We start from the raw sequence: 72,089 nt of genomic DNA, 5'->3' as shown, positions 1-72,089 counted from the left end.
TACTTAATGTAAAACCAACAGAGGGCAGCATTCTGTCCGAACATAAATTAGCCATATGTCTTCGGACAGAATGCTGCCCTCTGTTGGTTTTACATTAAGTAGCATAATAAATAACTGGATTTCAAGCATATGGAACAATGCTACTTAATGTAAAACCAACAGAGGGCAGCATTCTGTCCGAACATATATTAGCCATATGTCTTCGGACAGAATGCTGCCCTCTGTTGGTTTTACATTAAGTAGCATAATAAATAACTGGATTTCAAGCATTTGGAACCATGCTACTTAATGTAAAACCAACAGAGGGCAGCATTCTGTCCGAACATATATGGCTAATATATGTTCAGACAGAATGCTGCCCTCTGTTGGTTTTACATTAAGTAGCATTGTTCCATATGCTTGAAAGAAATCCAAAGTTATTATGCAACTTAATGTAAAACCAACAGAGGGCAGCATTCTGTCCGAACATATATTAGCCATCTGTGGCAGTGAGCTCATTTGCATTTATTCAAATAAAATACATTCCCATGATGCTTTCGTCTAACAGTTTAATACAAAAAACCCCCAAAATAAATAGAAAAAAAGAGTTTTCAAGTTCGACAGAATTAATGTCTGCGAGTGCGGACATTTAACTGTTGCAGCGGGGAGACCAGCGGATCATGGGGATATATTTTATTTAAATAATTAATAAATGAAAATGAACACACTGCCACATATGGCTAATATATCTTCGGACAGAATGCTGCCCTCTGTTGGTTTTACACTGAGTAGCATAATAACTTTGGATTTCAAGCATATGCTACTTAATGTAAAACCAACAGAGGGCAGCATTGTGTCCGAAGTTATAGTAAGTTATTTATGCTAAGTTAAATGTCCGTACCGGCGACTTTGTTGGTCGCTGGCACTGACATTTAACTAACACAGCGGGGAGACCACTGGTGTCCCTGCTGTGTCAGTTAAATGTCCGTGCAGCAGGGTCCCAGGTTGATTTTTTTTTTCTGCCTAGCAACTAGTGGTAAAGGGCCGTGCGATTGAGCCTATTGGTCGCTTGCACAGCCCTTTACCCTACGGATTTCTGCTCCCGTTATCCAACGCAGCATCGCAGGGGTTAACGGGAGCGGAAATCAGGAGTTAAAAAGGCCGTGCGAGTGAGCCCTATTGGTCACCTGCAGGGTCTTCCTCTGGCATCAACCAATTGGTTGATGCCAGAGGAAGACCCTGCAGGTGACCAATAGGCTCACTCGCTCTGCCCTGTAACCCCTGACGACGAACCTGCGGATTTCCACTTCAGTCAACTCCCGCGATGCTGTGAAGATAAGGTAAGTTAGATGGGGAAGGGACCGGGGAGAATAGTAGAGGAAGGCGAAGATTCTTCGTGTGTGAGTCTTCGTCTTCGCCTACGTTTTACCGGCACTGTCTTCTCTTCTTCATGTCTTCGGAACGAACACGAAAACGCACTCTTCGTGTTCGTTTTCATGTTCGCCCGAAGACGAATGCACAAGTCTAATATTTATATTTCTTCTTTATATACATTAAAACATAAACTGTATAGACATACATTCTTAAATAGAATAATGTATGAAATCAGTTTCTTCTTTTCCCTTATCTATTTGTGCCGATTTTGAGCACATACTAATACGGCTGCTCTGAACTGTGCGTCTCTGTCTCCGCCCGTCGAGGTGGGAGGATCGTCCGGAGGCTCCTTTGAATGAAGGCTGGACAGGTCCCGAGCTTGTTGCTGTTTTTGTCGCAACTTTATTAACAAAGAAAAACGAATCATTGGAGACGTCCGATACGTGATGACACCAGCACACGAAAAACACAAAAGGGCAGCGACACGGAACAGGAGCATTTACCGATCGATTTCACTTCTCTTGAGGAAGCCGACTTGGCGAAACACGTCAGAAGGATCATATTGGACATTTTTTCGATCGAGTTCTGGTGGACTTTCAGCATAATGATTTTATATGCACATTGTGCATAGACAAACTGTGAGTGCATTTTTTATCAGCTATATTCGCTTTTACCTAAGATACTGCACTATTTCAGCTTGTTTTTATAGATTCTATCTGAAGATCAATAAAAGATACTTTTCCACTTTACTCTGATGGGTCGGAAGCATCTATACCGTTTGTGAGTGCAACCATAACATAACCTACACCAGTTATTGTTTATACACTTTGCACTATATTGTATTATATTTTTTTCCCTTACATGTACCTGCGCCCCAGTCATTTGTTTATCTATATATCTACACCCTGAGGAAGAGTGTTTTTGGGCTGCTGCGGTCACCTGGGAAGTATTGTGAATGTTTATTATTATTATTAATCTTTCACAAATTTTTATTTACACTTGTGAGCACGAGAATTAGGTTTATTATAGTTTTCCCACACTGCCTCCCAGATATGCCACACTGCCTCCCATATATGCCACACTGCCTCCCATATATGCCACACTGCCTCCCACTATATGCCTTATATACCCTAAATGCCCCTGGTATGACACTGTGCCCCCTGATATGCCTTTTACCCCAGTTTGCCCCTAGATATGTCACTCCGTCCTCCCCAGATATGCCTTATACTCCCCAGATATCCCATAGTGCACTCATAGATTCACAGACTTGTTCACAGTACACTGACAGAATACTTGTATAAATAAGTACTGGGTTAATCTTCTCCGCCCCGAGGATTTATATTCCCCTTAGTTTGCCCCCCTTTACCTCTAACTGCACCTTAAGTTAACCTTATTGAATTAATTAAATAACCCTCAGTCCTCAGCATTAAATTAACCCTAAAGACCCCATTAACCATACCTGCCCCTAAATTAACACTAAAGACCCAATCAACCATAACTGCCCCTAAAATAACCCTAATAACCCCATCAACCATAACTGCCCCTAAATTAGCCCTAACGACCCCATCAAACATAACTGCCCCTAAGTTAACCCTAATGACCCCATTAACCATAACTACCCCTAAATTAACCCTAAACACCCCATTAACCATAACTGCCCCTAAATTAACCCTAAACACCCCATCAACCATAACTGCCCCTAAATTAACCCTAAACACACCATTAACCATAACTGCCCCTAAATTAACCCTAAACACACTTAAAACCATAACTGCCCCTGAATTAACCACCACCTCCCCTAACTTTCAGCAGCCCAAATATTAATTTTATACTCACAGTTAGATGAGTGTCTGATCAGTGTGGACGCTATAAGGAAATGGGTGGGACCAATCATCAGTGCGAAAACAGGGAGGGACTGGGAGAAAAAGGGGTGGGGGCAATCATCAGAGTGACTGCAGAGAGGGACTGTAAATAGTAACTGCTGTGAGTCACACTGAATGAAACAGATTATAAAACGAGGGGTATTGTCAGGCTCCATTAAGGCCCTGGAGCTGCTTCCTTTTAGGTCCACCCATCTCGCTAGAGTTTCCCCCATCTTGCTAGAGTTCCCCCCTTGCTGTAATCCATTCCTGGATTTCCATATGCTCTGTTCTCCTGATTTCTTGATTCCGGCTTTGCTCTTTGCTTCAGCTCTGTTACCTTTATAAGGTGTGCCCGACCCGTTTGTTATGTTTGTCTCAGTCTGCAGTCTAAAGGTATGTCCTTCTTTGTTCTGTGTATAGATTCAATGTTTAGTTTTAGCTTATTCGTAATTCAGTAGGCAGGGTTTAGTGCTAGGACCCACTGAATATTGGAGTATTTTGGCGTAGTGGTGGGCTAAGCATACTACGGCCATATGATGTGAGGATCTCGGCTCCTCACTCTATCCCTTGTGTTCCTTGTTCCCTGTCCTTTGTTTTTTAAATGTATGCCTTGTCTGGCTATGTTTCTTGCTTGGTCTCCCTGCTCCTTGCTCTGTCCCCCTTGCTTGCTGTGTTCTGCTGTTACTCTACTTAGCTTCCCTACTCCCAGCCTGCAGCATCCTGCACATGATTCTAGCGCTATGTTTCGTGCCTGCTCCAGGGTGCCTGCAGGATATCTAAGAGTTCTGCTTTGTTCTGGACAACATCAGCTGCACTGGTATGTGGCTGCACAACCCTAGATGCCCACCGGGTGAGTGCAGTCCAGGCCCTGTCCATTTCTGCTACTGCACAATAACTCCTGAACACAATCTTTGGGTGCTCTGGGTCATTACAGTCGTCTGTATGGACCCAGTACCGGACAGGTATTTTTCAGAGCATTTGCTCTGAAAAAACCCTCATTTTATAATCGATAAAAATCGATTCAACTAATCGATAATGAATTTCGTTGGCAACGATTTTCATTATCAATTATTATCGATTTTATTGATTAGTTGTTGCAGCCCTAGTTGTGTGCTCATCTATTTTTGTATATTTTTGTGCGTTGCATATTTTCAGGTTTTAACCAAACCTTAGGGTTGAGCAACCCCTCCTGCCACACAGATGCCATATTAATGGTGTCCAGAGAAGGCTTTAAATTGCTTGATGGCCAGTCCTATTGATTCAGCTGATTGCCATGACAAATTAGACAGGACTTGCCAAATTGCCAAATTGGGGTACTTTGAAGTAGTGGCAACCTAAGCATTATATGGCCATTTAGTGTGATGCAATTCCTAATATTTATGACATACACACCCATGCTAATGCACACTTATACAAACTCATGTTAACACATACTACATCTAACACCACTTACACATACATGCTCACAAACACACGTACACATTTATGCTCACACACATCTATGCACTTGCACATTCATGCTTGTACATACCATTGCTTTCACATATAGATTCATGTTAATACACACTTATGCATAGATATTCGTGCTAACACCTGACTAGATTGCAAGCTCGCAAGTGCAGGGCCCTCTTCTCCTTTTGTACTAGTTTGTTATTGTTTGTGATTTTAAATTTAGCCTGCCGACTTGTAAAGCAATACATAATCTGCAAGTACTATATAAAAAAATGTAATGTAATGTAACATACACTGATACATAGACATTCATGCTCACATACACTTTTACATAGAAACGAATGCTCAAATACGCATATACATTCATGCTCATATTCACTTATACATAGACATTCATGGCTACATACATACTAACATACATAACCCCCATAGGAATTGTAGACTGGACTAGTTGTGGCTAATCTTTACCACCCCAACAATTGTAAACTAAAGTTCTCATGTTGCTGGTATGTGCTGGTCTGTAGCTACAACTACAATGGTCATATAATTTTTCACATTAATGCATAACTAAAATTGTTCTGCTGCCAGGAAACTTTTCTCCTGAGCCAACAAAGGCAGGCAATTGGGATGAGGTATAGAGGTATTGGGGTGAAAAAATATTCTCTGGACCCCCATGGTGCTGACAGATGCTTTGCTAACATATCTTTTAAAGGAATACTCCAGGTATTACATGAAATGTAATGCATATGACAGCTGTGTTTCCCCTTTAAATTTTCTTGTGTCCTTGCATGGAGAGATTCTGCAGAAGCAATTGCTGCTACATGAGAGGTGGACCTTTTATGAACAATTAACGTTCTGCATTAAACAGATGCCCGTCCTGGCCACCTTATAGTATATTTAAAGTACCACATTAGCTTAAGTATTTTAAATTTAAAAAAAAACTAGGACCTATAAAATATTCCACTCTTCTTGAATTTAATTTTTCAGAAGCTGCTTAACTCAGAACCATTATAATTAGCAATGTGCATTATAGTAGAAAGTACATTAGTTCAGGAAAAGCCCTTATCTTTAAAAAAAAACAAAAATACATTAGGTAGGGAATGTGGATAGCTGCATGTGGAGTTTTTAATCTGATAAAATATAGTATACTTAAATGACTCAGATGACTATGTGACAAACTATAAATGACAAGTGATAGGTAAAGATTTTTAAGTCTTTTCTTAGATGTACCTACCTGAAAATGTATTTTTTAAAGAACAAATCTTTTACAAACCAATTATTAAATGAATGTAGAAGTTGGAAGGCTAAAATTACAAAATCTAGTTTACTAGTTGTATGTTCTCTTTTGTATACATTAATATATATATCAACATTATATATTTTATATAGGACATTCATAATTTGTAGCGCTGTACATTTGGTAAACAGAACATGACAAGTAGCATATAACGTAGCAACTAGACTTACAGAAACAACAATCTATGTACACAGTAACAAACAATAAAGAAATTAAACGTAACTAATTAGCTAAAAAGAAACCCACGATGAAGTTCTACACCTGGAACTATTTTATTTTAATAAAGTCAACCTGCATTGAGAAGACACTTTTTTCAAAATCAATTGTTTAACATTGCACAGAGGTACAGTTATTATACCAGAGATATTTCATTATTTTGTATCACAAAGAAATGCTAAGTATGAACTACCAGTGATTGCACCATTAAATTGCAATTCAGATGCAGATATCCTATTACTAATTCACACAGTTGTTCTATTATGAGGTAACAATTGTAATCCATCAAATATAGAAATAATGACCATATTAAAATGTACATTATGGGATGTCAGTTATAGCAGGATGGCTTTTATTTGGTTGATACAACAAAGGAGTCTATGTATAAAATTTCCTTTGATAAAACATAACCACTATAATCAGAAACTGTTTATCATCTTCCATTGATGTCATACCTTTGTTTATTCTTCTGAAATGAAGAACAGCAGCTATACATTTGCATGAAGCCCAGTCACATTATATGTGGGCTAAACATGCAAATTCTCTACTGACTACATTAGTGCACATTTACAAATGCCATTATTTATATACACACTATATACAATATATATATATATATATATATATATATATATATATATATATATATATATATATATATATATACAGTGTTTGCTCGATTATAAGACGACCCCCCAAAATCTAAATATTCATTTAGGAAAAAGAGAAAAAGCCTGAATATAAGACGAGCCTATAGGAAAAAGGTTTTACCAGTAAATGTTAATTCATGTAAATTATTTTTTTTAATAAAGGCTATCATTGAGAAAAATATTTTGTTTTTATTTCCTTTTATTTTCCAACCCCCCCCCCAGTTATGCACATCTGCCCCCAGGCTTGCCACTCTGCCCCAGAAATGCCTTATACCCCCTATATGCCACTGTGCCCCATGATATGCCTTTTAACCCTCTAAATGCCACTGTGCCCCATGATATGCCTTTTGACCCCCTATGATGCCTTTTGGCCGGAAGCTGTTACATCAGATCAGACAGCAGAAAGCCGGCGACGCTGGATTCTGCTGTCAGGGGGGATTCCAGGTTGTCAAACAACCATAGGGGATTCTTGGGGTGCACTTTTTGGATGTACCGGTACATCCATAGGGGACTGAAGGGGTTAAAAGATGTATAAACCTATGTTGTTTTGTTATTTGACATCCATGAGAGCAGAGTATTTTTGTGTATAATTTGAAGAAAATATCAAAACGTCAAAGACAATGTTTCTATATTATATATGTAAAAATATTTACCAAGGGTACCAATATTTGTTTGATCAACTAAAACAGAATTGGTTGTGTAGGATGAATAAAAGTAGGTAAGGAACAGACAAACACTAACAATTGCTGAATTTCAAAAGTCATACACTGTGACAAGACTGAGCATTGCAACAAGACTCAAGGTACACTGAATCAGCAAGGTCTTTCACAAGCAGAAAGTTTAAGGCAGATATGAGTTTTTAGATGTTTTGTTCAAGGTCTTTTTAAGAAGCACAAAGAAACAAGCAATGTTGAGGACCGTAGATGCAGTGGTCGGCCAAGGAAACTTCGTGCAGCAGATTAAAAACACACCATGCTTACATCCCTTCGTAATTGGAGGATGTCCCCCACTAGTATTAGTTCCGAAAATTGGCCCCAAACTCAGAAAAAGGAACTTTAGAAAAAACCCTGCCATGTGCACAAGAAAGAAAGGAAAGACTCCAATGTGTAGCATTCATCCTGATGAGATGCAAAACTGTGAAATGGTAGAAGAAAATACTCAATGTCATGTGTTCCCATTATGTTTGTGGTTGTCCCCCTAAAAAAGTTTATTGGTGTCTTCGGGGTCCCTAGGATTTGTGCATTCAGAGAATACATGGTTTATGGGGGTTATTATGATGTTTAGGAGTAGTTTTACCCCAAAATCATGATGGGATAAACATGCTTTACACTCTCATTCACTCTCATGATTTGAGAGCCTCTTGTGACTGTATCACCTACATAATACAGATATGTGGTTGACGGATGTGAGAGATTATTTTGCTGTGTATTATTTCTTCTTTTAGGTAACCCAGCATCAATCCCAAAATGTATCTGTGAAAAGGTAAAGAAAAAAGCCCAGAGATGCTGTGTTCCCATTTGATTTGTATTTGCAGTGACCCACCTAGAAAGGTAAGTGTGTGTCTCTGAAATCGTCAAGGGGTGTGCTTTAAGAAAATATGCAGTCTTAAAGGTTGAGTTGAAATATGGGACCTCAACTGTGTTCAAATGAGAGGTGGGGCCAATAGAGTAATCTGTCAAAATGCCAAGTTTGGAAACTGAAATGTGCATGTTCCCACTTGGACCCCAAAATATCTGAAAAATATGACATGGACATGCATGTCGTATATTTCTGTACTCTGGGTGTGTTGCTGAATGCAAACTGCAAGAACTGTTCCTGTTCTTACATATACAGTGGGGAAAAAAAGTATTTAGTCAGCCACCAATTGTGCAAGTTCTCCCACTTAAAAAGATGAGAGAGGCCTGTACTTTTCACAATAGGTACACTTCAACTATGAGAGACAGAATGGGGGGAAAGAATACAGGAAATCACATTGTAGGATTTCTAATGAATTCATTGGTAAATTCCTCGGTAAAATAAGTATTTGGTCAACTACAAACAAGCAAGATATCTGGCTCTCGCAGACCTGTAACATCTTCTTTAAGAGTCTCCTCTGTCCTCCACTCGTTACCTGTATTAATGGCACCTGTTTGAACTTGTTATCAGTATAAAAGACACCTGTTCACAACCTGGGCGAATGTCACATGGTCAGATGAAACCAAGGTAGAACTTTTTGGTAGAAACTCAACTCGTTGTGTTTGGAGGAGAAAGAATGCTGAGTTGCATCCAAAGAACACCATACCTACGGTGAAGCATGGGGGTGGAAACATCATGCTTTGGGGCTGTTTTCTGCAAAGGGACCAGGACGACTGATCCGTGTAAAGGAAAGAATGAATGGGGCCATGTATCGTGAGATTTTGAGTGAAAACCTCCTTCCATCAGCAAGGGATGAAACGTGGCTGGGTTTTTAAGCATGACAATGATCCCAAACTCACCGCGCGGGGAACGAAGGAGTGGCTTCGTAAGAAGCATTTCAAGGTCCTGGAGTGGCCTAGCCAGTCTCCAGATCTCAACCACATAGAAAACCTTTGGAGGGAGTTGAAAGTCCGTGTTTCCCAGCGACAGCCCCAAAATATCACTGCTCTAGAGGAAATCTGCATGGAGGAATGGTCCATGCAGTGTGTGAAAACCTTGTGAAGACTTACAAAAAACGTTTGACCTCTGTCATTGCCAACAAAGGGTATATAACAAAGTATTGATATGAACTTTTGTTATTGACCAAATACTTATTTTCCACCATAATTTGCAAATAAATTCTTTAAAAATCAGACAATGTGATTTATGGACTTTGTTGTCTCATTCTGTCTCTCATAGTTGAAGTGTACCTATGGTGAAAAGTACAGGCCTCTCTCATCTTTTTAAGTGGGAGAACTTGCACAATTGGTGGCTGACTAAATACTTTTTTGCCCCACTGTAGCCACTCAATGTGAACCTACCTTGGGTGTATTCAAGAGCCAAAAAGGAGAAAACACTGACAGAAGTAGCTCAACCTCGCTAGGCACCTGGCATAGGTCTCCCAACCTGTTCGTAAACCAGAATATAAAAATGTATGAACTGGACTGCAGCTAATCCGCAAGTAGATAAGAGAGCAGAGCCTGGAGTCTTTAATGCCAAAACATAGCTTTTATTTATCCATAGTTAGAACCATCACACCACGGGAAGTTAGATGAACAACCTGGCGCATTTCGCCCAGACAGGACTTACTCATATGTGAAACGCCATTAGATACACCCAGATATAAATACCTCGGGCAAACATAAGCACGACTAAAATGTTTAAACATCTGTACAGACTTAGAAACACAAGCACAAATTAAAATCTATGTATAAAAGAAAGTATACAAATGAGAGAACTTGAGATGGAAATCCCTCACAATGTGTAGGAAAGTAAAAATAAGTAAATAAAAAAATAGATATTGTATTATAAACATATACAAGTAAATTTATAGATATCTATATATTGTATAGTAAGTAATGGGATCTCAAAAGGGAACCGACCAGATCAAAGAATGAATCAATGTTATATGACAGCAATTGGCTACATACCTGTATGTAGCATTAGGATAGAAACTAAAGTAACCATTAGACTAGTGCATTTGTATATGGGAGAACATGAAAATGAACATGAATGTTGCATGTTCGTTGTTCAAACAGAATACCAAATAAACAAATATGGCGGCGGATAAAGGTACACGAAGGCAAAGACCCACAATACGAAGAATCTTTGTTTTTCTTCTTTGCGTCATGCCTGCCATTTCCTGAAAGAGGAGAAGGGACATTGATTGAGTGAGCTGATCTTCATTTGTCCACTCTTGTGACATCATGCATTTAAGAACAACTATTAAATTTAAAATTAGATAATAATAATACATTTTTAGCCAAATCGGTGCACTACTACTATCTTTAACCTTACATTAACCCTATAACTCTAAGTCTAAGCTTATTTTGAGTTTTTGTCCCACTCTCTTCTATCCGCATACCTGTCAACAGTCACAAATTTCCTGGGACATTCTTGTTTTTTTTTAGTTGGGACAGTCTTGTTTTTTTCTAGTACTTTTCAGTACTACAAATCAGGTTGTAGGTAAGTATACCATTGTAGGTAAGTTGCAAATGTTAGGCAAATATGTAAAAGTGGTCTCAATTTCCTCATTTAACTTCTTCTATGCATTCATTTATTGATTTCATCACCTTTTCACAGCATTTCCATGGCAACCAGTAGAAAACGAAGAAAAAAATTAATACGAAGAACGTATAGGAATATTCGCCCGAAACAAACACAGGAATGGACAAATATTCGCAGAATATGAAGATCCCCCCCAAAGAGGAACATGAAAACTAGTAACGATTTATATTCTAAGTCTAAAAAACATATTACTGTTAGCAGATGTTACAAAAAATAGCAACCAAAAAAGGGTCCAAGCCAACTCAGAATATATTGATAAAAGCCAATATACTTGAGATTAGAGCCCTGCGCGGGACATATGTGTCCAATCCCGCCCGCTCCCGCAACATATGTGTCCAATGCCGCCCGCTCCCGCAAACCTAATTCAAACATTCATTCACTCAGTTAAATATTCATTCATTCAGTCAATTTAACTTGGAGCTCAACTGCTTGTTGGCCTTATTCTGGGCAGAAGAACTTCCGCAGTAAGTGCTTCTGGTGAGGACAGATGCAACAGTATGTTTGTGTTATTTCCTGTACACCTATACATAACTTAGTATTTACTTTTATACCTGAGTTAACATATGCTACCTGGGTTGATCTCAAGTAGAAGACTGCATCGGGATGCGGGGTCCCAGCAAAAAACTTGTGGGTGCGGGCGGTTTTTCAGGTGTTGTGGGTGAGAGCGGACGTTCAGACAATGTACCTGCAGGTCCCAGTAATCCTGCACACTCCCGCAAGGGTGCCTTTGCAAAGGCAGCCTTGCGGGAGTGCGCATACTGCTATACTTGAGAAGTGTTGCTAAAAACAAATCAATAGTTGCTGTTCTTGAACATAACCTCGTAAAGAAATCTACTGAAACACTTCAACATGTTTATAAAAAATGGAAAAATCATAATTTCCCTGCAACATTTGTCACAGACTGGTGTAAAATGGTTGGATAAAAAATTAAATTAGGAGTTTCCACAAGATGTGTGACCTTAAAGGGCCTTAAACTACCTGGCCAGTTCAAACAAGGTTTTGTTCTGGTGGTATTATACCCCATCCAGATACAATGAATCCTTCTATTAGAGACTTATGCTGGAAATAATGTTGCACATCTGGTGGTCCTTTCCTAAATTTCAAAACTGTGATAGGATGTATTTGATCAGGCACAAAAAAAAATTCTCATGCAAATATCCTAAAGTCTAGAATGTGCCTTATTAGTAGGAACCACTCCAGAAATCTTTCAGAAATTATTAGGACACTTGTCTCTTGCTGTTAAGGTCTTAATACCCAGAAAATAAAGACACAGACTGGCTTATCAGATCATTCTGAATATCAGGAACATGGAACATGACTCATTATTATTTTTCTCAAACAAGCATACAATCTAAGTTCATCTGTAGTACTTCAGTGACCTTCAACAAAATATCTCTGCTAAAAAAGTGGGTGGGTGAGGTTGATGTTTCGGAAGTTTTTCTTTATTTTCTTTACCTTTTTTTCAATGAGCTGTGGTGAACTCTTGATATGGATTTTTTTAAGACTACACAAAACCCCTGCCAGGCAACCAGGTAATCATTTTTAATCATTTTGTAATCATTTCCATTTCTACCTGTGTTCCTTGCTCATTTACTGTCTAGTAATGGATAGAATAATTGGTAGTTATGGCATATGTGGCATATGATCTTCCCTCCTTTTACCATTTTGAATTAACAGCAATCCCTGGAGTTTATGTAATGCTTTATGCCCTATCTGTTTGATTATGTTACACTTCTGGATAATGAACAACTCTTCAATAAATATGAAAAAATGGTACCTTAAAAGGATAATAGTTTTCTCAAGGAACCAGCAGGAAAAAAGAGGATGTTGAGAAAAGATCATATTATTTTATGGATTTTATTCTAACTTCATTAGTGGATTTTAATATACTGCTAACACAATATATCAACTACCCTTACGAAAAAATTACTGCAGTTTTTCTGAAGTAATACTGCAGTTTTTTGGACATGAAAAAACTGCAATACTGCACTTTTACTGCAGTATTACTGCACATTTACTGCAGTTTTACTGCATTTGTACTTCACTGTACTGCAGTTTTACTGCAGTTATTTTTGTACGTTAGTACAAATGCAATAAAGCTGCAGTTCATTGAAGTACAACTGTAGGTTTGCAATATAAAAAAAAAAGTGCAGTAAATGTGCAGTAAAACTGCAGTACAGTGAAGTACAAATGCGGTAAAACTGCAGTAAATGTACAGTAATACTGCAGAAAAAGTGCAGTAATTTTTTGTAAGGGTATTTGTTTATTCTATTACATTGTTACTTGAAGTTACAGATGTTTTAGTATAGGAAGATCGACATGTACAAAATAGTAACACAGAGTAAAAAAAACAGCGTATGTCTAAAATCCAAATGAAACAAACAATGACCCTGGAGCATTGTTTGCTGGTGATGTAAGTAGACATTTGATAGACGGTCCAAAACATTTATTACTGACTGATCATTTACAATTATGAGGAACCCCTACGAAATAATCACAGTACCCTGCTTCATGTCAGCATAGACAAAATCAGCAACCAAAGGGTCTGTTAGAAAATTTTTTTCTTCACAGACTGGACAGAACCAGCAAGAGGACAATACCCAAAAAGGTGGCTATTATTTATTCTATGAATACCAGAGGTCAAATGGCCCAGTACATACTCTCATACTCGCCTTTGCATTGCGCTTTATCTGGTCCTGTTCTCCTGCAAGCAGTGTTCTGATTTGGATTAACCCGTTGTGACCCGGCTTGTTTCTGACTTCATTCCTTGGTTCCTGATTTGGCTCTTCTATTGCCTGAGTTGACCTGGCTTGTTCTGACTCTCCTCCTGAATTCTGATTTGGCATTGATTTGGTCCTTCTGGTTCTGGCCTGGCCTGACCAACTACGTCTGCCCTGCCTGAGGGCTCCCTGCCGAATGCCCTGCTGTGTGTCCAGTGCCCTGCTGTGTGCCCTGTCTGTGGACTTGTTCCAGAGGCTTCTGTCTTTGTGCCTGTACCCTGTTTGGTTGTGTCAACAGCATGTACTTGTCTGTCTTGCCGGCTTCTTCAATACAGACCATCTCTTATTAAGATCCAGCGTGTTTCATTTTGCCCGTCTGTACCTTATTCATGGAAATCATGCATCATGGAGTACAAACTGCAACTGGGCTCCTACCTGACCTGCTTACCCAAGCCCTGACACCATACTTGCCCTAAGATACAAACACTTTCACAAAACAAACACATGCTCTTTCTCTCTCCTTTCTCATACTTTCTACTCTTTTTCATTATCTTTTCTTTTTCTGCCCATCCATCTTGTGACCTCCTTGTATCTCTCCCTTTTCTCATTATCTGTCTCACTTCGTTCTTCTTTTTATCCCTACTCTTTCTGTTTATCTTCTCTCCTCTTTAGCGCTCCCTTAATTGTCCCTTTTCTCCCTACTTCTGTTCTTTCCCTTATCTCTATCCCTTTTTACACAAGCTCTCCCCTTTTTCTTTATATCAGGTCTCTCATTTATCTTTTTCTTCTCTTATTGAACTGTCTCTGTTCTTTTTTTTTTCCATACATCTTCCCTTTTTCTTTTTTCTCTCCCCTTCAATTTAATCCTCCCCTTTCCTATCATCTCCGCCATTGTTTCAAATTAAATTTAATCAGGTCATTAAATGACCCACCCATACATGTACACTAACTGCAGTTCAATATATCTAACCATTAACCTTGCAATTGAATAAATATAATAATATCTATTTTAATGTCCATTTGCCACAGCTTCTCACAATGTATCTTTATTGTGTTCACAAGATCATTCTCATTTTCACTGAATCTGGCATTGAGTCCCATAGCTTTGTCCTGCTGCAGTGTTTCAGTCGGACTCCTTGTATTTGGGTGTAAAGTACACAGACATATTACCAACTTCCTACCACATTATATGTCTTTATAGTCTTGTAATATTTACTTATTAACAAATAGCCCCACAACCTTTATAAAACAGTTCCAACATAAAACACGAGAAGATCCAAAACATATGCTTTGAGAATTTTTTTGGAAAATTGAGGAATTCTATTATGAAATGCTATTCAACTACAAAATTATATTAACATATATATCAGAGCTATTTCTATATAAATGCAGCTAAATAAATCACTGAAGTAGACTCCACACCATACATTTTAATAAGCTGTAGTATCATAGATTGCAAATAAAATTAAACAAGACAGCTAAGAAAAGGTGAACAGCAGGATATCAGTGTAAAATGATATTATAAATTCCTCAGGGTTTAGCTTCATTTGTCATATTTATATACCCTGTCATGTACAAGTTGACTTTATACATAACTGTATAATGCATATTATCATGGTCAGATCAAGTAATACAGTTATCTAGGATGCCTTTTCACCTTTGGCTTATGTAATTTGCTTTTTTCAAAAAATAAGTTACCATGTTTACCATAGTTTACTTTCATTAAAAGAAATTGTTACAAGCCAACCATATACTAAAATTAGTAAATTAGTAAATTCATATTCTGCATAATTAACGCATATAACACAGTGAAATACATGTGGAGGAAAAGACAACATCCAGCATTCTACTTCTCTTCTCCTTTCCCTATTGTATCTTATCTCCTTTCTCTTCTCTACTTTCCCCTTTTATCTCCTCTCTGTGCTCTCACCAGTCATTTCACTTTTTTCTTTGTTGTTTGTTTTTTTACCTCCTCTTCCTTTTCTCTTTATTTCCAATCAAACAAAGCATCAGAAAAAGCCCTCTGATTTCACTGATGACATCATCAACACACTTCCCTAGTACAGAAATACAATATTTCCATACTGGGTCTTGGCCTTTTATTTTTATAATTCTCTCTATCAGAGAACATTGCACGCTGTCTATAATCGAACTATTCTACTTTCCACTGCTGTTATTTTGGTATCAACTGCTATTATTTACATGACTGTAATAACAGAAGAAATACTGTATAAAAAAACAGCAATATTACAAAACTTTTGAAAGTAATAATAAACCTTGAGTATTGATATCCTGCTGGCTGCCTGATGTTCTTGAATGTGTTTCGTGGACCATACATTTATACATGTCACCAGTTTCACAGATTAACATGTTTGCTGCACTATTGATATACTGATACATACACAGAATGCAATTCAAGATGCCCCTTCAGATATCCGGGTGTATACAACCTTTTTTTTGTTGTTTGTTTTTTTTGCAGCAGGTACATCTCCCTGGCTATTTTGTTATAGGTTTTTTTTATATATATTTTTTTTTCATGGGGTCAAAAGAAAGCCCTACTTGCCCTGTAAAAGAAAAGGTCTGATGGTTCACCTCTGGAGCTAAGCTGCCTTTCCAGAGTTAAAGCACAGTGCCACCTATGAGGTCTGATATTTCACCTATACTTACTGATTAATACACCTCCATTGTTTCAAATGAAAAGAATTCTGATAATTACCTTGACACTTTCTTAAATTTTAAATTCCATTGGATTTAAATGAGTGAAAACTATCAGCCAATATTAATAAGGCGACAAAGACAAAAAATACATCTGTTTTTGAATGCACCCCTGTAAAATCAAATTAATAAATCACATTCAATTACCCCAGGAGGATCTGAGTCTCAAAGAAAACTTGAATATTTTAAAGAATCCACTGCATCTGAGAACAAAACAAGCAACAACAAACATTTTCTAGTAAGAATGTTATCAAAATATGTTTTGGAGAAACATGATGAATATGCATTTTTTATTATTTAATGCAATTTTCATATTTACTTGGTTTCTGAAATTTTGAAAGACATAGAGACTGATTTTTCTTTTACAAACAGTATTTGCATTTTTGCACATGTTGATCATTCCATTACAATAGCTCTTGTGCTTTAATTTATAGCATCAAGTAATTAAATAGCAGGAAATTGAATTCCTAAAAAGGTACAACAGGCACATGCTGTGTGTTCTCTGTTACTGAGAGAATTTAACATTTCAACACATATATGTAACTTAAAAATGTAGTAAAAGAAGCTCTGTGTATGTAGTAGGAACGCTACACTTACTCTCTCTGAATGCCAAAGCAAGCTATAGACGAATAATCTCCAGCCCCCAGTGGCACAATTTTGGCTAGCCTTCTGTTTGTCTCCTCTGTTGTCAAAGTACTAGACACATGAATATACTTTCTGAAGGGCAGCTCTGGTAGTGAAAGATTTGATGTACATTTCTGAAGGAGCAGAAGGTGAGTGAAGGTTATTAAGATATATTTTTCTCAGTGGGAAGCAGGGACAATTTTTGTAGGTTTGCTATAGTATATTTAGATGGCAACTTTAGTAATAGGTTCCACAAGCGAGATATCTAACAGCTTGTATTTTGTACAGCTTGAGCTACTTATAACCTTTTCTTTACTGTGGGGGCTTTATGCCCAAAAACCTGGTACTTGTTAAGAGCCATGATTCTCTTTTTAAATTTTTCCTGCACCCACAAAAAAAACATATCTTGTTTTTTCAAGGACAGACAGAGCTTTCTTTTGCTATTTTACTATGAAAATGCTCACCAAACCAGTTCAGATGACCAAAATACCACAAAATATTTTAATGTAAGTTTTTAAATATTTTTTAGAAGTTACAGGGCACAATATGGAACATAACTGTTCTCTTTACCAAACTTGCATTTTTCTGATTCTAATTTGCAAGGCCTATGTCTTGTCTGGGAAGCCCACTAGCTCAAAATATCCCCCCAAAAAATACCTCCCCCGGGTTAGCCCCCCCATATTAAATTTTTTTACAAAAGATCATGGCATTTGTTAGATCATTGTTAGATCAGGTTTGATCAACTGTTTTTTTCGTTAGATCTACTCTAAAATAGGCAATATTAACAATCTTTTTCAGGGGGGGCTAACCCGTAGCCAGCCCCCCCTCAACAAAAATTTCAACAAAATGTTACTGATTATGATAGCTCTACGTTAGATCAGGTTTGATCAGACAACATTTTTGTTAGATCTAGTCTAATTACTGAGATATTGCATATTTAATGAGGGGGGGCTGGCCCCCCCTCAACTGAAATTTGGATTTTTTTTAATGGATCTTGGTAGATATTCGTTAGATCAGGTTAGATCAACTGTTTTTTTCGTTAGATCTACCACGCAGGAGGCGGTATTCACAATCCTATTTTGTGTGCGGGGGATGGGTACACATACGGTCTGGCCCCCCCTCAACTGAAATTTTGATTTTTTTTTAATGGATCTTGGTAGATATTCGTTAGATCAGGTTAGATCAACAGTTTTTTTCGTTAGATCTATCACACAGGAGGCGATATTCACAATCCTATTTTGTGTGCGGGGGATGGGTATACATACGGTCTGGCCCCCCCTCAACTGAAATTTGGATTTTTTTTAATGGATCTTGGTAGATATTCGTTAGATCAGGTTAGATCAACAGTTTTTTTCGTTAGATCTACCACGCAGGAGGCGGTATTCACAATCCTATTTTGTGTGCGGGGGATGGGTACACATACGGTCTGGCCCCCCCTCAACTGAAATTTGGATTTTTTTTAATGGATCTTGGTAGATATTCGTTAGATCAGGTTGGATCAACTGTTTTTTTCGTTAGATCTATCACACAGGAGGCGATATTCACAATCCTATTTTGTGTGCGGGGGATGGGTATACATAGGGGCTGGCCCCCCTCAACTGAAATTTGGATTTTTTTTAATGGATCTTGGTAGATATTCGTTAGATCAGGTTAGATCAACAGTTTTTTTCGTTAGATCTATCACACAGGAGGCGATATTCACAATCCTATTTTGTGTGTGGGGGATGGGTATACATAGGGGCTGGCCCCCCCTCAACTGAAATTTGGATTTTTTTTAATGGATCTTGGTAGATATTCGTTAGATCAGGTTAGATCAACAGTTTTTTTCGTTAGATCTACCACGCAGGAGGCGGTATTCACAATCCTATTTTGTGTGCGGGGGATGGGTACACATACGGTCTGGCCCCCCCTCAACTGAAATTTGGATTTTTTTTAATGGATCTTGGTAGATATTCGTTAGATCAGGTTAGATCAACAGTTTTTTTCGTTAGATCTACCACGCAGGAGGCGGTATTCACAATCCTATTTTGTGTGCGGGGGATGGGTACACATACGGTCTGGCCCCCCCTCAACTGAAATTTGGATTTTTTTTAATGGATCTTGGTAGATATTCGTTAGATCAGGTTAGATCAACTGTTTTTTTCGTTAGATCTATCACACAGGAGGCGATATTCACAATCCTATTTTGTGTGCGGGGGATGGGTATACATAGGGGCTGGCCCCCCTCAACTGAAATTTGGATTTTTTTTAATGGATCTTGGTAGATATTCGTTAGATCAGGTTAGATCAACTGTTTTTTTCGTTAGATCTATCACACAGGAGGCGATATTCACAATCCTATTTTGTGTGCGGGGGATGGGTATACATAGGGGCTGGCCCCCCCTCAACTGAAATTTGGATTTTTTTTAATGGATCTTGGTAGATATTCGTTAGATCAGGTTAGATCAACAGTTTTTTTCGTTAGATCTATCACACAGGAGGCGATATTCACAATCCTATTTTGTGTGCGGGGGATGGGTATACATAGGGGCTGGCCCCCCCTCAACTGAAATTTGGATTTTTTTTAATGGATCTTGGTAGATATTCGTTAGATCAGGTTAGATCAACAGTTTTTTTCGTTAGATCTATCACACAGGAGGCGATATTCACAATCCTATTTTGTGTGCGGGGGATGGGTATACATAGGGGCTGGCCCCCCCTCAACTGAAATTTGGATTTTTTTTAATGGATCTTGGTAGATATTCGTTAGATCAGGTTAGATCAACAGTTTTTTTCGTTAGATCTACCACGCAGGAGGCGGTATTCACAATCCTATTTTGTGTGCGGGGGATGGGTACACATACGGTCTGGCCCCCCCTCAACTGAAATTTGGATTTTTTTTAATGGATCTTGGTAGATATTCGTTAGATCAGGTTAGATCAACAGTTTTTTTCGTTAGATCTATCACACAGGAGGCGATATTCACAATCCTATTTTGTGTGCGGGTAATGGGTATACATAGGGGCTGGCCCCCCCTCAACTGAAATTTGGATTTTTTTTAATGGATTTTGGTAGATATTCGTTAGATCCGGTTAGATCAACTGTTTTTTTCGTTAGATCTACCACGCAGGAGGCGGTATTCACAATCCTATTTTATGTGCGGGGGGATGGGTATACATACGGGCTGGCCCCCCCTCAACTGAAATTTGGAAAAACAATTATGGATTTTGGTAGATATTCGTTAGATCTGGTTAGATCAACAGTTTGTTTCGGTTGGAGGGACAACCCATATGTATTCCCATCCCCCCGCACACTATATAGGATTGTCAATACCCCCTCTTGTGTGATAGATCTAACAAAAAAAAACAGTTGATCTAACCGGATCTAATGAATATCTACCAAAATACATGAAAAAAATTCCAAATTTCAGTTGAGGGGGGGCCAGACCGTATGTGTACCCATCCCCCGCACACAAAATAGGATTGTGAATACCGCCTCCTGCGTGGTAGATCTAACGAAAAAAACTGTTGATCTAACCTGATCTAACGAATATCTACCAAGATCCATTAAAAAAAATCCAAATTTCAGTTGAGGGGGGGCCAGCCCCTATGTATACCCATCCCCCGCACACAAAATAGGATTGTGAATATCGCCTCCTGCGTGATAGATCTAACGAAAAAAACTGTTGATCTAACCTGATCTAACGAATATCTACCAAGATCCATTAAAAAAAATCCAAATTTCAGTTGAGGGGGGGCCAGACCGTATGTGTACCCATCCCCCGCACACAAAATAGGATTGTGAATACCGCCTCCTGCGTGGTAGATCTAACGAAAAAAACTGTTGATCTAACCTGATCTAACGAATATCTACCAAGATCCATTAAAAAAAATCCAAATTTCAGTTGAGGGGGGGCCAGCCCCTATGTATACCCATTACCCGCACACAAAATAGGATTGTGAATATCGCCTCCTGTGTGATAGATCTAACGAAAAAAACTGTTGATCTAACCTGATCTAACGAATATCTACCAAGATCCATTAAAAAAAATCCAAATTTCAGTTGAGGGGGGGCCAGACCGTATGTGTACCCATCCCCCGCACACAAAATAGGATTGTGAATACCGCCTCCTGCGTGGTAGATCTAACGAAAAAAACTGTTGATCTAACCTGATCTAACGAATATCTACCAAGATCCATTAAAAAAAATCCAAATTTCAGTTGAGGGGGGGCCAGCCCCTATGTATACCCATCCCCCGCACACAAAATAGGATTGTGAATATCGCCTCCTGTGTGATAGATCTAACGAAAAAAACTGTTGATCTAACCTGATCTAACGAATATCTACCAAGATCCATTAAAAAAAATCCAAATTTCAGTTGAGGGGGGGCCAGACCGTATGTGTACCCATCCCCCGCACACAAAATAGGATTGTGAATACCGCCTCCTGCGTGGTAGATCTAACGAAAAAAACTGTTGATCTAACCTGATCTAACGAATATCTACCAAGATCCATTAAAAAAAATCCAAATTTCAGTTGAGGGGGGGCCAGCCCCTATGTATACCCATTACCCGCACACAAAATAGGATTGTGAATATCGCCTCCTGTGTGATAGATCTAACGAAAAAAACTGTTGATCTAACCTGATCTAACGAATATCTACCAAGATCCATTAAAAAAAATCCAAATTTCAGTTGAGGGGGGGCCAGCCCCTATGTATACCCATCCCCCGCACACAAAATAGGATTGTGAATATCGCCTCCTGTGTGATAGATCTAACGAAAAAAACAGTTGATCTAACCTGATCTAACGAATATCTACCAAGATCCATTAAAAAAAATCCAAATTTCAGTTGAGGGGGGGCCAGACCGTATGTGTACCCATCCCCCGCACACAAAATAAGATTGTGAATACCGCCTCCTGCGTGGTAGATCTAACGAAAAAAACTGTTGATCTAACCTGATCTAACGAATATCTACCAAGATCCATTAAAAAAAATCAAAATTTCAGTTGAGGGGGGGCCAGCCCCCCCTCATTAAATATGCAATATCTCAGTAATTAGACTAGATCTAACAAAAATTTTGTCTGATCAAACCTGATCTAACGTAGAGCTATCATAATCAGTAACATTTTGTTGAAATTTTTGTTGAGGGGGGGCTGGCTACGGGTTAGCCCCCCCTGAAAAAGATTGTTAATATTGCCTATTTTAGAGTAGATCTAACGAAAAAAACAGTTGATCAAACCTGATCTAACAATGATCTAACAAATGCCATGATCTTTTGTAAAAAAATTTAATATGGGGGGGCTAACCCGGGGGAGGTAAAAAAATATGTATTTATGAAGATAAGACAACCTGTAGTATTTCACTAGGAGTATTTGGACACTTATGATGCAACCAATAGGTCAACAATCTCTGGCAAAGGGAGCCGTAATGATGAATTATACACATTACTATACAACATTTGGGTAGGGATGTTTTGGCAATGCATTTACATTTATATATAAATGTTATTTACTTGCCAACTATTTTTGCTCTAACGCAGGTGCTTGATAACAAATAGTTTAGATTTTGGTAGAATAGTAAACTGATGGATGACTGTTCTCATCAAAGGGATTTAGTTAAAATGTGTATTGAGCCGATTGATGACAGATGTTATATCATATAACTGCAAATAGTACAATAGTGAAGTGAGTGTAGGGATGTTAGTAATTAATGCAATAAAGCCATGGTAGGGAGATCTGTGCTAATAAAGGATTTTTTGATGTGCTGATGATTGCAAGAATGGAAATTAACTAATAGAGATAAAGAATATCTTACATTTTTGTTTAAAAAATTGAAACTAGAATATAGGCAGTATACAGCTTATTTTATATACAAAATACAAGTAATTTGGTCCCTCATTTATCAGAATATGGCATATTATACAAAAGGACAAAATTTATAAGGGTAATGAGGACTTGAATTCTAAGTAATTATTCAAGTAAACAGACAACTGCATTGATAGCATTATTTAAAAAAAAAAAAAAGAAGTTGAATGTCACTGTAGAGACCTTGGGGGAATTGTTCTCCATGGACTTGGTCGATAACAAAGAGAATCGTGTTTAATAATAGAAGAAAGAACTTTGAATAACACTATAAATTGACTTTTGATATGAAACATTGCATAGTGGGGTAAGCTATAATATTTAATGAAGATGCAGCACTGAAAACAAGAGTCAGTAAAACACCAGAAAACAATATATAAATATATTTTGAAGGACATTTCTATGGTTGGTGCTAATTACTTAAAAGATCAAAGCTTTTAGATGACCTACTCCACTCTTTTTTCCTTAATTCAGAGGAGTATTGCCAGTACCCACAGTATAAACTACACCCTGCTGATACCGTGGCAAATGTTTAATTAAGAAAAGGCACACGATGGCTGCCCTGAAGGGCAACATGACTAAGATAGACAGTGATCATGAGGGGTTCAATGTCAGTGACCATGAAGTTATTCGTTGCAGGGAGGGGTGAGGGTCAAGTGAGCATGTTTGCTTGGGGGGAGGTAACAGGATGTAGAGAGAGGTTATAAGGGTGAGCAGAAGGGTAGTAGGTCTGTTTTTCAAATCCCATTGGACAGCAGTGGACACTCCCACTTGCTCTTTTGTATTAGAATGTGGTACTTTGTCACAGTTGCAGGGTGAGTGGAAAGGAAAGTGGAGTTATTTGAGGCCATTTATGGAGATTATCCGAGAGATATAGTTGTAGCTGGCGAGAAACGTGTCGGGAACTGGATCCATACAGACAACTGTAATGACCCAGAGCGCCCAAAGATGTTGTTCAGGAGTTATTGCGCAGTAGCGGAGTAGGACAGGGTCTGGTGCAGGGCGACTGCACTCACCCGGGTGTTGTGCACATAGGGTTGTGTAGCCACATACCAGCGCCCTGACATAGCAGCGGATGATGTCCAGAACAAAACAAAGTGATATCCTGCAGGCACCCTGGAGCAGCTATGAGACATAGCACTAGAATCATGTGCAGGGTGCTGCAGGCTGGGAGTAGGGAAGCTAAGCAGAGTAACAGCAGAACATAGCAAGCAAGGGGGACAGAGCGAGCAAGAGAGACCGAGCAAGAAACATAACCTGACAAGACATACATGATATAGGACACAACAAAGGACACAAGGGAACAAGGAACACAAGGGATGGAGTGAGGAGCAGAGATCCTCAGACGCTTCTCCTTTAAGCAAGGATAGAAAATCTTAACGGGGACATGGGGAGAGGAGAGAGGAACCGAGATCCTCAGATGATTCAGGGAATAAAGGGCAAAGGCACATAAGAGACAGACAAACATGAATACATGAATTAGCCTAGGACTATAAAATAACAATTGGAGATACCGTCACATCATATGGCCATAGTATGCTTAGCCCACCACTACGCCAAAGTACTCCAATAATCGGTGGGTCCTAACACTAAACCCTGCCTACTGAAGTACTAAACAAACTAAACATTGAAACTAAACACATATCAGAAAGACATACCTGTAGACTGCAGACTGAGACAAACATAACGGGTGGGGCACACCTTATAAAGGAAACAGAGCTGAAGCAAAGAGCAGAACTGGAATCAAGAAATCAGAAGCACAGTACAGAGCATAAGGAAATGCAGGAATGTATTACAGTGAAGGGGGAACAGTAGCAAGACAAGGGAAACTAAAGACATTCAGCTCCGCAGGCTGGAAGGGACCTGACAAAGCGGGTGTGATTTTTTTTTTTATCATTAGCAATAGCTGATAGCTTTATAAATGTCATGTTCAGGCTGAATGCATACCTTTAAAGGAGAAAATTAGAAATTTTTGAAAAACACTCTATAAAAAGTGGATATTAATATAATTAAAATTACAATATATATATATATATATATATACTTTTAGATCTTTGCTACACATTAAAACATTGTGGCTTAAAGAATATCCTCCTGGATGAAAAACATTGGTGATGATAGGAACAACTATTAAGCACTACTAATACAATTTAGTACAATATTATTATTTTTGAGATTTTTTTTGTGCTAGACATCTCACAGTACAACTTTTCATTCACAAATTTTTCATTCACAAAAGAAAAGGACCTACATTATTTTATATATTGTGACAAAGCCCTTTTATCCAAGGGATATTAAGTCAAATTTCAGATCTTAAAGTACAGACACCTAGGGCAATCAGAATCATGAAGTATAATATTCTGATGGAGTATGGATTTGTTTACAGTTGAACAAAACAAATACCCTAAACAATCATTAAATGCCTAGCTCCCTAGCCTGGAGCCCTCTCTGGCTTTTAGTTGGCTGATCTAGGCTGACAACCCTAATAAGCCAAACCCAGCTAAGCAAGGCTCTGGAAAACCTCTCCGAGACAGCATACCCAAGTCAAGGGAGGTAATGTCACATTTGGCTAGGGAATTTTCTTTTAGGATCTTATCTTGCCCTGGGAGCAAAGACTAACTTAATCTTCCCTTAACAGTCTCCCTGAATCTGTTAGTTGCAAAACTGAAGCTGGTGTATTAGACCCACACACTTGATTTGTACATGATCTGTGCACATAATTTACATGAAACACCTCCACACAGTAGCGTACCTAGCGGGGGCGGGGGGGGGCGGTCCGCACCGGGTGCCGCTCATCAGGGGGGTGCCAACTTGCCGGCACCCGGCACCCCTCCAGAGACGGACAGTAATGTCCGCCGCTGGAGGAGAAGGCTCGCAAGGGAGCGGTATCGGAGGTCTTTAACAGACCTCCGGCTCCCTTGAGTGATTTTAAGCCGGTTCCCTTGAACCAGCTTAAAATCACTCAAGGGAGCCGGAGGTCTGTTAAAGACCTCCGATACCGCTCCCTCGCGATCCACGCGGCAACTGCTGCTGTGCGCTGGGGTTTGTTGTCAGATCCCGGCGCACAACACTGAAGCCGCGCCCACCGCCGTCTGTGCCCTCTGAACCGGAAGAAGACAGAAGAGGAGGAGCGCAGAGGAAGATAAGGAGCTGACTGCTGTAAGAAGAAAAGAGGAAAGGTAGGAAATCATTCAGTGAGAGTGACAGTGAGAGTGGATTGGTATGTGTGGAATCTGTGGATTGGTATGTGTGGAATCTGTGGATTGGTATGTGTGGAATCTGTGGATTGGTATGTGTGGAATCTGTGGATTGGTAAGTGTGGATTGGTATGTGTGGAATCTGTGGATTGGTATGTGTGGATTGGTATGTGTGGAATCTGTGGATTGGTATGTGTGGAATCTGTGGATTGGTAAATGTGTGGAATCTGTGGATTGGTAAATGTGGATTGGTATGTGTGGAATCTGTGGATTGGTATGTGTGGAATCTGTGGATTGGTATGTGTGGAATCTGTGGATTGTTAAGTGTGGATTGGTATGTGTGGAATCTGTGGATTGGTATGTGTGGAATCTGTGGATTGGTAAGTGTGGATTGGTATGTGTGGAATCTGTGGATTGGTATGTGTGGATTGGTATGTGTGGAATCTGTGGATTGGTAAGTGTGGATTGGTAAATGTGGATTGGTATGTGTAGAATCTGTGGATTGGTATGTGTGGAATCTGTGGATTGGTAAATGTGTGAGAGTGATGGGTGTTATGCTGTACTATTTCCAATGTCTTTTTCATTATATAATTATGCTCTAAAGTACATCATAACTCCCATCACTCTATACTGTTCCATACAGTGGCAGAGCTGGGAGACAGAGGCCTTGCACCCCCACCGCAGGACTCCTGAAAGGTAAGTGAACTTCAAAGGGGGGAGAGGGTAGATAGTTAGGAGGGGGTAGATAGGGAGAAGGGAGTGAGACGGGGGATAGGCGGTAGATAGGGAGAAGGGGTAGATAGGGCAGAAGGGGGTGAGAATGGGTAGATAGGGAGAAAGGAGGGTAGCAAGATTATTGAAATAAAGAGTCAGAATAAGAGAACGAAAATGAATGGATTAATGTGTGGATGAATTGTTTGAATGAGTGAGAGAATTAATGAATTTGTGAGAATGCATCAATGAATATGTCAATAATTTGTGTGAAAGAATAAATGATTGTGTGAATGAATTGTGTGAATGAAAGTGAATTAGTGAGTGACTTTAAAAGTGTTTGTGTTAATCATAGGTGTATAGTTGATTTGTCAAAAAGGCAAAGATGGTATAAGCAGGGTGTTTATGGGACAAAAATGGCACAGGAAGGGTGTTTATGGGACAAAGATGGCACAGGTAGCGTGTTCATGGGACAAAGATGGCGTACACTCGGCTGTTTGGGAACAATTCTGACTCATGCTGGGCTGTTTGGGGGCAAAGATGGCACGTCCTATGTGTGTGTAATTTGGGTGCTGGTCAGGTTCTATGTGGGCAATGTGGACGCTGTTTTTTTGGAGTTATTAAAGAAAGCACTATTATATGTTCAGTAAATGTTATTTAAACTTATTTATTTTACTTATAAGTTATTAATTTATTTTTTCAGATTTCTTGTTGTTTACAGTTGACATACAGTTTACAAATTGGTGCAATAAATATTCTTAACATAATTTTGTAGATGTCTTTACATTTGGTGGTGGGGGGGTGCCACTTACAGGATCCGCCCCGGGTGCCAAATACTCTAGGTACGCCCCTGCCTCCACATTTCATTATGGAACATGTTCAGGAAACCAGTTTGAGATAATGTGAGCTTTGTGACATGGAAGTAGCTATCAGAAGATGGGTACACTGTGGTCATAAAGGGATGGACATGGTCAGCAACAATACTTAGTAGGCTGTCGCATTTAAACGATGCTCAATTGGTACTAAGGGGCCCAAAGTGTGCCAAGAAAATGTCCCACACACCATTACACCACCACCAGCAGCCTGAACCGTTGATACAAGGCAGGATGGATCCATGCTTTCATGTTGTTTATGGCAACGTCTGACCCTGCCATATGAATGTTGCAGCTGGAATTGAGACAGGCAACATTTTTCCAGTCTTCCATTGCCCATTTTTTTTGCAGTCTATGCAAGGATTTTTATTCAGTTATTTGTGATAGAATTAACTTATTTAATTGAACGCATCTCATTATATGTGAAAATATGAAATTAACTAATTGAGGCAATACTGTTGATGAGGGTATATTTAATCAAGAGCAAAATTTAATTTAAATCACTTATTGTGATAATTTTTTGATCTGTTTTTGGTAATTGCATAATAACTTCCAGTGCAAATTAGTGGTGCAGTGTTTTATAATTGTATATTAATTAGATTTTGGAATGTAAAGAAAATATGTCAAATAAACATTTAAAGAGCAAATTAAATAGTATTATTTGTAATCTCTACCACTACTATTATAATTTGGCAAAAAAACCCAGATACTTGTGTAAATCGAAACACACTATAAACACAACATAGTGTAAATAAATATTTGTTATCTAATATTTTTAATGAACATAGTAGTAGAAAGTATATGTTATAAGATATAATGAACCCTCAAATTTCCTCCAATTAAATATATAATCATCTTACACCTCTATAAAATGTTCAATTCACATTTACACTATACACACAGAGATTTATATCCCCATTAGTCATTTAAAGCAACTTGAGAATTATACATCAGGCAGAAACTTTCCGTCTCTTTACTAAAAATAATAAAGAGCTAAAATATTCAAAATATAGCATGGATATGTTTAATTGTATGAAAATAATGAAAAGCCAATAGCTTTTTTCTGAATTTATACATCCATGCTGCATTAAAACATACACTTAAAATGAAAAGACAAATCCTACAAAGGCAACACTAGTTATTGTTATAAACAATAAAAGTGGAATAAGATTACATTTTACTCAATTTCCAAAGTACTTTACTAATAAAGCCTCTGGAACAAGCGCAGCTTAGTGGAGGGGGCCCTGACAGTGCTAGGAGGTGGGCCTTTGGGGTTTTGTTTTAATTTTATTGGCTTGCCAGGTTTGGGGCTGGGTCATATAAATAGGTGGTAGCCATTTTGTGATCTCATTTTATAATCAGTTGTTGTCCCTCCCTCCCTCCCTATTTATGGTTTTGGGGGGGGTCCCATTTTGTCACAGCGGCGGGGTGGAGAGGCAAGTTTGGAGAGTTTGAATGGGGGTTTTCGTGGTAAAAGTTAACGAAAGGTTGTTGGTTGTTATGTTTCGTAGGTTTCGAGCTGGTCTGTGGCTCAGAACCTGGGGGTGTAGGGGTATCTTGGTATACCCCTATTAAGGCGTTTGGCAAAGTAAATTATTGGCACTTTATTGTTATGTTTTTGGTTATTGTTAAATTATTGTTTGGGGTCATTGTCATGGTGTGGGTGGTGTTGGGCTATTATTGTTACTATTGTATTTTGTATGACAATGACTTTTTTTGAATGGTGTTTTTTAAGCTATGGACTTATAAATAATTTTCCACTGCAATTTTGGTGTCCGTGTCTTATTTGGGGGGGTTTGGGTATTCTGGTGGGTTTTTTCCTAGTAGGCCCACGGATCGACTATGCGCCTGTCATTGATAATTTACTGTACCTACAAGCTGTGATTAAAAGTTTGACTATATCAATCTCTATTCAGCTATTAGAGAAAATGCAATAAGGTGCACTTTTTAGAATTCCCATGGTATTTATTCAAATAGAAACCTTGTCACCTGTAGATATTGAGTATTCAGAAGAAATTTTATGTACATATTAAATGGGAACTGTCACATCCCAGACTATCCCTGACTTTAATCTCTATGATTTTAATTTTAGAAAAATATCCAAATCATATTTTCTTGAAATAAATCTTTTAGGGTACAATATTTTATTTTCTGTAGCAGAATAGAATTACAAATATAGAAAAAAAGGAAAGTGGAATGCTTAATATGCAAGACTGGATATACTTCAACATCTGCATGTTTTGAATCACTATAATTATATATCTTGTGTTTTAGCAGAATGCTTTAACACAAAAGACATTGTGGGTGAGATAAATAAGTATGTTGTCATTTATCAAGCTGTGTTTGTTTTAATTTAAATAAACTATTTTATAGCAATATGCATGGGAATTTATTTTAAATAAAATGTATTTGTAATGATTTGGTGAGGTAGTACCCTGGAGTGAGACAGGCCAAACAGGAACCAAGAGAAAGTCAGAGAACCAGCCGGGTCAAACAGGTAACCAGGAGAATCAGAATCAGAATCCAGAGATGAGGTCAACAAGCCGAATCAATACCAGACGAGCAGGAATTAGGAGCCGAATCAGAGAGACAGGAACGAGGTCAACAAGCCAAGTCAAAACGGAGCAGTCAGTCACAAGCAACAATCAAACGCACATGCAATTAGCAAAAAATAGGGAGAGATGGAGGCGTTTCTTGCAGGTAGAGGTCACCCGAGGTTATTAGAGTGCGTTCCTGATGGAACGCGCAATTTCAGGTTTTGGCAACACGGGGGCGCTGTGTTACTAGTTTGCCGACCACGCTGTGAAGACGCCTGATGGGCAGCGGGGGTACTCGCTGCCCGGGAAGCCACCGGAGAAGGACGCGTCATGGGAGCAGCCACTTACCGGGGAGGCAGGTAAGTCCTTACAGTATTAAAATGCTCATAAAATGCATTCTATGAAATAAATGTCTTTACTCTAGAAAAGATATTTATTTTTTATTTTTATTTTTAGTTACATGAAACATTGCTATTATTACGTACTGCTCTGCATAATGGAAAGCCTACACGACAAAAATGCATAGGGATTCTAATGCAGTCAAGTTTCAAATCAGAGATGCTGATCAATGAAAGTTGTACATTTGAATTATTCCTAGAAGCATATTATGGAAAATCTGATCTGTTGATCTGATTAGCAGAGTAGCATTCCACAAGTGCAGCCTGTTATGATGCAGATTTTTACAACACATTATTTATTAACTCCATAAGGACAGAGATGTTTTTGTTTTCTTTTTGTACATTTCATGACCAAAGCTGTTTTAGCATTTGTGCAGTACTCATGCTTAGCTGTAATTTGCTTCTCTCTCCTTTAGTGTACTCACTAGACTTGTGCATTCGTATTTGGGTGAACATTAAAAAACAAACAGGAAGGGTGTGTTTTCGTTGTTCAGCCTGAACACTGAACATGCGAACATGGCGGCGGCAAAAAGTATACGAAGACAAAGAAGAATCTTAATGTTCTTCTTCATTTACTAATCTCCCTGGTCCCCTCCCCATCTAGCCTACCTTATCTACGCAGCATCGCAGGAGTTAACGGGAGCGGAAATCCGTAGGTTCGCCGTCAGGAGTTAAAGGGCCGTGTGAACGACTCTATCAGTTGGTTGATGCTAGAGGAGGCCCCTGCCGGCGACCAATAAAGTCGTTCTTATGGCCGTTTAACTCCTGACGGCGGAACTTGGTCTAGAGTAAAGCCAAGTTGCGGCACCAGGATTTTAAAAGTCTGTACAAGCAACTCTATTGGTCGCCGGCAGAGGAGCTCCCTACCGGCGACCAATAGAGTCGCTCGTACAGACCTTTAACTCTTTGAGCTGGGAGACCAATGGTCTCCTCTGGTCAAGTTCCGCGTCAGGAGTTAAAGGGCCATGCGGTCGTCCCCAGGGTATTTCAAATGGTGCTATTTGCATGCATTTATTTTACCAACAGCTAGGGTGACCACATTTTATTTCTGCCATTCAGAGACACACTATGAAGCGGATGAGATTACACACATACACACACCGTCACATACACATAAATACATTTTTTATATATATATATCACATACACACTGATTCACATATACTATTATATGTTAATTTTAGATTTAAAAATATACATACAATCATTACAGACATGAGTAGATACATAGTGTTAACCCCTCTATTACCAGGCATGAGCAGATGAGCAGATTCAGAGAATTAAGTCCTCTATTAACAGACATTACACATACAATGACACAAACAATCACAGTCACAGAAATAGAGAAACACAGTCACACAGGGACAAACACAGTCACATACACTCAATACACATACCTGGTGCTGGCTGCAGCTTACACTGAGTATGATGTGAAGGAAGGACTCAGCCTATCAGGAGAGGCTTCTGAACTCCCAGGCAATTAGGAGAGGCAATACTTCTCATTCCAGGACAATGCATTGTCCCATATTGAGGGTGCCCGGGCAATCCGGGACATGTGGTCACCCCACCACCAGCCTTTGTCAAACTTTGTGGTAGTATTTTTTTAGTTTTTTCATTCACACTCATTGTACTTCAGGTATGAAGCTAGGGTTACTTCATGAATGAAGCTAGGGTTAACTCCCATTAACTCCTGCGATCCTGCTATGCCATAGCCAAACAACACCCCAATATGTGTGCAGCAACATCTCCTGAGAACAGTGATACTATCCATGCTGTCAAGAACCGGAGGAGCAGGTCTGATAGGAGCCCAGGTGCAGGGGATACGAGGGGCTCTGTCTGTACCCCACAATGCATGATGGCCTGGGGTTGTTACAGACAGGCGCAGGAAATAAACCACAGACAGAAGATCAGGATTAAGAGCTGTATTGTAGATGATGGTACAACAATATATATACAAGGAAAGTCACTTGGCAGGAAGCCCTCTGGTTGGGGCACACACGGCAGGAAGCCCTCTGGTTGGGGCACACACGGCAGGAAGCCCTCGGGTAGGGGCACACACGGCAGGAAGCCCTCGGGTAGGGGCACACACGGCAGGAAGCCCTCGGGTAGGGGCACACACAGCAGGAAGCCCTCGGGTAGGGGCACACACGGCAGGAAGCCCTCGGGTAGGGGCACACACGGCAGGAAGCCCTCGGGTAGGGGCACACACGGCAGGAAGCCCTCTAGTTGGGGCACACACAGCAGGAATCCCACTTGCAGGGCACACGGCAGGAAGCCCACTTGCAGGGCACTCGACTTGGGAGTCCACTTAGTGGGGCGCTGGCCGCAACTCAGGAACAAATCAGGAACCAAAGCAGGAACAGATCAGGAACCAAAGCAGGAACAAATCAGGAGCCAAAGCAGGAACAAATCAGGAACCAAAGCAGGAACAAATCAGGAACCAAAGCAGGAACCAAAGCTGAACAAATCAGGAACCAAAGCAGGAACAGATCAGGAACCAAACAGGTAGTCCTCAAACGTCAATGTCAAGGCCCAGACTGAATGGCTGGGCAGGTTTATATAGGCTGGCTTGATCAGGTAATACACTGCAGCTGGACCTGATAATGAGTCTGAGTGGTTCTGAGTGGCAAGGGCAGCCACTAGAGGTTGGAAACGGGAATGAGCAACTCAAAGTTTAAACAAGTCCAGCCAGCGAAAGGTGCAACGTTACACATGCATAGGTTTGGCAAGTTGTTTGAGGGCTGAAGAACCACATTTGGGAGATGTGCCTTTTTTAATTTGGAATTTTGACATCTGGTCATGCGTCCTCTGTGGGGACAAGTTTCCCAATTCTGTTTACCACATGAAACCATATACTTTTGAAAACAGTGTACCCCAGCATACTCATATGCTGATAATTAAACTCTTTCCATGCACTAATTCTACCACCAGCCTTGGTCAAAGTTTGTAGTAGTATTTTTTTGTGTATTTTTTTTCACACACGTAATTTAGCTATGAAAATACAGCTTCTGGCATGTGTTACTGACATCTAGTCAGCCTGTGCCCATGTCTATTTGGGACATCTTTGAGCCCAGCCAATTCTATTTACACTTAAGTTTAAGTACTGCATTTTAAACTTAAGCTTAAAAGAAGATGCGGCCTGGCATGTCATTGCTCTTAAACTGATGTGAAATGTCTGGCACGTCATTGTTCATTAAAGGGTTAAAGAAATATTGCAGGAGAATTGTCTTTTCTCTGCACCTGGAATTCTACATAGAAAAAAATATGACCAAACAAGTTAGGGTAACAAACAGGAACCCACTATGCAGGTGAGGAATCCCCAAGTAGCAGCACAGTAGAAGCAACATAAACGGAAAACATTCCACAGTCAGGGTTACAAAGAAGCAGCATAAACGGATAACTTTCCACGGCCAGGGTTACAGAGAAGCAGTATAAGCAACGGTTAAACAATCTGGGTCAAAATTCATAGAAACAGCAAGGCAATTGTTGGTACTGAGGTTTACAAGACACCAAGCAAGGAACAACAGGTACTTTCCTCTTTCAAACGTACCTGGGGTTTTTGGTCAGCGGTGACATCATCAGGGGGGGCGTGCCTGATCGGCTTGTCGTATTAAATAATAATAAAAAGTATTATCGCAGTGCCGGCGGCATCAGCACCCAGCGGCTGTTTAGATTAGATTTCGGGTGGCCTGGGGAGCAATTGCACCCCTGCCCCCTGGTTCCACAATGCCTTTGGAGGCACCATCAGTACAAGCAATGTGTGTCAGGAGCTTTATGAAATGGGTTTCCATGGTCGAGCAGCTGCACACAAGCTGAAGATCACTATGGGCAATGCCATACATGGGCTGGAATGGAGTAAAGCACATCGCCACTAGACTTATGGGGAAATGTGTTCCCTGGAAGCTTCACTGCGTGGACGTCTGATGGATTAATCTGGGTTTGGCAAATGCAGGTAGAATCCTACCTTCAGGAATGCATATCCAGGAAAACATTGGATATCAATTACCCTTGACAGTCAAAGGGTGTCAAAAACACATTGAGGAAGGCATGAATTATGCATGACAGATGAACATTCATTATTCTACACGTCTTCAAACACCATGATAAATCCAATACCTTCATAAATTAAAGTAAAAACCTAACAGACTTACATCACTCTGGAACAAGCATCGAGGGATATTAACATGATTTACATTGCTAGTATTAATGTTTATGAATTATATTAATTATCTTAGAGTTCAGCATATCAACATATAAACGTAATTGAAAATACTTGTAATAAGTGTACATATATATATACAATAGTTAAAGTAAACAATAGTTTAAGAATATTTATGTATTTTATTCACGTAATTCTCAATTTATTAACCATGGAGAAGTGAGAATGCTTGTACTGTAATATAATCTCAAAAGGGGTTTGACCTCCATTAGCCAATAGTTTGTAACCCCTCTGGGGAAATCAGTGATTGCTGCTGTGTCACTGACTCACCTGCAGTTCTTGTGGAGGGACCAACAGATGGCAAACTGCATAGCACATGGCTGAGGTGATAAAATGGGCCATTGGGGGTTTTGGGAGAGGAGTTCAGAGTTGGATGGGCTACAGTGATTGTGGTGAGTAACTAGATTGTAAACTCATTTAAGCAGGGCCCTCCTCACCTGTTTCTGTAAGTGAAATCGTTTTACGATATACAAGTTGTTAGGTCCTGTTTACGCATTGTACAATGCTACTGAATATAACGGTGCTATATAAATGAATAAATAAAAATAATAGTAGAGGTAAGGGAAAGTAGGTGGATGGATGATTATATAACTTCATTAATGCGGGAGTGCAAAGCTTCCATTGCCCATGAATTATCACTTTGCTACATATAAGTGAAGGTTAATACAATAGCTGGTGGAGGATGTGCATGTAAAATGGTTTGCAAATTCATCTGAATTTGTCAGGAAAGCACATAAACACATTGAATAGATACACTATATAGACAACATTTGAGACAAGTGACCATTACACTAACAGGAACTTTGATGACTTTGCATTCTAAATATATTGGTATGTAGTTGGCCCCCCTTTGCAGCTATAACCACTTCCACTCTTCTGGGAAGACTGGAAACATAGCATTGCGCAAAATATCTTGGTATGCTGAAGCTGACATACCAAGACATTTTGGAAAATGCTGTGCTTATAAATTTGTGGAAACAGTTTGGGGAAGGCCCTTTTCAATCCCAGCATGACTGTGCCCCAGTGCATGAAGCAAGGTCCATGGTTAGATGAGCTTGGTGGGGAAGAACTGGACTGGTCCTCACAGGAATGAACCTTTTGAATTAGTTATGCATTATTGTGTACATTTACATTTGTGATTGATGGCAAAACTGGTTTACCAGTTGAATAGGGTTAAAGGCATAGTACGTTTAGCACTGGTGGTTTTCACATACTTTGAATAGAAAGGCATTCCTCACTACATCCACTTAAATATGCACTCATTTTATAAATTATAGTACTTGATAAAATGTATACGTTCAGATGTGTGGTATTTATTTACATATACAGAAAAAAAGATGAGGTTAGTGGTTCTGCTGTTACATGAAAATTTAGTGTGTGTGGCTGAGTGTGGTATAGATTTTTTTAAGGCCTTAAGCAAAGAGATTCAGTATGCCCTCTACAATCCAAATGTTGAAATAAACTAAGCAACAAAATAATGATCACCAGCTTGAAAAAAATATATAGTAATATAACCTGATAGGAAATTGGTGTTTTACACCTCTCAGATACTCTGGGAGCCCTCTTAGAACTACAGGGTCCACAAGAAGCTGTTTAATCTTCGTATATGGTACTACCATCTCAAATTATGTCATGGTCACAGAAAGAAGACATTTGTTGATAAGGACTTTGTACTAGCTGTACAGTTACAGGTTACAATATATTTACTTATACATTCATTTGATTTGAAACGTATTGTTATTATATAGATAGTAAATATACAATATGTTTTTGTAAATTGGTGATTATAAATAATCAGTGTAAACTGTAATGGTGTAAATTCTAATTAGTAAAGAACCTATGATTTATTGATCAAATAGAGCATTTAAAATGCTTCTGAATGACCTGTCAGTCAGACCAAGCTACATATTAATTTATCTCTCCATTAATTACATAACAAAAGAGCCACATGATCACAGAAAATAATTTTCCAAACGTGTAGTTTTCATAAGTAAGTTGTATTCTAGAGAACTGCAAAAGGTTTTCAAACAAGGAACTCTAAAACAGATAGAATGTGACCAAAATTACATGCACACAAAACAACCAAAATGTTTAGATTGTGTTTATCACATTAAGTGACTACACAATCATGGTGTTTCCAGGGTACAGTATATGTACTTGTACAGAATATATTAAATTTCACATATACATACTTGCTCCTGCACAGTGCCATTGAGTGTGAAATGTTCAGAAGAATCATTAAATGCAAAGTTACACAAAAATTTGTGATGGAATATATATTGTGAAATATGCCGAAAAGCATAGATTGCTTCAAATTAAACCAAATTAAAATGTGTTTTTCGTCATGATACTGAAACAATAAAAATATTTTTAAAAATCTACAGTGATTCCCTGGATCTGTACAGCAATAGGACAAAAACTAAGAATACAACAATATTGATAGTTTGTTAACCCCTTAAGGACCAGGCTGTGTTTTACCTTTTGTACCATTGGGACCGAGGCTGTTTTAACACTTTTGCGGTGTTCGTGTTTAGATGTAATTTTCTCTTCACTCATTTAGTGAACCCACACAAATTATATGTTGTTTTTTTCAGGACAAGAAGGGCTTTCTTCAGATACCATTGTTTTAATCATATTATCTAATTTCCCATAAAAAAAATAATAAAATATGATGAAAAATGTAAAAAAATGTAAAAAAAACCCACATTTTCTGACTTTTACCCCAAAAATCTTTTTTTCCAAAAAAGCTAATGAAAAAACCTACTAAATATATTCTACTATTTGTCCTGAGTTTAGAAATACAATGTTTTTATGTTTTTTTGCTTTTTTCTGCACGTTATGGAGCATTAAGTACAGGTAGCGTTTTGCTATTTCAAAACCATTTTTTCCAAATCTGGTAATTCTTCCCCCCATGTGCCATTTCGGGTATCTTTGAAGCCGGCCAATGCAATTTACCCCATCAAATCATATATTTTTGAAAACTAGACACCCCAAGGTATTTCAAATGCTAGTATTTTAACCCTTTCCATGCATGAGGTTCTACCACCAGCCTTTGCCACACTTTGTGTTAGTATTTTTTTAGTATTTTTTTTTACACAAATTGTACTTTGGGTATACATTTATAGCTCCAGGTATATGTCACTATCAAACAACACCCTAATATGTGTTCAACAACATCTCTCGAGTACAGTGATACCACCCATGCATGGGTTTGACTGCTGTTTGGGGTTAAAAGGCCACATTTGGGAAGTGCGCTTTTTTTTCCCCTATTTTGGTCAGTCTGTGCCTATGCCCTATCTTTGAGCCTGGCCACTACAATTTACCTCATAAAACCATATATTTTTGAAAACTAGACACCCCAAGGTACTTAAAATGGTAGTATTTAACCCTTTCCATGCATCAGATTCTACCACCAGCCTTTGCCACACTTTGTGGTAGTATTTTTTTTTTTTTTTTTTTCACACAAATTGTACTTTGGGTATAAATTTATAGCTCCAGGTATACGTCACTATCAAACAACACCCTAATATGTGTTCAGGAACATCTCTCGAGTACAGTGATACCACCCATGCATGGGTTTGACTGCTGTTTGGGGTTAAAAGGCCACATTTGGGAAGTGCGCTTTTTTTCCCCTATTTTGGTCAGTCTGTGCCTATGCCCTATCTTTGAGCCTGGCCACTACAATTTACCTCATAAAACCATATATTTTTGAAAACTAGACACCCCAAGGTACTTAAAATGGTAGTATTTAACCCTTTCCATGCATCAGATTCTACCACCAGCCTTTGCCACACTTTGTGGTAGTATTTTCTTTTGTATTTTTTTCACACAAATTATACTTTGGGTATAAATTTATAGCTCCAGGTATACGTCACTATCAAACAACACCCTAATATGTGTTCAGGAACATCTCTCGAGTACAGTTGATCACTTTCTAAGCTTGTTTAAGTCTGATGACGTGTCAGGCACGTCATAGGTCGTTAAGTGACCGTTTTGCATGACGTGCCTGACCCGGCAATGGACGTTAAGGGGTTAATGTGTCCACCAGTCATTACTCTAGCAATTACTACGTAAAGAAATCAAAACGGATATATCGTTAATAGCCACCTACGTTCTCAATGTGGTTCTACCCTTCTAACATTTGATACTTACTTGGGTCCATGATTCTATGATTGACGTTCTTCTAATAGTAGAAAAACAGTTACATTTTGTGATTATATAAAACCAAGTGACTTGATACATTTTCTGTCATTATTTAAGCAATTACATTCCAAAATGTGAAGTTCACAGTTCAAACACATAGCACAGCAGTTTATTTAAGTGGATCATTGTGAACTAGTGTTCAAAAATATGTGAAATTGATGTTATTGTATCTGGGTTTATGAAGTTACTTTAGCTCCCATTAGTCCATAGGAGCACTCAATTAACCCTAGGCACATATAATCAATCAATATCAGAGGTGTTGACACCGGTATAAAATCTTTTACTTTGCAGAGAAAACCACATTGTTTCCTGGTAACCACTCATTCATTAACAGCTTTTAAATATAAAACATATTGTATTGTATTTCATGGAAATGGTTTTATCCAAGCACTTTAATGATAAATGTATTAAGCCAATTAATTATAAATGTATCAACAAATCTTGTGTTTGCTACAACTACCATTTATAGACCTGCTATAGTAGTACTCAGAAAGTAAGGTATACATGATCTGTTACGGTCTCTGGGACATAATTCAAATCTATTTTGTCATTTAACGAGTAATTTTTAATATCTACATAGCATAATTAGAATATACATTAAGGGGAGATGTGACTTAAAAGGCCTGCCTTTGCAGTTTAACCCCTTCGAGACAAAGGCTGATTTTACTTTTTGTACCCTTTGTGACAATGGCCTTTTTAACATTTCTGCGCTGCTTGTGTTTAGCTGTAATTTTCTTCTTTCCCGTTTACTGAACCCACACACATTAGATATTGTTTTTTTCAGGACAAGAAGGGCTTTCTTTAGATGACATTGTTTTGATTGTATCATATTATTTACTATTAAAAAAATTATAAAATATGGTGAAAAATTTAGAAAAAAATGACTGTTTCTAACTTTTAGTTGAAAAATCTTTTACTCATCTATAAAAGGTAATGAAAAAACCTGCTAAATAGATTCTACTATTTGTCCTGAGTTTAGAAATACCCAATGTTTTTATGTTTTTTTGCTTTTTTCTACCCATTATGGGGCAATAAGTACAGGTAGCGTTTTGCTATTTCAAAGCCATTTTTTCCAAATCTGGTAATTCTTCCCCCCATGTGCCATTTCGGGTATCTTTGAACCCGGCCAATGCAATTTACCCCATCAAGTCATATATTTTTGAAAACTAGACAGCCCAGGGTATTCCAAATGCTAGTATTTTAACTCTTTCCATGCACCATATCTACCACCAGTCTTTGTCAAACTTTGTGGTAGTCATTTTTTTGCATTTGGTTTTCCACACACATTTTAATTCAGGTATGAATTAAAATGTTCTCGTATATGTCACTATCACAAAACACCCCAATATGTGTTCAGCAACATCTCCTGAGTACAGCGATACCTCACATGAATGATTTTGCCTGGCTGTTTTGGGGCAAAAGGGCCACATTTGGGGCATGCACTTTTTTCAATGTTGAACTTTGGCATTTGGGATCCACTGCCCATGCCCTATTTGGTACATCTTTGAGCCAGGCCATTTCAGTGTGCCCAACAAAACCATATATTTTTCAAAACTAGACACCACAGGGTATTTTAAATGCTGGTATTTTAACTCTTTGCATGCACATATTTTACCACCAGCATTTTTTCAAAGTTTGCAGTAATATTTTTGTGTGTGTATTTTTCCCACACACACCTACTTTATGTATGAATTTACAGCTCCTGGTATATGCCGCTGTCACACGACACCCCATAATGTGTTCAGCAACATCTCCTGAGTGCAGTGATACCCCACATGCATGGGTGTGTCATTTTTTGGGGGAACTAAAAGGCCACATTTGGTACGTGTGCATTTTTCTAATTGGAAATTAGATGTGTGGCCATCCTTCCCCCCGTGTTAATTGGGACGTTGTTGAACCTGGCCCATTCAATTTACCCCATCAAATCATACATTTTTTAAAAGTAGACACCCCACGGGCATTTAATATGCCAGTATTTTAACTCTTTCCATGCGAGAATTGTTTTAAGCTAATATGCTAATTTTAGGACTTGCTCACAAAAATATATTTTTTATATATATATATATATTTTTTTTATTTTTAAAAAAAAAAAATTTAACATTTTTTTTCAACTTGGAGGTTCCCCTGATAGTGACATCAGTGGGAAATGATTTTTACATTTTACTGTTTTTTACTATTTTTTTCTAATTATTATTAATTTTATTTTATTTTTTAATTTATTTTTACTAATCACACTGTGATTAGAAAGCTGGGCTCCATTGACTTGCATGGTGAATGCAGTACCTGTATTCAACCTGCAAGTGGAGCCAAAGTTCTCTAGATGGTCTGGACCATCTAGCGAACTTTTAAAATTTGTGGTTCCTGTTACAGGACGGCGGCCATCTTCCTTGATGGCGAAGATTGCCGGCAGCTGCGGCTGTGACCGCTCTCCGGAGCGGTCACAGCCCATCAAAAGGTTAGTGTTTGGTGTCGCTGGATGCCTCCTGATCGAGGCATTCCAGCGACACCATTTAAGTTTAGGAGGCGATCGTCGATCGCCTCCTAAACGCTTTTAAAACGGGCGTCCGCCGCCATACAAAGTATGGCGGATGTTGACGCCCCGTGGAGGGGCCAGAGATGGCCCCTTCGTGCCGATCGCGGCGTTGCTGAATGCCTCGAGGTCGAGGCATTCAGCAACGCTTTTTGGGTGCAGAAAGCGATAGTAGATCGCTTTCTGCACCCGTTTAAAGACGTGCCGGTCCTGGCACGTCAATTGTCGTAAAGCACATGCTTTTCCGTGCCGTGCCAGGACCGGCAATTGTCATTAAGGGGTTAATGAACTGTAGGTCTGTAAATTAATTCAATGTAGCTATTTTAAACAATTAATTTGATATTTTAAATATGTATTTAAAACAGTCATACAACAAAGATAATGGATAGGTTATTTAAAAATATATTTGCATTGTCAAACAAAATGTAAAAAAAATACTAATATACAATAAATCGTAGCAATTTGATGAATATAAAGAAAACCACAGTCAGTATAGGTGCTGTGGAGCAACAGAGCAGAGGAGGAGCTCTTGCAAGACTCAGGGTCAGTAGCCAGGAGACAAATGGGTATTATACCAAATGTTCAGGTAGCGCTGCAGAACTGGTGCAGGCACAGAAGCATACACCACAGCTTGGAGGACAAGCAAGCACTGACCTAAGATTAAAATGGATTTTTATGCTGCTGCAGAAACTCCCCTTCAACACAAATGGTATGGTCCAGGCCAGAAGGGCCCTTTCTAAACAAGTTTGCACCAGTACGAGGAGACAGGATTAAGAGGTCACACTGGGACCCTAGCGGCACTGGGACCACTATGACCCCTGTAGTTATGCCAATGTAAGATATGTTGATAAACATACTGTAAGTGGGGACTTCTCCCCAAAATAACTAAATTACTGAATGTCAGGACAAGTCCAAAATTATGGATTATCGTTTTTAAGGTCAAAAAAGCAATTTGATCAGAGCCTAATCAAGAGGGGGAATGTTAGTTATATGCTGGTATGCATCTGCCATACAATGTGCCTATGTGACAAAAAGAAAAAAAACTCTTATTTATATATCTATACCTATATCTATATCTATATACATATACATCTATTAAGGACATCATTAATTCTGACCAAATCCCCAACTCTACAGAAATGCAGCCAAAAACTTCACCTCTTCACTGTTGCTTGCAAATACTCATTCTTGAACCGCTTTCCAGTCCTTTGGTGAACAAACTGACTTCTGTCACATGCCATCACAGCACTCCACTTTATTAGTGCTATGTTGTAGTGTTTGGGGAGGGGGATTTTATACCCTAAAAAAATAGACACAGATAAAATATTTTATGACATACAATGCAATCAGAAAAAAGGAATTAGGTATTGGTAAATAAAGTTACATAAATCAATATTTGATATTACTTTAGTATTATTTGAATGTGCATCGCATTACATGATATAATGGTATAAAATGTAAAACGTACTTTTTGATAATTTCCCTGTATGAGCCAAACCTAATAAAAAAAGTTTAATAAAAGTAATAAACATTTTTTTGTGAAAGCCCTAACTTCCCCATGTCAGGAACCTCAAGATTAAAACCAGTGACCCTGAGCAACAAACACCATTCTTCTATCCACGTCACCACCTGGATGCTCTTTGGTCACTGGGGTCTCTTCATGCCCCCTTTAATTGTTCAGGTTCTTGTCACCAGCAGCCTTTATGTATCAGTTTTCCTATGGTATCAGTCTTCATCAGACAGACGCAGGGTTCAGAAAAAGTATTTGTCTCTGCACAGGGACTACAACCTGACCTGGTACCTGCTTAAATGGCTGATGATCATGTAGGCCAACAAGAGCTAATCTGTCCTTTTTAGGCACCTGTAATATCGCAATATATTGTGGTGGTACCTGTATGTCTGGTTCCCGCATGCAAGTGGGTATATAACATTACCATGGTTACTGATCACCTTGAAAATGGTGTATGGTTGCTGAAACTGGTCAGGAAAGCAGCAAAAAATAAAAAACATATTTTTCAAGAAACTAAAGTGTGTGTGTTATGGATTGCAACAACTTTATTTGAGGTTATACTTTGTTTCCTGAAAGCCATGTAAGACTGACCAACTGATCTATTAATGAAGGCTAGCACACTTTGAAGTTGATGCACTAGAGGGAAAGTTGCCAAGAGAATTTGCATGAAAGTTTTGTTTATGCTCTTTGCTCTTCACTATACATTATGATGGTTCAAATCCCGTGAGCTTGTGCTGCAGTAAGAACTTGGTAGGGTTGTGTTTTATGTATAGTTATACCAGTGAAATCTCCCTGCCCATTGAAGTATGGATTATACAGGGCCAACTCAGGCCCTTCATAATAAAAAGTGAGGAGAGTAAAAATATCTCCCTTTAGTGGACAAACCCCTGCTGGTATGAAAGAAATACAATTAAAAATAATTAATAAAATTAGCCATAAAATGCATTTTTTTCTGTAAATGTTCTTGGTAGCTCTTATTTTATTAATCATAAGTATTTCTCATAAAGAGAAAATGTAATATCTCTGGTTAAAACTCTTAAGAAAGTAAAAAATGTTTAAATGTAAAATGTGAAAATAAACTTCTTCTACAGAAATAGCCACCGTATTTACCAATAAATGACTATGAATATGCACTAAAGCAAATTATAAAATCGTGTAAAATGTGGATTTCTGTTTCATAAGAAGGCACCATTCAATCCTTGATATATTTCCATACTACATTATATTATTCCAAAAAATATATTTTTTGGCAATGTAAAATCTACATATTGGCAGTAGATAAATACATTAAAATACTGAAAACTGCTTATTAATTGCATTCAGCTGGCTACTTTTCGATTGACTAAATTGAATTTAAGAACCAGCTCTGTTGCTTTCCTGTAATTAAGTAGAGTGAATCATTTAACATTTTGAATCAACTTAGAATTACTGAACCAAATCAAATTAGTAGCGTTTCCTACATCTGTTTTAGATGCTATAAGTTTTCCTGGCTAAATAGTATTAAAATCTCCTTTTGCAAAATTAGCATGTTTTTATCTATTGATTGTATAATGATTGCTGACCTGGTTGTGCCTTTATTTTGGCTTCATTAAGCTATATAAATATTTATTTCTTTATTCACCTGTTACAGCTTTTTTATGTACAAAGGTATTTAAGTGTATTATAAGGAAATCATCTAGCTATGCCCCTCTGCTCTTTTTAGGAACTTTTACAAAAAGGATTATCTTTTGCTAGACTAAATATCTCTACTGTGTTAGAAATATATATTTTACCAATGTGCTCGTGTGTTTTACACACAAGCTCAGCAAGTGGTCATAAACTCCTGTTAATATAACATTTGATCAGTATAAAAACTAATAGCAAAGTAAAATGTATTATAAATTGATTATTAATAGATGAATAAATCATATTTTTCATTTGTAGTTTTCTTCAATTGCATATTGTTATAAAAACATAAATATATGTTGAAAATGTTTTTCCACTATCTTATAAACTACTACTTTCTGAAAAATGTCACAGTGTAAAACAAGTGGAAGTAAGTGAGCCAGTTGGTATACATTGCAAACTGAGCAAGGCTGAACTTAACCTCTGGTTTCAGGGACTGCACAAGTTTGTATCAACTGTAAAACCAACTGATTGAAAGCAAAGACCAAAATGCTTGCCAAAATAGAATTTATAGAAGTATTAACCAGCATGGCTTCAGATTGAACTTCTCTTTTTACATTACATTAAATTACATTTATTTATATAGCACCAGCAGATTTCTTATAGTCAGTGTAATAATTTAAAATCACACACAATGACAAACTGGTACAAAAGGAGACGAGGTCCCTGCTCTTGCGAGCTTACATCTAGTCTTTGAGAACAAGCCAATGCTAGCTTGCCTCACTATGTTTATATACTAGTTTCAACATTGCATTATAAGTGTAAAATAAAGTGCAAAATATTATTCATACATATAGAAATACATAAATAGCATGTTTTCTGTTTGTCTTATCTTATAACAGAAAGTTACATAAAATTACAAAGAAAAGTTTTTTATATGTGGAAAATGTTGTACTACTTAAATTAAAATACAGATGGAAAATAGTTTAACACATTTTATAAGTGGATGTGGGCAAGCTGTTAGGCTCTTCTACCACTGGCCTTTGTAAAAGTTTGTGGCAGCTTTTGTTGGTGTGTTTTTTCACACACATTGTAGGCATGGATTTACAGCTCATGTTATATTTCACTGACAAAGAACACCTCAATATCTGATCAGTAGCAAATGCACAAGCAACCTACACCCTAAACGGTAGTGAATTAGGGGTAACGACAAATGAGAAGGATTTGGGAATTGTTATAGACAACACACTAGGCAACAATGTGCAATGTCAGTCTGCGGTTGCTAAGGCCAGTAAGGTATTGTAGTGTATAAAAAGGGGCATCAAGTCGCGGGATAAAGATATCATTTTGCCTCTGTATAAATCAATGGTAAGGCCGCACCTTGAATATACTGTACAATTTTGGGCACCTATTCTAAAGAAGGATATCAGCACTAGAAAGGGTGCAGAGGCGGGCTACAGAATTAATAAAAGGAATGGAGCACTATAGTTATGAAGAAAGGTTAACTAATTTAAATCTGTTTAGTTTAGAAAAACGTCGCCTCAGAGGGGATATGATAACATTATATAAATATATTCGGGGGCCAATACAAACCATTGTGTGGAAATCTGTTCATAAACAGGACTATGCATAGGACACGTGGTCATGCGTTCAGATTGGAAGAAAGGAGATTTAGACTAAAGCAGAGGAAAGGGTTTTTTACAGTAAGGACAATAAGGATGTGGAATTCTCTGCCTGCAGACTGGATGGATACCTGGAAAAACATAATATTCGGGGATATAATCTTTAATTATGGGGAAACGGCTTATTGATCCAAGGAGAAATCTGACTGCCATTTTGAAGTCAAGAAGGAATTTTTTTCCCTGGTTAGTGCAAAATTGGAAAGAGCGAAACCAGGGGTTTTTTTGCCTTCTTTTGGATCAACAGCAACAAATTAACAGATATAGGAAAGGCTGAACTTGATGGACGCATGTCTTTTTTCAGCCTATGTAACTATGTAACTATGTAACATTTCCTATGTACAGTGATACCACCCATGCATAGGTTTGGGGGCTAAAAGGCCACATTAGGGACATGCTCATTTTTCAATTGAAAATTTTGACACCTGGTAATCCTGCAACCATGTCATATTTGGAGCATCTTTGAAGCTGGCCTATTCAATTTACAGCCATCGAACCATATTATTTTTTAAAAAGTAGATACCCCGGGGTTTTTTCAAATGGTGATATTTTACCCATGTGGTTCTTATGTACCGTATTTTTCGCTCTATAAGACGCACCTGCTGATAAGACGCACCTAGATTTTAGAGGAGAAAAAAAAGGAAAAAATATTTTGAGCTAAAAAATGGGCTAAAATATTTATTACAATAACTGAATAAGCTATGAACACAGTAAGACACACACAGTAAGACAGACACAGTAAGACACACACAGACACAGTGAGACACACACACACAGTAAGACACACACAGTAAGACCTCCCTCCCTAACCCCCCCTTCTCAGGATCTCCCCTCTAACTCCCTAACCCCCCCTTCTCAGGATCTCCCCTCTAACTCCCTAACCCCCCCCTTCTCAGGATCTCCCCTCTAACTCCCTAACCCCCCCCTTCTCAGGATCCCCCCCCCGCCCCGGTCACTTACCTTAAACTCCTGTGTTGGAAGCGTGAGGCGTTTGTCTCGGGTGCCGGCGCTTCACTGCTGAGCGCCGGCGTCTGACGTCATATGCCGGCGCCCAGCGTAAAGCGCCGGCACCCGAGACAAACGCTTCCAACACAGGAGTTGAAGCGCTGAGGCAGGCGGCGGTGGCGGCCGCCGCCAGCAAAGGATTCCTGTATATCTGTCAGGCAGGGGGGCCCGAGAGTTGCCGAGCGGTTGTCTTCAGCAACCGCTCGGCACCCCTTGGGCCCCCCTGACTGGCAGAAATCCAGGACTCCTCTGCTGGCGGCCGCCGCCGCCTGCCTCAGTTGCGACCCCGGATTTATCGGCGTATAACACGCAGGTAGGGTTTAAGCTCCGGATTTTAGTTAAAAAAGTGCGTGTTATACGCCGATAAATACGGTATATCGTTGCCCCCCCCCCTCCCTGCGTGCGTGCATCTTCGCTCCATAAGACGCGGCTGATTTTTCATCCTACTTTGGGAGGAAAAAAACTGCGTCTTATGGAGCGAAAAATACGGTAATGTACTGTCCCTCTATAACTGTCCTTACTCTAAAGGATCAGTTCATAAAAAATTTTGAGTCCATCCATTGTTGTACCGCTGCTGTTGCCGGTGGTGGTGAAAACTGAGCCATCTAATCAGCAGAGCAAGGAAAAGCCATCCATCTCACTGTATATACAAAGGAGTGCCCCAGGATCCATACTAGAACCTTGTCCGACATCTATGACCTGGTAACCCGACCAGTCTAAAGCCTCAAAGAAAGTGAGGCCAGATATAAACTGGATTTATTGGACCCCCACCACCCAATTTTGATAACAATATCCTGATGCTGCCCCCACTAGCCACTTCCATAGCTACCCCAATCCTGAAGGAATTGGTACCAATCTAATAGGCAGCGCCAGAAAATAACTATAAACTGGTACCTGGATAAGGGGGACCAGTCTGTATGCACCAGCAGTAATCCCCCTATCTCTGCCCTAACATCCAAGAACAACTGGGCAGACTAACACAGGCCTCCTGTATCCCCTCAATCCCAGCCTTTCCAGAAAAACATTAGTGAAATCCCACATTATTCTGGCCTTTGCCTGGTGCACTCCCGCAAAACGGCAGAGCAACAAGGACAGTCTCTCTCCTATTTCTCAGACTGCAGAAGATGATGTTCCCAGAAGTTCCATCCTTTTACAGAAGTTCACTATGGAACAGCACAAGCTAAATCTTGTGAGTGAGGAAGAAAAGCCTTAGCCAAGGGACCTCACATTTTGGTTCAATTATTTACATTCCTTAGGGAGACAATGGAGGGATCCACAGAATGGGGAAGAAGTGTTTTGTGCAAGAAACACAAGCTGGGAAATAATAAGATAAAGTTTCAGTTAGTGTTGTGACATCCACAAAGAAATAGACAAGCAATTTGTAATACAGGACATGAGGAAAAGACAGGTAGATTTGCGTATCATCTGCATATAGATGATAAAGGGAACCCAGATGACTTGATTAGTTTCTCAAAAGATGACGAGTAAAGAGAGAACAGCAGAGAGCCAATGACTAATCCTTGGGAGACACTAATAGAAAGTGGAAGAGGTGATGGTGTCTTGCCAGAAAAGCTTACAGAGAAGGAACAGTTAAACAGATATGAGGAAATCCAGGAATGAGCTGTATCTTGTCTCCCTACAGAAAAAAGTAATTCAAGAAGAAGTGGTGATCGACAGTATCGAACACAGCAGAGAGATCCAGGAGTAGTATTGCCTTTTGCTTTGCAAGTCATTGGATACTTCAGTAGAGTAAAGGGGTCTGAAATCAGATTGTAGATGGTCGAGGAAGTAATTGGAGGAGATAAAGTTTGTAAGGTGATTGTACACAATCCATTAACTTAGGGTGGTAGTTAGTCAGACAGATGGGGTCTAAGGAAGTATTTTCTTGCATCACAAAGCTACACTATAAAAAATTAACTTTTCTTGACTGCAAGTCACATGATGAATTCATCCCAGCTATTCTAAACAAAAGTACTCATTGTCACGGCTAGAGGACCAGCAGTGCAGGAACTTGGTATCATCCACCGGTACAGGAGCAGAGCAGTATACTGGTAGCAGCAGGCAAAAGAGTAGTCGTTACACGGAGCCGAAGTCAGGAGTAGGCGAGGACAGGATAATAAAAAACAAGCCGGGTCAAACACAGGAGATAGACAGGAACGTCAAAAACAAGCCAAGGTCAGAAGCCAAAATCACAAGGTATTTAATAAGCACAGCCAACACGCACAAGGCACTATCACAGGCAATGAGCTAATGCAACAGCCAGGTTTAAATAGACATACTAATTGCATTTCCCGCCCAGCATGAAACGGAGGCTTGGAACGCACAAGGGTAGTTCCTATAAGAGGCCGCACGGTGGCGCGCGTGTACACAGAACTAGAGTCCATGCAGTCTGTGTTCAGGAAACCTGCCAGTGGCTACAGGCGTCGAGGGGTTTCAGAAGAACGGCGGTTGGGACAGACAGAAGGTAAGTACCCCGCAGTTACACTCATGTTGTCAAAATTGTGACGGTACAGGGTTGAGGGGGCAGGTGGTGAGGTGGGAGGATGAGAGAACTTCAGAAGCTTCAGTAGGAGTAACAGGACTGAAGCAGTTTAGGATGGCTTCTGGTGAGGAGGGAGGTTAAGGTTAATATGATTGACACCATGGGATGGTATATTATGCCTGATGGTGTCAATTTTGTTTTTAAAGTAAGTGGCAAGTTGTTGGGCAGAGAAGTTAGAAAGTGAGCAAGGTGCTAGGTCCCCTATTAGGAGGGGCGTTGAATGTGGAGAACCATAGGAGGGCGTTGAATGTGGAGAACAGAGGTTTAGGGTTATGGGAGAGGCGGAGCTTAATGAAAAAAATAGGTTTGTTTGGCGAGATGGATAGTTGAAGGATAGGACCAGAGTATAAGCTTGTAATGTGAAAAGCTGTAGAGCGACCACCTCCATAAGCGCTTAGCTGTACATGAACACTCTTGGAGGAGACAGGTCTGAGTGGAATGCCACGGCTGAGTTGGATGGTGTGTGGGGGGGGTGCACAGTTACAGGAGCAACCATATCTAGGAGGTATGGCAAGGTTTAATGTTAGCAGACTGTGGTCAGACAGAAGAGACAGAGAGAGAGGAGGATAGTGAAAGCAGTCTGGAGGCAGCAGGTGAGGATGGGTCATCATTCTGTATATTGAAGTCACCCAGGATTACTGTAGGGATGGTAAGAGAGCCATGCAGCAAACTGATCAAAGAATCGGGAAGTAGAGCCAGGAGGCCGATATATATATATCACAGCAACACGCATGTCAACTGGGGAGAAGAGACGGACAGGGTGTACTTCAAAAGACAAGAAGGAGAGGGTGTACTTCAAAAGACAAGAAAGAGAGGGTGGGAATTATTGTCAGGCATTGAGAGTTGCAGCCGGGAAAGGAGGATGCCCTCCCTGTCTGAATACAGGTCTCAGATATGTTTTTATCGCCGTCGTGGGCACTTTCCAGAATCGTCCAGGGACAAGCGTCTTTACGTCATGTTATCTCTAGGTGGCTTCTGTTCTGTGACACAGGCTTGCCCTCCATCTTATGACAATGGCCAGACACCCTAAACAGAGGTCCTTCGCCATGTTGTTCTTATGTGCGTGGGCGTTTCCTTTTCTATTCAGCACAGTGGTCTGTACATATTGACACCTGATGCCTAAATCACAAGACATATGGCTATACTTAACTTATTAACCCTGTCGTGACCGGGCCCAGGAGTCATATTATTAAAATGCACTACAGTCAAGAATATGAAGATCAGCGATGTCAGGAACAACCTGGAATCAGGAGCCAGGACGTCATGAAAGCAGGTCATGACACAGGAACACAAGAAAATACACTTGCAGCCAGAAACAACACAAGGGCAAAGTGGAGGTAAATATTTTCTGTTTAAAAAGCCAGAAGGGGCTTGCTGTGGGCTGAATAATGAGCTGGTCCAAAGGAGAGTAGTCATGGTAACTTAGAGGAGATAGTTACCAGACAGGTGAGTTACCCTGAGAGGCTGTTAATTAGCCTTCAGATGTGTAACTCTGGCAGTGAGCAGTAAAGTAGCCAGACCATAACAGTACCCCCTCATCGAAGACTCCTCACCTCCATAGTGGGGCAGAGCTGGGATTAAGGGGAAAATGTATGTCAAAGGCACGGAGAAGGACGGGAGCATGGACATACCGCTTCCAATGGACCAAATATTGAAGCTTTCCACAGAACCAATGATAGTCGACTATGGAGCATATCTCAAACTCCTTATGGTTGTCAACAGACACTGTAGGGGTTTGAGGAGCGGCAGTAATAAAACGATGACAAATCAGAAGCCAGACATGGAACACATTGTGGATGTGCATATTGGAAGGAAGGTCCAGGGCATAGGCCACAGGGTTCACCAATCGGAGGATACAGAAAGGCCCTACATAACAGAGAGCCAGTTTCTGGGAGGGCACCCAGAGATGGAGATTTTTGGAGGACAACCAGACCCTCTCTCCAAACAGGTAGGGGACTGCGGGTAGGCATTTACGATTTACCTGGAGCTCCTGAGATTGGCTTGGAAGTTCCCATGAATACCTCCATTCTTTGAGTATGATCACCAGCATCTCATGGTCACCAATTTCATAGTTGCATTTGCAGGACTTAGTTTTTTAGAGAAATACCCATATGGATGCAACTGGCTCTCAGGAGTAGGACGTTGAGACAGAAGGGCACAGTAAAGGCACAGGCTCCACATCGCCAGATGTGCAAAGACTAGGAGGTGTGGGAGGAGAGGGAGGCATGGGTGGGGACGAAAAGCTTGGGGCTAAACAGATAGGAGGCCTCCGCAGGCACTCCCTGAAGAATGGTCTCTCACGGATTTGGGAGTCAATAAGGATGCAATATGAGACGTATTCCTCCAACTCTCTGGGGAGGTTCTGGGCTGCAATCGAATCTTTAGTCGTATCCGAAAGTCCATTAAAGAAAGGTTCCTTGAGAGCCTCATTATTCCAAAGAAACCTCAGCGGCCAGGGTACGAAACTAAATAGCGTAATCCAAAACAGGCCTTGTTCCATGCCGAATAGACATTAGACATTTTGCAGCCTAAGTGATGCCACCTGGTACATGAAATACCCTTTTAAAAGAAGCAACAAATTCAGGGCAATTATGTGCTATAGGCTTCTGTGTCTCCCAAAGATGCAGAAGCAGCAGCTATAGAGGCAGCCTGCGCCATGTGTAGCTGAGATGGTGCTTATGGCCAGGTTATGCAAAGGAACACAGCAGAATGCACTTGCAGCAAGAATACATATACAATCTGAAAGCACAATAACCATGGCCAAAAGAAACTCAATTTCTTAGATTGCAGAATATAACGTATATTTATTTCTTTAGCCCTTGAATATGCTTTATTGATAATCTCATTATTACAACCGTTTTCCTTAAATGTCTGAGTAAGTGTTTTTGACTCTTCTACAAAATGCTCTTTTTTGCTACATTATCTATTTTGTCTATCAATTGTAGAAACCTCCAAATAACCATTAGTGGCCACTGGTTTCAAAAAGTAGAAGTAATGATTTTATTATCCTCAGTTCTATTAATCTTAAAGTCTAGAAACTCAAACTAAATGGTAAATCCTGGTAAATTCTATAAGTAAATCCTGATATGACCCATTCCTAATAAAATAACCAATAAAACACTTATAGAGGACCATGTTTGCCCCAGATGAACTGGGCCTCCCAAAATCCCATGCATACATTTATATAGGAGGGGGGCAAGCCTGGCCCCATGGCTGTACTACATATTTGCAAATAAAATTGATTGAAAAAAAAATTAAGGATGTTTATGATAAAATCCTAAACGTCTTTAAAGTATGTACCGGAATTAAAGGATCGTCTATCACAATTGATTTGATGGCTCTAATACCAAACTAATTTTCAATGGATGTATATACTGGTGATATATCCATAGTGTACCAAAAAGAGCCTAGTTGCCACTAGCTTTTAAGTAGGCTGGTAGATGTATCACAAATTTCTGAAGATTAGCATCTACCGTATAAAACTCACCACAGGCGATAGTAAGGAATGAATATTAGAAAAAAAATTTAGATTATGCTATCTTTAGTGTACTTATAATCTTAGCTTTAATAATGACAGGAGGCAAATATTTTGCTATCTCTCTCTCTTTACTAACTACTAACTACAAACAGCAGCAAAGAGCAAATAAAACAATGAATCACAAAACAGTTATAGGCTATTTAGGCTCCTGTCCCATAACCACTTTCTCTTTCTTTGAGAAAGTGTTGAAGTGGCTCCTATATCAGCCATCAGGGCCGGCCCAAGGCAAAATGCCGCCTGGGGCGGATTTTAAAATGCCGCCCCCCCATCTACCCTTCCTCTCCCTCCGTCCCTGCCGCCCCCTCCATTATCTACCCTTCCTCTCCCTCGGTTCCTGCCGCCCCCCCCATTATCTACCCTTCCTCTCCCTTCTCCCTATTATCTTCCCTTACCCCCCCCCTTGTACTTACCTTTCAGCAATCCTGCGGCGAGTCTCCCTGTTCGGTCTTGGTGCCGGCTTGTAATGCTGAGTGCCGGAAATGAGGTAATCTTCCGGCACTCAGCATTACAAGCCGGCACCGAACAGGGAGACTCGCCGCAAAGGAGATAGAGGGGCGCCGAGCGGGTACTGACAGCTTGGTAAGCGAAAACCACTCGGCACCCCTTTCTCTCTCTTTCGCTTTAAAAAAAAAAAGGGCTTGGAGCGGCAAAGTGCCGCCCCTTCAAAAGTGCCGCCTGGAGCGGTTGCCCCACTCGGCTCCATTGTCGGGCCGGCCCTGTCAGCCATAGTTAATTTCCTTTAATTTCGGTTTTCGGTAGGTAAGTCTTTCCATACATTATACGGAAACGATGGGAGTACTAAGGGATCCTGGAACAACAGGTCCAGTAGCTTGGGAAACCAAACCTGGCTCTGCTAGAATGGTATTATCAGAAGAATTGAAACTGCCTGATGCTGAAGGACCCACAACAACATCACAAATGGAGGGAATGCATAAGCTCCCTGAGAGGGCCACTGTTGCAGGAACGCATCCATCTCCAATACCTCTGGTTCCGGAAGCCAGCTGAAAAACTAAGGAACCCTGTGGTTTGTCCTGGAAGAGAACAGATCTAACACCAATGGACCCTGTTGGTCCTGAATCATGAGGAAGACTGATTTGTCTAATGTCCAGTCGCTGCCATGAGGCTGGTCTCTCCCGGACTTGTTTTTTCAATTATATGGACTGTGACCTTGGCTTGCTTATGGTCTTTGCTGATACTCTCTTACCCTAGACCACGGATTGCTGTACGGTACTGTTTCCGCCTTTTTGTCTATTACTGCTCAGTGGAATAAACCATTGATGTTGTACCATTCCCTGGTTTTGCATCTTCTAACTTATCTGGTGTCTCTCTGCGCTGTGCTCCAAACCCTACACAACTGAAGTCTTGAAACCCACAAGACCATGGAGACAATTAATAGAATTAAAACAAAACTGCATATAGCCACAGCATAAATGAAACCTAAAACATTGAGAGCACCAATAACAACAACCAGAGTGGTACCCAAGCTTTAATAAAGTGAACAAGAGTGTACTTGTCACTTTAAACAAAAATAAAATACTTACCCCTGCTTGTCATGTAGATCACACGAAAAATGTGAGAAAACCAAAATGCCCACTGAGAATCAAGATGGCCACTGCGTGGTACAGAAGACCCGCTAACAGGCGACAAAGAGGCCACACAAGCTGCAAAAACAACAGAAATCGAAAACCGAAACCAATGCAGAGGTACCACAGAAAGCAAAGTAAGACTAAAGGATAACCAAACGAAAACAAAACCAAAAGTAGACGCTCAATAAAAAATGTGGAAGCGGGCAAAAGCACAGATCATAAGGTAGACATATGCAGAAAATCAAGAAAAACATAGAAAAAAATAGGCAACAACAAACCAAGCTGCTGTGCTGTACTGCCCTAGGGGAATGGTTGCCTTGTACAACAAATTGTTTAAACTTCATCTACAGCATATGTATGATTGTTTGTTTTTTGTGTTTATCTCAAGCTATTTAAGGTTTAGTTTAATATGTGTCCTGAGAACACTTTGTTTGGCCACAGTTATAACCTAAGAGAATGATGATTCTCAAAACATCTCCTACACCAACTTAAATTATAATATATTTAAATGTATTTTCAATATTAAAATGCAAAGGTGGTTAAAAATGATGTAGATGTAAATAATAATATTCTGCTGTTGGTATTTAAGTTTGTTGACAACTGTCTTTCTATATATATTTTTTAAAATTGAAGAAAATTGGTGAATTTAGTTATTTAAAGGCTTCAAATAATATTTAATGTACTGTGAAATAGATTCCCTGATGAGGGTCCACACATGAGCAAGTTTGCGGAACACAATATGATTAATAAAACAGAATATGTTTTTTTCAACTGAAATTGCTTATGCTTAGTTAGCGGAGCATAAAGTACCCTGGGTTGCTTTTGTATTTACTCTACATTATTCATATGAAAAATAATAAATATATATAATTGCTTTTGTAAACTGCAGTATTTTTTAATATCTGAACAATATACACCATTATAAAATTTCACAACGTGATTATACTTGGATTTTTATTGATATTGAGAAATTGTTCTGTAGGATTGCCTTTTTTGAATTTCTTAAAAATGTTTCCCTTGCCAATACCACTGGAAATGTTTCTAGTAATCTATCAAAGTAAGTGTAGAATAGCACTACTTGCGCAAAACACTATATGTCTCACTTGAGTTATTATTAATTAAAGAGCAGCAGATTTAATTTCACATAATTTTATAGCATATCCTCTTTCCTTCTGTACAACCAATTCTTATATTGACTGGTGGACAAATTAGCATGTAGTGTATTCACATGACTGAGTAATGCATATGCCAGTACAAACCAAAAATCTGACTACATAGCCAAGTGAATTAATTGAAATTAATTGTCATTAATTATGACAATTTAATGTCACCTCACGTGTAGCTGTTCCTTGCCAATTGACTTCATAAGCATCCAATCCCAGACAGTGATCACTATGATCTGAATTGGTATTATGAATGTATGTCTTTTTCAAAATTAAACTTTTAATATGGTCCATCTTCTGCTTTTATACTTGTCTGCCAGCTTAAAAAGGAAAAATATTTTTCTGCTTGAGCTTAAAATACAGTGCTGTATGTAGTAATGTGGGTTAACATTGGCAAAAATCTTGTTTTATCTTATTTTGTTCCAAAAAAATGTAATTCATCTGCAGACCTGGAGGATTCCATGGTTGTCAGTCAAGTGATTTTTTGGCAGCTCAAAAGTTCCACTGTGCGGATTCTTCAAAGCAATGCTAATGCAGTCTGTTCTCCATAGATTTTCATTGGTCAGTGTCTACGGTTGGATGATAATGACTAAACCATTCTATTGTTCTCTGCAGGCAGTATGATAAGGAGTCAGGGTGTTTGTCTAGCGCTAGCACATATAGAATTAGGAAATGTTAATTTGCCCAAAACATTTTATTATGCAAAACTAGAACTACTTTGAAAAGAGAAAACAGCACAATAATGTTAAAAATATATTTTAATCTGACACCATTAATAATAAAATGGTGGGAGTTTAAAACAGATCATCTATTGCAGTTATAGTCACAACAACTGCTTGAATCTACTTTCCTTTTTAAAAATATAAAGCTCACAATTCATTGTCCTATCAAGTCCTCTTAAGAAAAAATTATATACATTGATACCTGAACAGAGCATTTATTTATCCTAGACACTGACATGTGTGTACCCACACATTTCTATTCACACTGTTGCATCAATTGTTGCCATGCTTAGCCAAGCACCTTAACTTTTTTATCTATTAACTCAGTATTTTCTTAATCTTTGTTTCTGAAAAGTTATAGCTTTCTAGACTCCTAATCTAATATGAAGAAATCAGAGCATAACAGGTTTAAACTTTACTTAGAGGAAGAAAATGTTAACAGCAAACAAAGCGAAATCTTGAAAAACTAAATTTAATTAAAGAACCTGACAAACTCAAGGAACTACAAATACGATTAATGTTTTTACATCAAGGAACTCAAAAATAAAACAAACACGATCATCTACACCCTACATACTAACTCACCAAACAGTATAATAATGATTCCACCTGCGCTAATAAAAAGACCGCAAATCACAGTACAGAAGATGTAAAAATAAAACTAAACACATCAGGCTTTTAATTTTCCACAAGGTTAAAAACCCAATGTCAAAAGAGCCTCTGTGACTTCGGAGGCCCCTGGAGGCTGTATTTACCGTTATGGAAGGTGGACCCCTGGATTGCTTAATATACTTCCAGCAGGCGACAGTGGACGCTAATTGCAGTACAATATCTGGTTCCTTTGCTTAGATGTTTAAGTCACCCTGTACCTGATTAGGGGTACAGGGTGCCAACAGTGAGAGAGCCAGGGCTCTCTAGATCCCAGTTTCCCTCTTCCTCCTGCCAATATGATTGGTTCTGATGGCAGGATTGTGTAAATTGCTGGATATTGTGTTTTACATATGGTGTGATGCATGCTGGTCATAACTTAACCCTAAAGAGAGGAATGCAAAGGCATTTAATGTACTACACAAAAAATCAGCAGATGACACCATATGCAGCAAACAAAGATATACATTTTGTAGGATGGGAAAGTGATATTAAAATATAATAGCAAAATTATTGCAAAATTTGGCAAGCCAGTTGTATTTATTGCATCCAAATTACTCCATAATTGAAATAATTCTCGTATAGGAACCGATATTGACTAAATGAAAAAAGGATTGAATATAAAAAGTCATGAAACTTAAGCAAGCGCCAATAAATATGAAAAGATATAAATAAATAGATAAGCAAGTATGGAATAAAAATACATAAAAGGGGATGTATACAGAAAATGTCGAAGTTATTCCAATAAATTCATAAATATACCATATTTGCTCGATTATAAGACGACCCTGATTATAAGACGACCCCCCAAAATCTGAATATTGATTTATGAAAAAAAAGAAAAAGCCTGAATATAAGACGACCCTATAGGAAAAAAGTTTTACCAGTAAATGTTAATTCATGTAAACTATGTGAACAATTTTTTTTAATAAAAGCTATGATTGAGAAAAATATTTTGTGCCCCATGATATGCCTTTTGACCCCCTATGTGCCACTCTGCCTCCAGAATTGCCTTATACCCCTATATGCCACTCTGGCATTTAGGGGGTTAAAAGGCATATTATGGGGCAGAGTGGCATATAGGGAGGTATAAGGCATTTCAGGAGGCAGAATGGCGTATAGAGGTTTAAAATGCATTTCTAGAGGCATAGTGGCATTAAAGGGGTTAAAAGGCATTTCACAGAGCACTCTGCCTCCAGAGATGCCTTTTTCCCCCAATTTAACACTCCCTCCCCCTCCCTGCTCCAAACTTACCAGAGCTTCTGAGTCCCCGGTGCGTAGTCCGGGCAGCGTGTAGAGCTCTATGCGATTCGCGTAGACAACTTCCGCTGCAGCCGGGAGGAGGTGCGGCTAGCAGCGGGGGTTGTCTGCGTCCATCGCGCAGACCTTCCCCGGCTGTCAGAGATCACAGGGAAGGTGCTTAGTCCGGGCAGCGTGTAGAGCTCTACGCGATTCAGAAGTACCGGTAAGGTGGGAGGGGAGGAGACAGGATGATCCAGGTCCCCTGCATCGCTTCGGGGGATCTCGATCTTAGTCTCATAGTCAGACCTAGTGGAGGTCTGATTATAAGACGACCCCGATTATAAGACGAGGGGTATTTTTCAGAGAATTTGCTCTGGAAAAAACCTTGTCTTATAATCGAGCAAATACGGTAATAAACATACAATGATCCTGATTGATACAAACATTAATTACTGCAATAAAGTCATAAATATCATAAATATACAGGGATCTTAATTAGTATTTAACATGATTGTTGTAAATAAATATGTGATATTATATATATATACACACACACATACTTATATGTATAAAGGGGAGACATACATCTTCATCAACACCTAGGGGTTCCGAAGGGTTCTTTAGTACCAGCTTAATATTGCCACTTTTGCATTCCCTATTTGCATTTTTCTATCCCTAAAAATGAGAAGTATGTCATGTCTCCGTTATTATATTTGTGAAAATGTGTTTTCTAATATGGCACTTCAAAGGAAGACTAGTGTGGCCTACGTATTGTATGTTGCAAAGTAAACATGTGATCATATATATATAACATTGTTGGTATTACAATTAATAAAAACATCTTAGTTTTAGATGTAAATCTGCAACAGATACATGTCAACCACATTAAGCAAATTGCTAGTCATATATTTTACCGGAGCAAGACAGCTAGTCAAAACTTGACGTGACATCCTCTCTCCATGACATGTATCAATTTCCTATACGTTTTCAATATAGAAAGATAATTCTGAATATTTTTGATCTTCTAGACTGTTCTCTGTAACAAAATAAAGAGAATCATTCTTGGTATCAGAGAACATATGTGAAAAAATTTTATCGCTATGTCTAGCTTTAATATAAGCCTTGTTAAGAACTTCTATAGAATACCCTCTTTATTGTAATCTTGAATAGTTCTTCAGCCTGCATATCAAACTATTGATTCAAAGCAATTTCTGCGTAATCGTAAAAATTCTCCATAGGGAATATTACACACAACATGATTAGGGTGACAACTTAAATAATAGAGAATAGTGTTCCCTGCTGTGGGTATTCTAGAACCAGCTGTGGTCACTTCTCTACAATGAGTCAACCATAAATTGAAAATAGTATTTTTTCTCTGGAAAACTTAAGGCTGAAACATAAATTAAGTTGCTTTCACTTATTGTGAAAGCACATGCTCATCCCTAGACCAAATGATTACCAAGTCATCAATATATCTTGCATACCAAATAATGTGTTCCCTAGATATATTTGCATCTCCAAAGATGTGGGACCTCTCCCACCAGCCAAGAAAAAGATTGGCATATGCGTGAGCAAAACAAGTATCCATAGCAGTTCCGTGTTGATCCTATAGCTGCTATTATTGGTTGACCAAGTAGATTAATGTTATTCTTATGTATTTTTGGTAAAGGATGAAACACCAGAATTATTGGATTTTGGTTTATGAAAAATTCATATTGCCTTTTAGTGATAATATCTCTCTCAATGACATCATCCAATAAATCCTTAAATTGTCTATTACAGGATACAGTAGGATTAAAATTTTACTTCTCATATGTATTGTGATGGAAACCTGTACTAGAACTGAGTAGCTCCGCCATTGAGATCTTCCTTGCCGCTGAAAGCTCAATTGCTCAAGGTATTAACCCTTCATATTCCCCCTAGCACTGAAATTTAGTGTAGGGTACAAACAGAACTCAATTAATTGATGACAGAACAGATATTTATACACCAAACAAAATAGGATTAGGGTATAATGCCATCAACTGCCAGACAGCCCAGCGCCGTTATACAGTTCTATGGCCAGCAATGCACACCCAACAAACAGTCACTGTTTTGGGGTGATCCCAAGAGAGTGGCATCAATCCCAGGGTACCAATGGAGAGCCCAGGGTCCGAGGATGTTATGGTCCAAAAAACAGCGTGATCCAACATCGGATCGGAAAGTCAACGTGGTAGCCGGGCCAGATTTCCATAGCCACGGCTGGGTAAACCCTGGCCCTAAAGTTTGGTAATAAAACCAGGGTTCCCAAATGAGCTCCCTCTTCGCAACCACCATCGAGTGTTGCCCACCACGAGCTTAATGTAACCTTAAAAGAGCTATGTGGTGGGACAACGGGTGTCAGCAGCGAGACAATTCCATGAATTTGTGGTTAGGTCCCGGTCAGGCGCATTGAGCTTTTCCAGGCTTGTAGAGACCCATAGCCGGCTAGTTTATGAGAGTCTGGTTAGGGCAGACCAGACAGGGTTTCCCATCCACCCTGTGCCCCCCAAAGAACACAGGGTGACTTAGGCATAAGAGGGGACTGGGCAGGCAGGTAAGGAGTCTCCCCAGGGTTCCACCAGTTCCCCCTTCCCAAACCCAAACATACACCCATGTGACCTCAGCCTCAGGGGGTTACCATGACATTTCTCCCCCTTTGCAAGGATACTAACACAGGAGGAGACTGCAGACGGGTTGTCTTTGAAGTTGAAGTCAGTCCATCCAGTCCCAGCTGGTCCCCTAGTTCAATTGCCCCTACAAGGGCAACGCTCATCAGGAGAGACATCCTCTGCCTCTCCTGACTGCCTCTCCTAATGAACATACCCACGACTAGAGAGTCCTGACCGACCCTTCTGCCTGGAGTTCACTCTGTCGCTGGGGAGTGATGCCACCTGCACCCCCCCGGTGCTCCTGCTCGAGAGATGGGCTGGTTGGCAACCTCTCAGGCGCTCGCTCAGCCGCTGGGGAGTGATGCCACCTGCATTCCCTCCCTTGAGCTCCTGCTGCCGCTAGGGGTATGGGCTGGCTGCTCCATCTTCCAGGCTATCACTCAGCCCCTGGGTAGTGTTGCTGTCTGCACCACCTTCTGGCACTCCTGCTCGGGAGATGGGCTGGTTGGCAATCTCTCAGGCACTCCCTCAGCCGATGGGGAGGGATGCCGCCTGCATCCCCCCCGGTGTTGCTGCTGGGGAGGTGGGCCGGCTGTACCAACTCCTGGGACCTCACTTAGCCACTGGAGAGGGATGCCACCTGCATTCCCTCCTTGGTGCTCCGGCTGCTGCTGGGAGATGGGCCAGCTGCGCCATCTCCTGGGTTCTCACCCACCGACTGGGGAGTGATGCCTCCTGCATCCCCTCCCTGGTGCTCCGGCTGCCGCTGGACAGATGGGCTGCATATCATGTCTCCTGGACGATGAGGACAGAGGCCAGTGGCACTCTGCCCTGATGCCAGTGCATCAGCTGGGGAGGCAGGGTCAGATGGTGCGAGGCTGTTGCAATCAGTCTCTGGGGCATACTGTTGAGCACGGTCGAACTGATTTTTAATATGCCTTCTCTAGTTCCCACTCCTGTGTAACTAAAAAGTTTACATCAGTCCTTAATCAGTTTTAATCTGGAGCTTGGACACCAGCCCCGATTTATAACAGCGTCCTGGAGGGCCACCTCCCATAGTGACCATCAAAGCTGTTGCCTCAGGTCTAGGTATTGTTCAGCCCCTGGAATTCTAATGGCACATCCACGTCCCCTTCAAGGCGACCAAAGTCTGCGAAAACGAAGAGTGTGTTTTCATGTTCATTCCGAAGACATGAAGAAGAGAAGATAGCAGCGGTAAAACGTAGACGAAGACGAAGACACACAACACGAATATTCGTGATCGTCTTCTTCTGCTAATCTCCCCAGTCCCTTCCCCATCTAGCCTACCTTATCTTCACGGCATTGCAGGAGTTGACGGAAGCGGAACCGTTGGTTCGCCGTCAGGGGTTAAAGGACAGTGCGAGTGAGCCTATTGGTTGCCTACAGGGTCTTCCTCTGGCATCAACCAATTGGTTAATGCCAAAGGAAGACCCTGCAGGTGACCAATCTATTCTTTTAAAAAAGGGAGTGTAGCGAAAGATACAGCAAACAATTTGCACACTTGTGTGAGGGATATCCTTGACTTTCTTATCTGCCTATCTGACTAACAATTACCATTGACTGATGTTGTCTTGGTCATAATGGCTGTGACAAAGTTATGCCTCACCGTGATTACATTGAAGCTATGCATTGTGTTCCTATAATCACCATATTATCATGACACACCTACTGAATTTCTTGTTGCAAATTCTTGAAATGACATTGAAATAATTTTTTTAAAAATTAGAGAACATATATTACATGGCCCCGAACTATGCCAGTGCATACACGTTTGATTATGCATTGCCACATACTCTACCCATGTATGGTCACTATTTGGCCTTATGCTGCCATTTTGCTAGTGGGATTTTTTTCGTATGGACATTGTGGTATGAGATACAACAATACATATTATGTTAAGACAAGAATCTTTTTTGTTCGACCTTCGGATCCACGACATTGACGATAGATGATAAATACACCAGACCAGGCTGTTACAGATGTTTAAATTCCAAAGACGTTCTGGGCAAACAATTTAAAATACATATCACCTAATTTGTACATTCCCTATTATAACTATATAGTCTCCCACATATTTATGTGCATTAAATTACAGGCTGTAAAAAGTCTTGCTGAGTCAGCAGCGTAATTACCATCCTCTGTTCCATGAACCAGCTTGTACAATGATAATTATTAAGTACAGCACCCACTATCTAAGTTTCCTTCCTTTCTTTATATTTAGATAAATATCTGATGTTCTTTAAAGAAGTTCCCTGTAAGCAACAAAGTAACACATCAAGTAAATCCCTTTAAAAAATGACAACTTGAGACAGTTATACAATGGGGAACCTACTGTGTGGGATAATCGGGCCTGGACTAGCTGTCTTGCAAACCAGGCAAATGCCCAATGGGCCACTGCCAGATGGAGTGAGTAATTGATCTTTGCTGCTCCTTATGCTGCAGACCAGGTGCTTTAACATAAGTTCACGGGCTGGATATAAGTGGCTGGTTACTGCGCAAGTGTAAGAGTAAAATGTGCGGACTATTATCTAGCCAGCGGTCACACTAAAATCATTATTTGCTGCTTGCTTGATGTTGTTTAGATATGCTAGTTACAGTTATTATTTAATGTGTATATTTTTACATGCAAATAATAATTTTTTATACCACTCTAGCTAGTGCTTGATTACACCTTATTTTACTGATGATATAAATTTTTTATCTGTACACAGAGATGTGCTGCCTGTAAATAAGTGACCTGGCTTTACACCTGCAGTCTCAGAGGGTGGGCTTGTACCATTTAGTCTGGCGGTAAGTCCAGTCAATGGCCCAGATATACACAGAGAGGGGAGTGGAAAAGGTCAGGTCAAAAAACACTTCCTTGTGGGAATTCAGATGCTGAGCAGGTCAAGAACTGATTACTCTGGACTTTACTTTAAGCCCTGACCAGCGTGACCAAGGTGACAAGCCTATTAAATATATTACATACTCATACCATGTCAGGCTAAAACAAACATGAGGCAAAAAAATAGCTGGTCACATCATGTTGGCATTTAGACAGCCAGGGGAGGACATGGGTGCAATTTTGCCCTTTTACTGCATTTGTTTGTGGGCCAATACCACAAGATGTATTTTAATTTATATAATTTATATATTTTAATTGCAACAGCAAATATGGCCTCTAGGAAAGCAAGTGTAATTAAAACTTTAGGTAGCATTTACATCTTTACTGGTCCCTTTTCTTATGCAGTTATACAGTATATACTGTATATACATACATACAGTGTCAATGTAGTCTTTTACATTCACATTCCTCAAAGACCTTAATGATTCGTGATTTTATTTGTAACATTCAGCAGAACAGATATTCCAGTTTTCACCAGTCTTTGTAATATTGTCTCTGATAGACAATAGCTTGAAGGCACTGCAATCAGCATACGTCAATACATACAACAGAATGCAGATACATGAGCACTATGGGTTAAAAAGAAACAAAAGACAAATTGGCTCATTAAATTATATCACTTTGCTTATTAATATTATTCAATCAAGGTTCGTATATATATGTTATATACACTTACACTTAATTGTTCATGGGGAATGATTGCACAGTTATATATATATATATATATGTATATATATTGTGGCAGGATGGCCCGGTTATTGACAAGCAACTCCAAATACAAACATCAGAATAAAAGTAAAACGTGGTTTATCATGGCTTTTTCTTTTTGCAGCATCCACGGAAGCCTCACAAGTGAGGATGATCGCGGATCCAGGGAGTAAAGCCCTCCCCACAAGAAAAATTGCCTCTGCCACACCGATCATCAAAGATCGTGGCGGCAGGCTAAAACAGCTTAGGAAGAGATCGGAACTAGATTATGACCTAGAGGAACAGGAGTCAAGTGACACATCTTCCAGTAATTTCTCTGTTAGATGTGTTTAGATTTTACTCTGCAAAAGCAGAAGCTATACCACTGGGGAACCACTGGTTCCCCTACATGCCCTGGCACCAGTACTATCACTACTATCATAAATACTCTCATGGGGAAACAACCCTAGTACCACTACTAACTCACATGTTGTACAGTGCCTTAGTAAAGCATGAGATTAGTCTGAGAGTGTGGGATATGGGCACGCTGCAAGGTGTAAATTGTGTCATAAGGAAATAAGCCTGGTTAAGGTACTAGAACATCTCATCAGTTGAATCAACACCTACGTGCACACAACAGCTTAGATTTACTTCAGATGCAACTGGCATGAGTTACTCTGAGGTGATCAATTCTCTTTTTTTGTTTTTGAAAATTGAGCTAAAATCAGTCCGGCATCAGTGCCTACCCAGGCTGTACCTGCGGGTCCCGGTAATCCCGCAAGACTGCCTTCGCCCTGCTCCCTCACACGGTCTCTTCTCTTTCTCAGCCCAGGAACACAGCGGAGTCATGTGAGGTGACCTCACTTCCCGTGACTCTGCTGTGTTCCTGGGCCTAACAAGAGAAGAGACGCTGTGAGGGAGAAACTCGAAGGTAGCCTTGCGGGACTGCACGGGAAATCTGCAATTCAGGTAAGGAAGTGGGCATGATTGGCCACATATGTCGTGGGAGTGGAACACACGGGAGTGGAACACACACACATTGCGGGAGCGGGCAGGATTGGACAAAAAAATCAGCGGGAGTGGGATTAAAAAAACAGTCCCACGCAGGGCTCTAGTTTCAGCCTCCTTCCTTACTCTGTGGGATTCTTTCTTGTTCTTTTGTCTACTAAAGGCAGCAGGATTCAGTCTTATGTCTGTATGTTCATGCCAGTGCCTACCCTGTACCCTGCTCCTCAATGTCATTCTTTACTCTGGAGGATCAATTTTTATTTTTTTTTATATGGGGAAGATGATTCTGTCTTGTGGGTGTATGTGTCTGTCTGAAAGTGCCAGTCCCAGCTCAGTGCTCTACTGTTGCCGATGCTCCTCTGTCTCTTTCCTTATTCTGGAGAGCCAATTATTTATTTTCATATGTTTTTGGTTTTTTTAATATCGTGGAAATTCAGTCCCGTACTGTTAGGGATATTAATGAGACAAAATAGGCAAAACCAATATTTCGTCACACACACAAAATAACGACGCTACCAAATATTGTAGTACCACATCCACAATATCAATTTAAGGAGATACCCTATATTTTATCTCTGATCCTAAAATTCTTTCAGATCGCCGAAAATTATAATTCAAATTAGATAGATATCGCCACGATAGTCAATAAAAATATTATTTATTGTAAACACAATTTATAAAATATCTATATGAGTCACACAGTGCATAATATAAAACACAAAATTCTTAAAACATGTCAAAAATGAATCAATTCAAATACAGTATATTATCGATAGTTAGCAATATGAATCGTTATTTTATGAGTCTAACGCACAATTAATTTCCAGTCCACTCAGCAACCAAAAATTGATAATAATCAGGGCAGTAATAAAGATATCACTATTTCTCTTATATTAGTTTAACTAATATGACAAATTAAAAATAATTTGTTTGTGTCTGAGTATTAGTGAAGTTCCTAATAGATGCAAATAATGTCAAACTTCGTCTATAGGTAAAAATACCTTTTCATTATTGTTATTATCACGGTTTATAAGCTGCAGTCTCACAAGCCGTCATATACAATAATGCAATATACTATTTCCCAGAAACAGGGAATTCTATACGAAGAAGACAAAATTCACCTCTATTCAGAATAATAAAACAATTCTAATTACCACCACTTGTTGCTGTTGTCCAACTGGTCCTTGTAGAAATTAATCCAGATTCATTTTCAAGAAATTAAGTGGGCAAGAATATAACTTTCTACAAGTTATATAGGCTAGGACTCAAAGTAACTCCAAGAGTGAAATATGGTGCCAGAATCTTTAGATTCCAATTCTCTGGGGTAAATTTGGTGAATAAGTCCATCAGGGTCTGTCCATTTCAGGGTGCGATCTTTTTTTCTTTTTCATTATTAAAGACATAAGCTTTTAAAGACAGGGCTTATTATCATAGCCTCCACCTTTTGATTGGAATTCTCCAATCATAACGGTGGGTTTTACCCATTATAATTAGGATTTTTACTCATATTTATACCATTGTAATTTCTTAATTTACCTGTGAGAGACGCTCTTGTCTAAGAATTAACTTAAAACCATTACATATGTGTTTGGAATTTATCCTTGGTCACCCTAATCGCCAAATGTTACTTCCTAGATAGTAACTCAGGTCTTGTAGTCTTCCCATGTATCCCCCATTCCAAATTACATTTCTAAAGATATGCAGTGTCTACTCCTTAACTTTCTCATGGAAGATAACATTAATTGTATCATATATACACTGAAACATCATTATACATGAATACTCCTTTGTTCTCAATTATAGAGGGAACAAGGACAAAAAGAAATAATCACTATATGATTAAATAAAATAAAATGGCTCTAACTCCATTTTGTGTAAAATCACAGAATATAGAAATACATGTTTTCTGTGATAAAATATCTGACAGTACCAAATGGCTGGATGTGTATGCCTACTATTACTACTGTTGGTGGTGCTCCTCAATCTACCTCCTTACTCTGCGGTGGTCAGTTTTTTCATTTTTTAATATAGCAGAAATTCAGTCCTGTACCAAGGTGCTGCATGCGTCTATCTGCCAGAGCGTGCCCAGACCATATACTCTACTACTGATGCTGCTGTTGCACCTCAATCTTCTTACTTTTTCTGGGTGATTAATTTAATGTTTTCAATATTGGGGAAATTTGGTCTGGCACAAAGTAGCTGGATGTGTTGTCTGCCCATGACTTCCCTGTGCCCTGCTTTGCCGCTGTTCTAATTTTCTGAGAAATTAAGTTTCCTTCTGTACTGTGAGGCTGGATGTGTGTATCTGCCAGGGTCTACCCAGTGCCCTACTACTATAGCTGCTGCTGCCTTTTCACATTTCTTACTCTAAGGAATCCATTCATGAAAATTCAGTGCCATACCATGTTGCTGGATGTGTGTATCCATTGTTGCAATGCTGCTACATTGAAAAATTTAGTCTAGCTCTCTTCCTAAACCTTGAGAAGGTGATGTTGTAGGTGAAAGACGAGTCCAAGGAAGGTGTCAGGGACCCCATCTTTTGGGAACACCTCCAAAATATTGTTTCTGAATAAAAAAAAGGCCACCAAATGTCATCCGAACCAAACGGTCAGAAAACAAAACACATTTTTGCTTGCCACACACAAGTCTAACATATATGACAATTTAAATTGAAATGCTATCCCTATTATCCCAAATCAAAGCAACCCTCCAATTAAATGGAGGACATTAATACAAAGCAATTAAGGGAGGAGTAGTGTGTTAGTACTATAAACATAGGGTATATTGCATTCTTTATGTGTAGATGTATATAGTGATACAACAACTCCTAGACACTCTGAGGAAGCCTATTTAGTAGGTGAAACGCGTATGTGCTATTTTCATTGACCTTTTAATGTTTTTTTACCAGAAAGCTGAAAATAAATAAGTTTTTTTAAAAACCATTCTTTTCTGCTCCTGGTATCCTTTTAATGTTTTAAACACGCAAGTTTATATCCTTGGTGGGGATCATTCCACCTACGCCAGAAGGTGTGAGCAATCCATTTATTGCTCACCATATTGTGAGTATATAGTGAACTGTTTTTATTTGTTTTATTCATTTTATATATACAGAAAGCACTATGCCTATTTCTGTTTAACTTTTTATGTGCATCTTATCCTGAGAACCAAAAAAAATAACTACACAGGACTGCTGCTAAAGATATCCCCAGGCGAGGATTGTATTGTCCATGCAAGTTTTGTGGGACTAATTGCTTAAGTCCCCCAAAAATGGTACCCATTCCTTAACTCTTTACCACACGGTGCCAGCCACATATTATATTACTGTGACTTTCTTCTCCTCTATGCGCAACCACTATCTCCTGTGACCTCCATACAACAACTCCTGTCTATACAAAACAAACCAAGAATTCAGTGCATACCCAGTGTAAACCACCTATTGCTTAACCCGCCACTATGCTAAAGGTTTGGTGGATCCTATCTAACTTTGCATGGCTATATACTGCTTACCAAGTAGATGAGTCAGTGGAAATGCTTTGCTTTTAAACCCAAAAGAGACTCTCAAGCAATTTAATTTAAATTAACCCCTTCAATCCCCTATGGACGTACCGGGACGTCCAAAAAACATCTATTAAGAAACCCCTATGAACGTACCGGTACGTCCAGCCCTTTGTGCAGCGTCAGGGACACATACCTGCCGCTGCACGGGAGATGAGGCTGTCGTTTGACAGCCTGGACTCCCCACTGACAGCAGAAGCCAGCATCGCCGGCTTTCTGCTGTCTGATCTGATGTAAACTGCCCGATCAGTCATTCCCTTCCGGGTTGCGTCACTGCTGACGTAACCCGGAAGTTCATCGGAGGACAGGATATCCCCTGCAGGGGATATCCTGTCCTCCAATGAGGCACAGATGCTGCGAGCTCTATGCACGTCTGTGAGGACCTGGCCAGGGCTCTGTGCAAGCCAGACAAGTTCTTCCACACCAAACTCATCCAACCGTATCTTTATGAACCTTGCTTTGTTCACCGGGGTACAGTTATGCAGGAATAGAAAAATACTTTCCTAAACTGTTGGAAGCATAGCATTGTCCAAAATTTCTTGGTATGCTGAAGCTTTAAGATTTCCATTCACTGAAAGTAAGGGGCATAGCCAATACCTGTAAAAAAGGCTCATACCATAATCCTTTGCAACAGATCCTAGTACCTTGAATAGGTATATCGGTTAAAGTTGACTTTCTCTGCTACTCGGACTGATGAACCTCTTGCTTCTTATAAGACGTGCTTCCTATCGCATTCCCATCAAGAAACCTCAACTGAGACTAGATGCTTGAGAGTAAAATCAGGAACTGAGTTTCATGGGAAAAATTCTGGTACTTAAAACAGTACAAGGGGATAATTTATATATGATAGTCACAGCAAAGCACATAGTTCTCAATCAGGTCCTCCTTTGCACACAGCTCAGGACTTGTACTCTGCCCATCTCAACCTAGTAGGGGGTCGCTATTGTAGTCTGTATTGAAAATGATAAACACAGGCGGTTCCCTGACTGACCGGCTGGATATCAAATACTGGCCATAGAGGTCTCTGTCCTGTAAGTCTTAACCCGATGGAGAGTAACACACCACACATAAAACCCCCTCCCAAAATGCAGGTACCCCAGCTTTGCAGCATCCCCCTTCACCAAACTTTACAATTGCTATAATACAGTCAGGCAGGAGAAGTATGATTTGTCACAGAACATGAAATTTCACAAACTGACTTATTGCAAAGGTGGCATCCTATTACAATAACAATACCATGATTGAATTCACTGAGCTCTTCAGAACAAATATTTATAAATGTAGACTGAATGGCTACATGGTTGTTTTTATACACTTGTGGCAATCAGTCTGATTGAAACACCTGAATTCAATAACTAAGAGGTTATTTATATTCATGTATTTATTTATAAAAGTATAGTAATATTCTCTGAATGATTCGGATCCCTGTAAGATCCGGATCCCTGTAAGATCCGAATCTTTGAATGACTCTCTGCCTTCAGTGACATCACTAGAGTAGGCAGGCAGGAGGGTTCATTGACTGTAATGAAAGGGGCACAGCTACATGCTTGGATCACTTGGCAGTGATGTTAGTTAACATTACCTCAACCTTTCCCTAACCGTAGGAGCACCTTCTGTACGTGTAAGTAGGGGTCTCATATCTCCTGGAACTCTCTTATGGCAGTCAGTATGCTGCCCATGTGCATAGCTAAATTCATATCTTGCAAGGCAAATAGCTCGGGGTGGGGAGAAACAAAACATATGAATAGAGGAGATTTGGATGAGAAAAATACTTCATTTGTAAAATAAAGTGCATATGAAGGCTGAAGTGTACTTTTAACTAGATAGCAAAATATACCAGAGATGCTATAAAAGACTAAAAGAAATAACACACCACCACAAAAGAGTAGTAGAGAGGATCATTTGCATATAAAGTATAATGGTATTGTATTAGAAGAGGATAACAACATGGGGCAGATTTTATGGTATAGACCTACTTGTTATACCACACCACATTACTAACCTAGCACAGAAATGCAAAAAAGAGTATTCTGCTCCATTAGCCTAGCAAAGCCAAAGTGATCATTTGTTTGCTTTGGAGAGAAATGCCCATACATGGTAATTCTCCGGGTTTGACATCCAAATCCTCTGGGTCGCAGAAAAGTGGTCTTGACATATGTTTGACTTTGTGACTCCCCTCTACTAGCCTTGCCCCTTGAAGCAAGAGATTATATATATATATATATATATATATATATATATATATATATATATATATATATATATATATATATATACACACACACACACGCACATTAAAAGTGAACGCCTTTTACTTCTATAGGCGTATGTAATTCCAGGTCATCATTCCTGTGGGAGCAATGTTTGTACTTAATGTTCATATCCAAAATGTCTCTCTTTGTATGAGAAGATGTATTCTGTCACCCCCTTGTCTTATTGGGAG

Source organism: Sceloporus occidentalis, unplaced genomic scaffold (assembly GCF_023333645.1).
Source record: "Sceloporus occidentalis isolate IW3139 unplaced genomic scaffold, rSceOcc1.0.p SCAF_27, whole genome shotgun sequence".
In the NCBI taxonomy this organism is placed as follows: domain Eukaryota; kingdom Metazoa; phylum Chordata; class Lepidosauria; order Squamata; family Phrynosomatidae; genus Sceloporus; species Sceloporus occidentalis.
Note: the sequence above shows the minus strand (reverse complement) of the source record.